Source organism: Trichosurus vulpecula, chromosome 3 (genome assembly GCF_011100635.1).
Source record: "Trichosurus vulpecula isolate mTriVul1 chromosome 3, mTriVul1.pri, whole genome shotgun sequence".
Lineage (NCBI taxonomy): Eukaryota > Metazoa > Chordata > Mammalia > Diprotodontia > Phalangeridae > Trichosurus > Trichosurus vulpecula.
In genome coordinates, this window is record NC_050575.1 from 33,304,819 (window position 1) to 33,376,907 (window position 72,089).

At 40.0% G+C, this 72,089-nt stretch overlaps 1 protein-coding gene across 20 annotated transcripts; it reads right to left on the minus strand.

The window, feature by feature from the left end:
* Nucleotides 1–22,953: 22,953 nt before the first annotated feature.
* On the minus strand, nt 22,954–37,312 carry CDCA4 (cell division cycle associated 4). Of its 20 annotated transcripts, XR_005009860.1 has the most exons (6): nt 37,074–37,312; nt 36,292–36,575; nt 35,425–35,771; nt 34,878–34,966; nt 26,012–26,171; nt 22,954–25,004 (listed from the first exon to the last, which is right to left on the minus strand). XR_005009860.1 is itself a non-coding variant. In XM_036749007.1 (5 exons), the coding sequence occupies exons 4-5, from the start codon at nt 34,941–34,943 to the stop codon at nt 24,249–24,251; spliced, it is 822 nt and encodes a 273-aa protein (XP_036604902.1). In that variant the 5' UTR covers nt 34,944–34,966; nt 35,621–35,771; nt 36,292–36,575; nt 37,074–37,312; the 3' UTR covers nt 22,954–24,248. The 20 variants fall into 20 exon arrangements, 19 of the variants coding, with proteins under 19 accessions (XP_036604902.1, XP_036604898.1, XP_036604900.1 ...); XM_036749007.1 differs by lacking the exon at nt 26,012–26,171 and having other exon boundaries at nt 35,621–35,771; XM_036749003.1 differs by lacking the exon at nt 26,012–26,171.
* Nucleotides 37,313–72,089: the final 34,777 nt, after the last annotated feature.

Consider the following 72,089-nt stretch of genomic DNA (forward strand, 5'->3'; position numbering starts at 1 on the left):
CGCAGCAACTCTCAGAATGTTTATCAAATTGCAGAGATTTTGAGACCTGTATGTGGGGAGTGAGTATTCTCAGTGACAAAACCATGGTTCCTTGAAGCGTTAGACATTCTATCTGCTATTACACTGCAGGATCCAAGCAGGTATTAGGATGGTGAAATGATAAGAAGAGTTAAATTCCATGTTAATGATAAAATATCAAAAGGGCTGATATGTTAGCAGTCAGCTACTACTAACTACTATATAAAAGTCCAACAATAGACATGGGCCCAATATGGAAAGAAAAATAGAAATGTTTCTGTCATCTATACCCACTCATGTCCAACTCTGCACCAATCACACCATGAGACTCAAAGAAGAGCAAAGATACCGATATCTTGTTGTCATAAATTTAATCTTATCCCTAAGCTTTAAAAAAATCAATATCAAGGCTATATAAGATGACTATGACTACATAGTGGTTTATCTGAAAAAGACCTAGAGGTTTGAACAAATAAAATAAAAGCTCATTATGAGTCAACAGTGTGACTACTGCCAAAAAGCTAATGTAGGTGTGAAAGGACTACAGAAATATATCATCTCTATTACACCGTACTTTGCCTCTGCTCATTCCTGGGGTGTCATGCTAAGTTTTGGAAGCCACACTTTAAGAAGGACATTGACAAACTAGAGACCAGACAGAGAATGGCGATGAGGATGGTAAAGAGCCTCCAGTTCATGCCATAGAAAAGTTGAAGGAACAAGGATATTTAACCTGGAAGAGGTTAAATATCCTTGTTGAGACATGAGAACTATCTCCCAATATCTGAAGGGCTGTCATGAGGAAGGGGCATTAGCCTTATCCTGCTTGACCCCAGAGAACACAAGTAGGACAATTTATGTGAGTTGTAAAGAGGCTATTAAGACTATTCAAAAGTAGGATGGACTGCTTTTAGACGGGCTGCTAACTTACTCGAGGTCTTTAAACAAAGGCCAGATGGCTCTTTGTTGAGTATGGTGTAGAAAGAATTCATTTAGGTGAAAATTTTACTAGACAGCCTCTAGGATTCGCTTCAATTCAGATACCGTGTTCAGGATGTTATAATGCTAAGCATATTATCATCATTATTATATAACAATATGTCTAAATATTAAGGCCAGATTCATATGCTTAAAGTGCAAATTTCAACTTAGCTCTCAGTCTCTATAAAACAGACAATGCAGCAAATAAGAGGAGATCCACAGGAGGGCAGCATAGGCACACTTGGAAAAAACCTTTCATTTCATCTATGATTCTTGTTCTAAGCCCAGAGATTTGTTTGTTAATGGTCAAAGTAAAGTCTTTAAAATTTGCAGAAGCAGCTTGGTGTTACGGGGTGAGTTAGAGTCGACCCCTGCCCTCCTCGGACTTCCACGCCCAGGGCCTGCTGAGGTAAACTCAGGGCTCTGCAATATGGGTGGAGCCAGGAGGAGGGGTCTCGCCTTTGTTGCCTCCCTAGCAATTCCAGGTCTTTACCTGGACCCGCTTGACCACATGGAACTTCCGGTTCGTTGTCTGGACTGCCTGACCGCAGGGAGCTTCAGGTTAGCTCGGGAAGAGAAGGGGAGGAGAGTAGGCGGGACCAGGGCGGCCCTAATGCCTAGGTAACCAAAGATATAAAAGTTTGCTTTTAACCTGAATAAAACTGAGTTACTCACCACCTTCGGCTCCTGCCCCATTCATTGTCCATGAGATCAGGTCCTTTGCTGGATAAAGGCCTGGGTGTTGGGGGATAACAGACCCCAATAAGTTGGGTGTTGGGGCAGAGGACCCCAACAGGTTGGTGATGCACTGCTCCGGCCTGAAGCCAGGAAGACCTGAGGTGAAATTGACTTCTGATATTTACTAGCTGTGTGACTCTGGGCATGTCACTTAACCTCTGTCTTGTCTTAGTTTTTCTCAATGGTAAAATGTGGGTCATCATAGCACCTATTTCACTCAGTTGTTGTGGGGATCAAATGAAATAACGTTTGTAAAGCGCTTAGCACAATGCCTGGCACAGAGCAGGCACTGAAAAAATGCGTATTCTCTGTTTCCCAAAGTGATCAGGGAAAGAAGGAAAAGAACTGAAACTGAGGGGATGTCCGGCAGCTGGGAAATGGCTGAATAAGTTGTGGTATGTGATGGTGATGTAGCATTACTGCGCTGTCAGAAATGAGGAGTAGGCTGAAATAATGAAGAGTGAAATGAGCAGAACCAAGAGAAGGTTGTGTACAGTTGTATACAGCAATGTTGATTGAAGGGTAAATATGAATGACTAAGCTATTCTGAGTCATATGAATATTCAAATCAACTACAAAGGACCTACGAAGGAAGATGCTATCCATCTCCAGAGGAAGAACTGATATATGGAACTATGTATGGTATAATTTCATATATGTATATATATATATATACATATTATACACACACACATATATATATATGTATATATATATGTGCATCAAATGTTGGCCTTCTCTAGAGCAGGGTTGGGAGGGAGGGAAGGAAATAGCTTGGAAGTCAAATGTAACAAAAAAATAAAAAATATTTTAAAAAAAGCTTGTTCCCTTGTCCCTTCCCTTCCCTTCCTCTGAATACTACAGATTCTCATAGGTTCACTTCTTATGGAAAGTGTTTTGTGTCAGCGAATCTGCTGGCATGCACAAGCAAACAAAAACGAACAGACAAATATACATATATTCTGTTCATGAGGCTATCAGAAGTCCAGGGAGGTAAAAGGTCACAGAGTAAGTCGCAGGACAAAAATTCAATTTCAGGTTTTTAGATTGCAAATCCAGTGCTCTTTATGTTCATACTATGTAGGCTGCCTAAGCAATATGTTAAATTAAATTAAACATAGTTGTCAACCACTATATAACACTACAATTCCTAATGCATTAAGTCCACATAGTTGCTTGATTCAGATCAGCTGAATAACAAAAGGTTTCCTTTAGAAAAAATAATCTTCTCATTGCAAGGTATAAAATTTCTGAATACTAAGCAAGACACTTAAAAGTAAAACCTGGGGTGGGGCAGAGCCAAGATAGTGGCTGAAAAACAGGGACTCGCTTAAGCTCTCCCCCAAATCCCTCCAAATACCTGTAAAAAATGGCTCTGAACAAATTCTAGAGCGACAGAACCAACGAAATAACAGAGGGAAACAAGTCTCCAGCCCAAGACAGCCTGGATGGTCACTGGGAAGAGTCTTTTGCACTGTGCTGGGAGCGGAGCGCAGCCCAGAATGGCCCGAGCCAGGACAGACCAGATGGGGAATCAGGTGGAGCAGGCCTTTGGGCGGTGAATCACTGAGCTGTGGCATGAATCAAGCAGCAGACCAAAGCAGGAGTGCAAGGAGTGCTTTGCCCTGCTTGGATCTGGGTCGAAATCCTGTTTGGTGGTTCTTGGGGGAGGAGGAGTGCTGCTGTGGCAGAGCTTGCAGTGACAGTAGAGTAGAAGTAGCTTTGAAAACAGCAGCATAGCCCCTAAAGCTTGGGACAAAGCACTCTCTACTCTACAAGCAGTCATACCCTGACAAAAAGCTCAAAGGTCAAGTAGTTGGCTGGGCACATGACCAGGCAGCGAAAAAGAATGCAGACTCAGACTTCAAGAAATTATCAAGGAAAACTTCCCTGATATTCTAGAGCCAGAGGGTAAAACAGAAATTGAAAGAATTCACCAATTGCCTCTTGAAAAGATCCCAAAAGGAAAACTCCTAGGAATATTGTTGCCAAATTCCAGAGTCCACAGGTGAAGGAGAAAATAATGCAAGCAGCCAGAAAGAAACAATTTGAGTATTGTGGAAACATAATCAGGATAATACAAGATCTAGCGGCTTCTACGTTAAGGGATCCAAGGGCTTGGAATATGATATTCTGGAGGCCAAAGGAGCTAGGATTAAAACCAAGAATCACCTACCCAGCAAAACTGAGTATAATACTCCAAGGCAAAATATGGATTTTCAATAAAATAGAGGACTTTCAAGCTTTCTCGATGAAAAGACCAGAGCTGAATAGAAAATCTGACTTTCAAATATAAGAATCAAGAGAATCATGAAAAGGTAAACAGGAAAAAGAAGTCATAAAGGACTTATTAAAGTTGAACTGTTTACATTCCTATATGGAAAGATGACATTTGTAACTCATGAGACCTTTCTCAGTATTAGGGTAGTTGGAAGGAATACATAAACAGACACACACACACACACACAGACAGACAGAGGGTGCAGGGTGAGTTGAATATGAAGGGATGATATCTAAAAAACAAAATTTAGGGGTGAGAGAGGAATATATTGGAAGAAGGAGAAAGGAGGAGATAGAGTGGAGTAAATTATCTCACATAAAAGAGGCAAGAAAAAGCTTTTACAATGTAGGGGAAGAGGGGGGAGGTGAGAGGGAATGAGTGAACCTTACTCTCATCGGATTTGGCTTAAGGAAGGAATAACATACACACTCAGCTGGGTATCTAACCCTACAGGAGAGTAGGGAGGAAGGGGATGGGGGTGGGGAGATAGAAGGGAGGGCAGACTTGGGGGCGGGGTAGTCAGAAGCAAATACTTTTAAAAAAGGACAAGGTCAAAGGAGAGAATACAAGATGGAAGGAAACAGTTTTTCACAACATGACTATTAGCATAATTACACATGTATAACCTATATTGAATTGCTTGCCTTCCCAATGAGGGTGGGTGGGGAGAGAATTTGGAACTCAAAGTTTTAAAAACAAATGCTAAAACTTGTTTTTACATGCAACTGGGAAATAAGATATACAGTCAATGGGGTACAGAAATCCATCCTGCCCTACAAGAAAGTAAGGGGGGAGGGGGGAGTGGTGATAGAAGGGAGGGCAGACTAAGGGAAGGGGGTAATCAGAATGCATGCCATCTTGGAGTTGGGGGGAGGGGAAAGATGGGGAGAAAATTTGTAACTCAAAAATCTTGTGGAAATGAATTTTGAAAACTAAAAATAAATGAATTATATTTTAAAAAAGAGCAATTACTATGGCAGGGAGGTCTTTAGAGGAATGCTCAAAGGATAAATTCCATGCAAGGTTTTTGGGGGATAGGGGGAGAGTCGTGGGGATTAAGCTCTATCCTGAGGATGATGGTGACACACCCAGCTCCAATATTAAGGCATTAGACTTCCAGTCCCTGGGAAGCAGTCTTAGCCCCAGGCACTGGGAGGGGAGCAGGAATAGGTGGGCAAGATGGGGCCCAGAACACGGCACAGCTGGAGAAAGTAAGATAGAGTGAGGGCAAGCCCAAAAAGCAGGAGGGGCGCAGAGGAGCTGTTCCTGTTCCCCCACTTTCATAAGTTTACATCCTGTGTTGTTTCTTGAAAAAGGAATTTCAGGTCCTCTACTAGCTAGCATGAGTATTTGAGTATTTGGGTTGATGTTCATAAGTACCTGTGGTGGGAGGCAGAACAGGTTTAATTTGAGAAACATGGGTCTAGCTAGAGAGATCTTTGAGCTTAACAGCTGTAGGAGTGGTTAGGATGACCTTATATGGCCCCTTCCACTTCTCCTCCAAGGGGTTGGAGCCTTGTGATCTCCACAACTTAAGACAGATCACGTATCTGTTAGGGATAAGCCAGGCACTAATTTGGAGGTGGGGGGAGGTGTGAATTGGTATAATTGGATAAAGCCAGGGAGTATTTTGTCAAGAGCTGGTACAATGTATCTAGAAGGATATTGGTGGTCAGAAAAGGTCTGCCAAACATTAGTTCAAAGGGGCTGAGTTTAATATTGGCTCCGGGGGCCATCCTGACCCAGAGTAGGGCCATACCCAGTCTTGGTGAACCTCCAGGGTCAATTTAATCAAGGTTCTTTTTAGAGTATGGTTCATCTTTTCAACCTTGAGAAGACTGGGGGTGTCAGGCAGAATGGAGGTTGTAGGTTATACCAAGGGCCTTGGCAACCTTCTGGGTAATTTGGGAAGTAAAAGCCCACCCATTATTGTTCTGCAAGTAGTGCTACAGTCTGAATCTTGGAATAATTTCCTTCATAGGTACTTTAGTCACTTCCACAGCTTTTTCTGAGAACAAGGGAAGGCTTCCACCCAATTAGTGAAAGTGTCAATAAGTACTGAGGAGTTTGAATCCTCTACAAGGTGGCATGTGTGGGTCTATCTGTTAATCTTCCCTAGGAAAAGTGCCCTGGTGCTGGATGGGGTTGAGAAGAGGGGTGGGGGTGGGGGACGGCTGTTAACATCACCCTCAGGAGTGGCTCAAATGTAGATGGGGCAGGCCCTGCAGACTTGCCCTATGGGTCCTGAGAAAAGGGGTTTCACAAGATGGTGGAGGCTGTGTTTTCCCAGATGCGGACCCTGAAGGAGCATCCACATCCCTGCTTCAGGCATAACCAGTTGGCCTGTGGGTGTTTTAAACCATCCTGTAGGCAAGAGTTCCTATCCTCTACAAAAGTATCGTAGTTGTTTCTCAGGGGTATGTTGAGGGTCAAAGGAGGGTGAGACCTGGGGGATTAGGGGTGTAGATAAAAACAGGGCTTGTGCTGTGGCTTTATCAGTAATATCTGCTGGCTGGTTTCTTGTAGCCTGATCCGAGTCCCTCTTTTGATGTTCCCTACAGTGTATGACTGGTACTTCTTTGGGGGGTGTGTACATTCTGGAGGAGGGGTAAGATTTTAGGACCATATCTTATGGGGGAATTTTTGATGGTCAAGAGCCCTCTTTCCTTTCATATCCCTCCATCCACGTAGATGTTGATTCTCTTATTTTCCCCCAGTTCTAATGCTCTAGTGAGTGCTACTAATTCTGCCTTTTGTGCCGAAGTCCCTGCCGGCAAGGAGCATGATTCAGTGGTACTGTGGAGGCTGACTACTGAATACCCTGCTCTTCTAATCCCCTGTTCCATAAAGCTAGAGCCATTGGTGTACCAATTGTTATCAGGGTTTCCCAAGGGAATGTCTGTGAGGTCAGGAGGATGGTGTGCACCACCTCAAGTGCCTTCTCACAGTCATGCAAGGGATTCTTGGGGTCCCCAGCGGAAGACAGCAGGGTAGCAGGGTTCAGGGTGGAGCACATGCATAAAGTTAAATCAGAGGTATCTAGAAGGAGAACCCGATACTTGGTCAGGGGGCCACTAGCCAGCCTTTGGTGCCCTCTTATTTCCAAAATGCTCTGGACATGGTGGGGGGTCAGGACAGTCAGGGGCTGCCCTAGGGTGATCTCAGCAGCCTCCCCAACTAAGAGGGCAGTGGCTGCCAGTGCTTGGAGACAAGCAGCCAGCTAGGGGCTGCTGTATCTAGCTGTTTAGAGAAGGATGCTATGGGATGTGGATTGGGTCTCAGGGTCTGACCACATTTCTCATCTACATACAAGGTGAAGGTTTTCCCTAAGTCTGGTAAGGCTAGTGCTGGAGCAGAGGTCAATTTGGTTTTTAAAGTGTTAAATGCCTTATCTCATTTTTCAAGTCCCTATTTGAAGGGTGTCAGGGCCCTGTGTGGCATCATAAGAGAGTTTGGTGATGAGGCCAAAGTTAGGAATCCAAATCCTATAAATCTCTGCCAAACCCAGAAAAGTACAGAGCTGTCATTTAGAGGCAGGAGTAGGATAGGCCAAAATTGCTTGTTTTCTTTCTGTCATCAGGGAACAGGAGGTGGGGGTTAGGAGGTGACCCAGGTACTTTACAGACTGGGCTTTTGGTAGGGAGACCTTGTATCTTCTGTCACCTAGAAAGTTCAGGGTGGAGATAGTAGCCTCAATGGCCGTTTCAAGGGAGGGACTACAAATAAGGATATCACCAACATATTGGATGATTGTGCTAAAATGGAGCTATAGAGATCCTGAGGTGAGGGCAACCTGGAAACCATGTGAGAAGACTATCCAAGCTGCAGGGGATTTTGCTTCCTAGGCTCTGCCCACTCAAAAGAAAGCAAAGATATATTGGGAGTCTTTGTGAAGTGGCATACAAAAGAAGGCATCTTTAAGATCCAAAGTAGTAAACTAGTGGGTGTCTCCTGGGACCTGAGCTAAAATAGTGTAAGGGTTCAGGACAATAGAAAGAATGGGGATAATAGCTTCACTTACAGCCTGCAGGTCCTGAACCATGCAAAACTCCCCATTTGGCTTAAGAACGAGGAGTATTGAGGTGTGACAAGGTGACTAACTGGGATCCAATAAGCCATATTATAAAAACTTATCGATGAGAGGCTGTAATCCCAAGCAGACTTCATGTCTAATAGGGTATTGTTGCCAGTGCGGGTATGAGTTTGGATCCCTCAGATGGATCTGAACAGTGGGTAGCCTCCCAGGGATTCAATTGTCCCAGGCTGCCTGGGCAACCCTGGTCCAGACCTAGTGAGGGATGTGGGGGGCGGGGACGGGCAGTGTCTGCCTTTTGTAACTAATAGGTTTAGGGGGTTTTGGATCAAGGAAAAGTGGGATCCTAGTTTTAACATGATATCCCGGTCCAGTAGGGGAGAATAAGGAAAGTATGCATAAAAGCCTGGCCCTCATAGAGACAAAAAAGGGGTCTTATTTCCCTACCTCTCCTGGGTTTGCTGCCAATCCCCATTAAGGTTAAAGTGGAGGGATAAGTGGGGTCAGAATAATGCATGAGGAGAGAATAAGTGGTGCCAATATTGATGAGAAAATTAATTGACTTACCCTTCACGTCAATTTTTACCCTGGGCTAAATCATAGTGACGTCAAAGGAAGGAGCCAGACTAACCCGAGGGACCTGTTATTCCTAACTCAAAGGGGCTTCGAATGCTGAGAGTTGAGGGACCGCAGCTTGACTTCCTTATGGACAATCATGCTTCCAATGGCCTTCCTGGCAGCAGAGAGGGCACAGCCCAGGAGGTAGATGATTGTCTGACCCCTTCTGGGGACAGTCTCTGTATCAGTGACTAGGCTTTTTACACCAAAAGCAGCTGCCACTACTCCATCTCCTAGTACCTGGGAGGTAGCAGCAGCCAAGAGATTCACCTTGTTTTGGGCCCACGGTTCTTCTCCTCAGCCTCTGCCTTATCCCTATTATTAAAGACCTTAAAGGCAGTTTGCATTATTTTCTTAAGTGGGGTTTGAGGGCCCTGTTCTAATTTTTGCAGTCTGAGGCTTATGTCTGGGGTCGACTAGGAAATAAAATGCATGCTCAGGACAGTTGTTCCTGCAGGCGAGTCAGGGTTGAGGTCAGTGTATTTCCTCAGAGTTTCACCTAGTCTGTTCCTAAAAAAGGAGTTTTCATTCGTTCCTGGGTGATGTCTCTCAATCATACAAGACCTGCTTTTTCAATCCTGCTTTCATCCCTTCTAATAGACAATTAATCATATGATTCCTGCTATCCAACCATTCTCATAGTCCCATGAAGGATCAGAGTTTGGGACCAGGGTGGCCCCTGGAGGATAGTGAGGTTCATTGGAATTTGGGGGCATATTATCCCCATACTTCTGGGCATAATCCCAAATCATTCTTTTTTCCTCCACCATGAGAGGATTAGATTGATGTCTCCTCATGTGAGGTTAAATTGGAGAGATACCAGTTGGAAGCCATCTGATAATTTAGTAGGGTCTTCCAAATAGCACCCCAGCTTCTCTTTGATTTGGGCCAGGTCTAACATAGAAAGGGGACATGGACTCTAGTGTTCCCACCTTGGGCATCAGGAACTTCCCGTAGCGGGAGAATGGGGGCTGGGTTTGTAAGGCTAGGACAGTCAGAAGGTAAGGAGGGCTTTGATGGAGAAGAGGGAGCAAGGAAGTTCCCTGACAGGTATTAGGACTAAGGAGTAGAGGTTCAGGCAGGGGAGGGACTGAGTAAGGGGCTGGGAGTTGAGGATAAAGATCCATGTAGGAGGGGAAACAGGGGAAGAGGGGGAGGGAGAAGAAGGGGAGTTTGGAGGAGAAGGGGAGGGTGGTGAAGCCACCAGTCAAGTAGTCACAGCAGGGTCATCAAGCATGTCTGGGGAATCAGGAGATTTAGGAGTTTTGAGAGATTTAGGAGTTTTCTCCCGAGTCTTGGGGCTGAGTCCAAAGGATGGTTTGGCCAAGAGCATTTTACATTTTTCCCTAAGATCAGGGTCCTGGAAAAAGACCCATAAAACTTTGGACATAGGGCACTTCTGTCCACTTCCCTTCCCTCCTACAAAATATATCCAATTGGAGAATAGTGTTATAATTAAGGGACCTGTTCAAGGGTCCCTTAATCTTCCAGGCTATGTTACAATGAAACACTAGATGCTTTTCCTTAAGATCTACTCCCCTGAATTTCTTCCAATGCCGTAACAGGGAATCATGGAGTAGTGACCGGTTCTGTCCCATACTAGCAGCCTCGTAGCAGCCTCTTGTCATTTGTCTTAGAGTCCTGAGACAGAGGGGAGAAAGAAAAAAAATGTGACCAAGCCAGCACAAGGGCGTCCCCTTATACAAGGGTCAACAGTCTGACTGACCGCCCAGAAGTCAGGGGAGCTTCAGACATCGCCAGGAGTGTCTAGGCAGTCTGGAGATTTCACAGCTAGAGAGACAGTAGGAGCAGAAAAGTCTGGGGAAGAGGACAAAGAAAAGGGTGCTTACCTCTTATCCCAGTGGCTAGGAGATCAGTGGGATCCAACTGTTACCTGGATCCCTGATTTCAACACCATTTGTGTTGAGGTCAGATTTGAGAGAGCAGGGTTCAAGTGTGAAAGAATTCACTCAGATGTTCTCTTTAGTCAAGAGGAGCTTTATTAACGTGAAAAGCACATGGATCTTTAGCAAAAAACTAATTGAGGCCTTGATATTTGGGGGAACTAGGCTTATTTAGTAAAATTCTGACAGGGAGCTATACAGCCTATAGATGTTCAAGTTTTATGGTGGTTATAGATAAGGACAGGATAAGAAAGAATTTCACGACACAGGATGAGGGAGACAAAAGGAATTCTTTATGGTCCAGGATAAGGTTTTTAGGGTTTTATGGTGGTTAAAGATTAAGGACAGGATAAGGAGGATGGGGGCAGGGCACAAGAGAAGGGGGGACAAAAGCAATTCTTTTGATACAAGTTAAGGTTTATGGTATTTCAAGATAAGGAGAAAAGGACTTTAGGATGATCTCAAGTTACAGGATGAGCAACAGAATGAGCCCCCACCCCCCAGAAGCCTCACAAAGTAGTGGAAAAGCAACCCTTAATATTCTTTTTAACCCTTAAGATCCTGTTTGCTGTATCCACATCATTTGTGTACACACACACACACACACACATATGTGTATATATATATATCTCAGTATAATTGTGGCCTTCTTGGGGCAGGGGGGAGCGGGTAGAGGGGAGGGAAAAAATAAAGTAAAAAGTGCCCAGCAGAGAACAAAAGAAAACCTACAAGGAAGCAAAGAAAAGCTGTGTAGCTTTGAAAACAATGCATAGTATTTATTATACAGGTTTTCTTGAAATGGAAACTTAATGTTTTATATTGAATCCTCTCATGTTCTGCTGTGTACATGGAAATGTTCTTTTTTTCTCTTCTCATTTTATATTTAAGTTTAAAATGAATAAAAAATTTAGAAAATAAAAAGAACTAGAACTCTTTTGCTTAAGTTTCCATTAGTTTTTGGAGCTGCCATATTTTGGCTCTTGAGTCATATTCAACTTGTAGTTCCTGGAAATTCTTTGATCTTTTTCATATTAGCTGCTTTCTAGGCTTGACTCAATTTCAGAAGGAGAAAGGATCAGGGACTAGATCCATGGGCAGGAAGCAGGGCCTCACAACAATCCTGATCTCCAAGAGGAAGAGACTGGTATTCAACCCCGAGGCAAGGAGCAAGGGCCTCAGTGTGATCACTCTGATTCCCCCCAAGAATGAGCAAATAAAGAAAAAGAACCATTATTATGCTAGAGATACCCCAAATATAAACCCAGAAGAGAATAACTCTAAAACACCTACAAGCAAAGCCTTAAAGAAAAACCCAGCTTGTCTACAAGATCAATTAGAATTCCAGAGGAAACAATGCACAAGTTTTAAAAGACATTTAGAATTTTATCATAAATGAAAGGAGAGCTTGTATTAACAACCACACTAGCGCACAGGTTCTTAATCTGCTTTTATAAAGGAAAGACAGCTTCAAAGGCGTAAATAATCTTACTTTAATTCAACAATGCTGAAAGATAAAAAAGTGAGGACCCAAGAAAGACTAATATCATCCTCTAGTTCAGGGGAAAAGGTCAGCACCCTGAAAGCGGAGAAAACGGATCATCAACAAGTAGATCGATCCAACTGTCTAGTGATCATAGTACACACTTTACCATTGCCCAACAAAGTTGCCATATAGCTCAAGAAAATAACAGAAGTCAGACTACCTGATAATTATCATTAAAAAAAAAAGAATCTTTAAAATTTCCCTGAAGTTCTAGAACAAGAAGGCAAAGCAAAAGTAGAAAAAATCCACTGATCGCCACCTGAACGAGATCTCAGGAGGAAAACTTACAGTAATATCATAACCAAGTTTCAAAGCTCCAAGGTTGAGGAGAAAATATTGGAAGCAACAAGAAAAAAAAAACAATTTAAATATCACGAGGCTACAATAAGAATTACACAAGGCCTAGCAGCTATTATGTTGAAGGACCACAGGTCTTGGAATACTATATTCTGTAGAGCAAAAAAGCTAGGGTTATGAACAAGGGTAACTAACCCAGCAAAGTTAAATATAATCCTGAATGAAAAAAAATGGACATTTAATGAACAGAAAGACTTTCAGATTTTTGTGACAAAGACCCCAAAACTTACGGGAAAATTCAACACTTAACATCCAGGAGAAATATAAGGTCCAATTATAAGGGACTCAATACGGTCAAATTGTTTACTTTGTACATGTGAAAATATTAGCAGTACTCTAATGATTGTCACCATTATTTGGGTAGTTTGAAAGAAAGGCTTAGGCTGAACTGAATACGATGCGGTGATTCTAAAAGTATAAAACTATGTAGGGAGAGATAAAAAAGAGTGATTATCTCATACTAATGAGGCATAAAAGGAGAAATTGATACAGAAGAAGCTGGTAGGGGGGAAGGTGGGTAGTGCTAGAATCTTATTCTCATCAGGAATGGCTTAAAGAGGGCAGTGTGTGTGTGTGTGTGTGTGTGTGTGTGTGTGTGTGTGTGTGATCTATAAGGGTGTAAAAATCATCTAAATTCAGAAAGACATAAGAGGGCAAGGTGATAGGGTTGGGAGAGAGAAGGGAGGGACTTTTTAGAGGGATGGGTAGGTTAAGGAATAGGAGGCCAAGATAGCAGGTAAAGCAGAGGAGTGAGGAGAGATAGAAAGATAGGGAGAAAAAACAGGAAGGAAGAAAATACACAGATAACTGTAGCTTAGAATTTGAATGGGCTGAATTTACCCATAAAAAAGAAGTGAATAGGAGATTAAAAACTCGAATTCCAGCAATATGTTGCTTTTAGTTAAAAAAAATGAGAGAGACACACAAAGATAAAATAAAGGGCAGTAGTAGAAACTATTATGTAAAAAAAAAAGCAAGGACAGTAATCATGATCTCAGACAAAGTTAAAGTTAAAATAGATTTAATCAAAGGTGAAAAACAGAGAAACCACACAATATGTCAGCAATATTATTCAATCTTGTTTCAGACCATTTAAAATACCTAGACCATATAAAATACCTGAGCATATACCTGCCAAAACAGATGCAGGAATTATATGAATAAAAACATAAAACACTTTTTATACAAATAAACTCAGATCTAAATAATTGAAGTAATACTTATTATTCATGGGTAAAGCCAATATAATTTTTAAAATGATAACTTTACCTAACTAATCTATTTATTCTATGTCATCCCCACTAAATTACTAAAAATTTATTTTACTAAGTTAGGAAAAATAATAACAAAGTTCATTCGGAAGAGCAAAGAGTCAGGAACTTCAAAGAAATCAGAAAAAAGGTGCAAAGGAAGTAGATTCAGCAGTATCAGACCTTAAACTATATCATAAGGGAGAACATTGTTGAAATGTAAAAAGGATAATTTTGATTATTTTAAATTAAAAATTTCTTGTATAAATAAAACTTATGTAGACAAGAACAAAAGGACTGCAGAAAATTGGGGAAAAAAAACTTTCTCTCAGATAGGATGTGACTGAGTTGGAATATTGCTGTGGCGTAGGAAACGATGAGGGAGTTGATTTAGAAAAACATAAAAAGACTTGGACCTATGAAGGAAGATGCCAACCACCTTCAGAGAAATGGATGACAGGTGGAAATAAGCATAGTACAGTCTTCTATATATGTGTATGAGTGTCTATGTGTATGCTTATAGATAGCTATGTATATTTAATTTAGTTTAACTGTAGCCTTCATTAGGGTTGGGGAGGATGGAAGGGAAAAAAACAAAGTAAAAAGTGCACGGCAGAGAACAAAAGAAAACCAACAAGGAAGCAAAGCTGAGTAACTTTGAAAATAATGTGTAGTATTTATTATACAAGTCTTCTTGAAATGGAAATTTATTGTTTTATATTGACACTCTCATGTTCTGCTGTGTGCATGGCATTTTTAAACTTTTCTCATTCATATTTAAATTTAAAATTTAAAAATTTCCAAAAAATGTATCCATGAATAAGGTACTCATCATTTTAAATTTCTGTAGTTTATATCATGGAGGGATCCTAGGAACATACATTTATCCACAAAGAAGGTAAACAATTTCCCTAAAAAGCCTAACTCAGCAATAAAGTTTAGTCAACTTACTTTACGTGTAATGCACATCTCTCAGCATATCCTTATTATCAGATTTACTCTATGATACAAAGAAGCAACATTTTTACGAAAGGGTTTTTAGCTTCCAAAAATTCTTGTGAAAAAACACTATTATATTTACAGAGTTGGATATGTTTCCTGTAGGCAACACACTGTTGGGCCTTATCTTCTTATCCACTCTGTAACTCATTTCCTCTTCATAGGGGAAGTCAGTTCACTAATGTTCAAGATTATAAATTGGTAAATATTTTTTCCTCTATCATATTCAGCTATTACCTCACATATACTGATATTCCTATCCCACATCTCTCCATATGCAGTTACAAAATTCTACAAACTATTGTAGGAGGCATAAGAACAACAGCAAAAGAATCAAAACCAAGATCTTAGTAGTTTTACAGTCATTTTCAGGTCTCTGAACTAGGATGGCAAGTGTTGCATTACCTTCCCACAAAAAGCATGATTTATCCTTTTAGCCACACTCTTATCAAGACAGGATTCTGAAGAATGCTTAATTACAAAGAAATTATCCTTTCCTTTGCCCTGGTTAACTGCAAAACAGATTTTCTTTACACTCTTTCTCTTTTGGGGACTGGAAACAGAACTGGAAAAAATCTTTGCAACAAATTTCTGTGATAAAATTCCGATATCCAAGATTTATCGAGAACCGAGACAAATATGCCATTCCCTGATAAATGGTCAAAGGATAAAAACTGGCAGCTTTTGAAAGAAATGAAAACTATTAATAGTCATACTAAAAAAAAGTTTCATATCACTAATGCAAAAAGAAATGAAAATTAAAATAACAGAGGTCATTCCCATCAGATTATCAAAGATGATTTTAAAAAAAGGAAAATGACAATTGTTGAAGGGGTTTGAGGAAGAGGAGGGGCAGGGTCTTGAATACACTAGAAGCTAGGTGGTCCTAGTGGGCACTACTGGACTTGGAGTTAGGAAGACCAGACTTGGAATCCAGCTTAAGACACTAATTACCTGTGTGAGCCTTAAGCAAGTCACTTAACCTCTTTCAGTCTTAGTTTCTTTATCTGTAAAATGGGGATCATAATAGCACCTACTTCATTCACAAGGTTGTTCTGAAGGTTAAATGAGATAACATATGTAAAGCACTTGTAAACCTTAAAAACCATATAAATGCTATTATTGCTCTGTTCTGCAAAGCAATTAAGGAACCATATCCCAAAAGTCACTTAACTGTGCATACCTTTTGAGACTAATAGGAGACATATACCCTACAAGTATTCATATATCCAAATATATCTATAGTAGAACTTTGTGTTACAGCAAAGGACTGGAAACTTGGCAAATTAGAGGTGTATAACTAAGACATACATTTTCAACTAATGCGTGGATTTATTTTGCTTAACTATACTTATTTGGGCTTTTAGACAGGTGGGGTAAGGTAGTAATAGTGATTTTTAAAAAAAGAAACAAGAAAGCACAAATAAAACATTAATACATAGAAGAATAAAAGGAAATGTGGTTGGGGACAGACAAGCAGGGCAGTGTTGGTATCATCATGTTAAATTTAATATTTCTTTCAAAACAAGCTGTACGTAATGAGATTCACGGTTTTTCAAAGAATCTTTTTTTTGTTCTTTGAATATAGATATATTCAAATTTGTTGATGCTAAGTTCATAATAAAAAAATTTAATAGAAGTGAAGCAACGTGGTATGGCATAGAGAATATAGATTGGTTTATAATCAGAATTAAGTGGATTCAAGTCTGTTCTATACATGTACTCACTTAACCTTTTAATGTACAATACTGTAAATTGCAGAAATTGCTAATCTTTATTAGTGGAAGAAGTTACTTTACCAGGAACTTCCTTGTACCTATGCAATCACAGATTGGGATCTTTAATGTACTTGTCATGTTGTTGATGGGGTGCTTGGATGCCTGTGCTTGGACCCCAGTTCCAAAATCACATTTCTCTCTAGCCTCAAAACGCTAAGGAAGTTTCTCTCCAGCCCAAGGACAGCATGCCCTAGCAAAACATTTATCTCTCTTTCTGATACAGTAGCCAGCTGCACCTATAGAATTTATTAGTTTGAACTGGCTGTGTACTGGATCATAAAGATATTTACTACTCATTGACCTATCATACATATCTTAGACTTAGATAGATGTATACTTCCTTATATTTATCTTGTCTAACAAGACATTGATGGAGGGCAGTCTGGGTACTTCTCAGTCAGCCCTGACCATTAGTTGACTTAGTAACATTTCAGGCTTAAGACCACACCTCCCCGTAGTCCCTCCTTGGGCTATTTCCCAGTGGACTCTGGCTAAAATACCTGCCCAGTAGATACAAAAAGTGCATGTTCCTTTAAGAACTAACCACTCCTTAACCACTCCCTAATCCTGCCCTGAATCACCTAGTTAGCATATTTGGCATGTTTTACTATAGTTTATCCCACATAAACATTAACTGTACCCCTCTAAGGTTACAGTTCTCTAAGAACTCTTGCCCACTGAAAAGTGTAACAATAAATCTTTGCCACCTTGACTTAAAAGAATGCTTGAGTCCATAAATTCATTCTAGATGGCCCTACCCTGTCTGGGACCTTCAGTCTTGGGGTTCCTGGACTTCGTCAGCCCCCACCATTGTCATTAAGCTCTAAATAATTTAAAATTTTAATTATATCACTATTTTTCAGCTTACCACTCAAGATGCTACCAGTTACACCAAAGAGGTTAGTTTTTTTAATGTATATTAACAATCCAGAGATCGATGCAAACAAGCTTTCTTTTGATTCTATTCAATATTAAGGTCACTATTTGAAATACTTCCAATAGCAAAAGGAAGTCAGTTTATGTATCTGAATTTTGAAAATTAGTATTAGTGGTAATAGTAAACAAATCAATTTGTTATTTTCTACTTTAAAATGGAAGCTTCTAGAATAGGACTTCATGCTGTGTGTCAGTGTGTGGGGGTATCTATCTATCTATCTACACACCCTCACACAATATGGATCCTCAGCACCTAGCATGGTGCCTGTCTGGCACACAGTAATATTGGCCCAGAATAAATGCTAGTTGATTAAGACAGAAAAGGAGACTTTTTTTTTTTTTAAATCACCATCTGGATAAAACAATAGACTTCAGCAAGTTAGATGCACAGAAGGAAGAATTTCATAATACTCAGGACTACCTGCTTTGGAAGGTTAAAAACAAGACAACGTTTTAGTCCTAATAGTTGCACGAAGCCCTATTAACAGTTGAGGGATTTGTTGTTTCAGTCAATCAAAAAGCTTTTATTAAGCACCCGCTACGTGATAGGCGCTGAGCTGAAAGCTGGCTTTGTGAGTTTCACGCGGGATAACAACAGACCATAATCCCAAGCAGATGTAGGTGCAAAGTGTATGTACACTTAGGGAATCAAAAAAATATATATCCTTAATGTGAACATTTACTCATCAAACTAAGGACAATAATGAACTAAATTCGTGTAACGACTTTACATTACACTACGTTCGCAGACCGCATTGGGACGTACAGCCCGAGGCACCTAGAGGACGAAGGGGGGGGGGGGGCGCCCCGCGGGGATTCCCCTGGAGGCGGAGTCTTCTCGGCATCGGCTCCTCCCAAAAAGAGGGGGGAGGGGGCGGAGGTAAGTGGAGGCAACGGCCCCGCCCCCAGGCACAGACCTGGGACCCCAAGAGCATTTCCTCCCCTAACACCCTGCTCCCCTCCCTCTCCTGACCGAGGTCACCGCGGCCTGCCTCGCTCTCCGTCTCCCCCCTCCCCTCAGACTCCTTACAATTTCCCTCACCTCCGGCGCAAGGTAGTTTCACCCAGGAGAGGGCAGGGCAGGGGCAGGTAGATGCCACCCCCGCCCCCTTCGGGGGCCGCTGCGTCCCCGTCGCGGGTAGGCTTGTGGCCTTAGTTATGTCGCCCCCGCCCCCGCAATTTTGCGCACCACCGCAGCCCAGGGGAAGCCCGGACACACATACCCAAGGCCTACCCAAACACCTGGGTGCAGCTCTCGAAACTTAAAAGACTCCGCGCGCACACCCTTCTCTGAGAGGCCCCCGCCCCCTCCCGCTTTCCTGGCCCCGCCCCCCGGCTTCCTTAGCCCAGAAAAACCGCGCCTCTGGTCAGGTGCGCCACTTCCGATTGCTGGGACAGTCCCAGGGCCTGTCCAGCAACCATTTTCCGATTGGCTGGAAGATTAAAAACTCCCGCGCGGGATTTTCGCCACGCCCATCAAGCTAAGCGTGCGAGGCTCCCCAAGGACTCCCGGGAAGAGTTCGCTAGCTGCAATAACTAGGTTTTTTTTGTAGGTGGACTGCAGCCCGGGAGCCTACGTCTGGTTAGCTGGCGCTTGAGGAACCAGGAAATGGCATTCAAGGGGGTCAGTTGCAGAAAGTTGGCGTGGGGGAAGTGATGGCTGTCAAAGGATTTGAAGAGGTATTAGACCCGTCCCAGGAGACAGAACTAGCAGCAGTGCGGTGGGAACACAAATTTGGGGCAGCTAGGTGGTGCAGTGGATAGAGCACTGGGCTTGGAATCAGGAAAACCTCATCTTTGAGGAGTCCAAATTAGGCTTCAGAGCCTAGCTGTGTGACCCTGGGTAAGTCACTTAACTGCCCCAGTTCGGAAATGGCAACCCACTCTAGTATCTTCGCTAAGAAAACCCCAAATGGGATCACGAAGAGCAGAGCACGACAAACGATTGAACAGAGACAAACTTAGAGTAGATGAATTGGGGGAAATTTCCTGACTAGCTTCCCAAACTGCTAACTCAAGGCGGCTTCTCAGCTCCTGGGGAGGTAAAGATTTTTGTCTAAGAAACCAGAGGAAAAAAGTTCAGTACGCTTTACTTGAGGCTGGAAAGCGGTGCAAATTAAGACAGGTCCTAAACGGGTCATTTCCCCAACCTTATGCATGTGAGTACTGGTACAGGTAACTCGTACAAGTACCTAAGTTCTTGCTGAAAAAACGGGGCTGATCTGGAACCTATTCTTTTGCGCCTTCTAGCTGATAAACCCGCTAGTTAGCCTAACACTTTTGGGTACACTTCGGTTTCTACCATGAATTTAAAACCGTTTTAACAAATGGGATATTAACCCACATGAAATAACTACTGTAATCGTCTTCAAGACCAAACTTCACGGTACCATATTCAACCTCCAAAGGCTATACATTTTTTTCTGCATAATTCACATATATTACAATAATCTCCCCAGTATTTTTCCACTATTGAACTACGAATCAAAATGCCAGTCTAGGGTGGGGCTCGAAGGGGAAAAGCGCCACACGTTTCAAAGTTAGAACTTTAGTCCCAAAACTGTTCTAATTCTCCCAAACCCCTTGAATTGCTGATGACTTCAAGAAATCCGTTAAGGGGTACGTGCCCTCACAAATCTCTCGATGTGGACTGCATTGAGTAAGTTGGTTGCCTTAGAGTTGGCAAAGTAAGCTGATACAACCCCTCATTTTATGGATAAACTGAGGCCAAGGGAGATTGGCCCGAGGTCAATTGGCAGAACCAGGGTCCTAACTCCCAAGGGCACCATCCTTGGGGAACATGGCCTTCAGAGTATAATTATAAGTACGAACTATAATTCAGAGTATAATGTACCTATATATAGATGTGTGTGTACTTTTTGCAGAAATGTAACCTTGCCCAAGGAAAGGGAATCTGTTGTGTTTTACGAAGTGACAATTAAACTGACCCAAAGATAAAACTGCCAACTTTTATGCTAGACAAAGGAATATACATGTTTGCAATGGAAAGGATATGATATATACAGTATACATCTGTTTCTCAAATATTTTACCTTTGGTATCTTTCTCTTGACTAGTCATTACTTTCTCAGTGGTTATGATGTTCTGGTTCATTTTCCCAATAAAAATATGCCAACTTTAAAACAGAACATTAAAGCATGGGTCCACATCCCCCTCAAGTTATATATTAAGGATTCTGAGAAGAGGCCTTTAGAAGACAATGCATTTTTGGAAGGCACATAAAAGTGTTTTTTGTTTTTTTTTTTACTTAAAGGCTTTCCTAGGCCTCATCTACAGAATTTCAAAAGCAAAGAAAAATAGGATAGTTTCACTGTAAATAACCCAAATAACCTAAATAAGCATAAACTATCATAGTTCATATTTATGTAGAGAATCTAAATTGTGGTTATATAAAGCCTAAATGCAGCATTTGCAACCACATTTGTGCAAACAAGTTTCAGAATAACCAGCTAATTAGCAGCTGCTTAGCTAGAAAACTGTTAAATCACTAGATCTGGTAGTGATCTTGGCACACTCTGTAACATCTTGAACTAGAGTACTTAAACAGTAGTAGTATTTGGTCCTTCCACATATAACCGTGAATTTATATTGAAGTTCAAGAGCATCTCTAGGGCTATCCCCACCCTTTCCCCTTAAACCAGAACTTTTATATAAGTAAAATCAGGTTAAGAGGACTGAAAACAAGTTTAATTCACTTGGCCTAGGTAAAAGTCCTATTTCCCCAGTGAATGGATGAAAAACAGATCAACTCTCACTTTATGCAGTTTATGTACTACTTCTAAGTCCAAAAATTAGCCACCTTTGTGAATGGGGACTAATAGGGCAACTGGATATTTTTTTTTGTAAAATGTTAGGGGCCCAGAATTTAAAACATGCTAGTAGAATGTTCTGATAAAACGAAATGCTGGAAAAAGTGCAAAAAAAAAAACCACCTTTAAATTAAAAAATGGGTCCAGCTTGATCCAATGTGAAGATTCCTATCCTCTAGAGCTAAACCTACATTTTTAAATTGAAAAACAAATTTACCACAATCTATTATAGTGTCTTAAATTTGGATCTGAAAATGTTCAGCAAGAAAGAAGAGTTAAGAGCAATATAAAGCACTGGTTAAATTTTAACAAACTATGTCCACATCTAAGTCAGCTTCACAAAGAAGATTGACTGAAGCAATCCATCTTGGTTCTTATCTTTAAAGATAATCAGTGGACAATAACTTGTGTTGAATGCTGCTAAGAATAACAGATATGATATTCCAAGTAACTTAGATAATTTTGCTTAAAACGTACACATGAACTTCTACCAATAAGAGTGGAATGAAATCTTTAAGTTTCAAAAGTTTGTTACATAAATGGCTTTATTTTCTGAAAAGCCAAATTTCTTACATTGGAAATCAGAAAATTATTTGTAAATGCAGACGTTACCCCTTTTCCCTAGAGAGATGTAGCAAGTGCCTTTCCCCTTAAGTATAGGAATGCCAGTCTCAAATATGGCATTTTAAAAAAGACCTGGATGGCCCAGTGGAGAATTCATTTAACCCATCTGCCTCAGTTTCCTTAACTATAAAATGAGAATCATAGTAGCACCTACCTCATAGGGTTGTTGTAAAAATCTAAAGAAATAATATATGTAAAGCACTTATTAGCACAGTATCAGACACATAGTAATCCTTTAACAAATGCTTCTCCCTACCCTTATGTGTATGCTGAGGGGTAGAGGACTGGGGATGGGGGTAGGAGGTGGGTTTTAGACTGTCATTTCCTTGTATAGGGAATTTCGTGGAAGAAAACTCAGATCCATCTGCAATTACGAGAATTAGAAAACTGCCTAGGAGCTCTGAGAGGTTTAAGCGATTTGCAGAGGGTCACAAACAACTTAATATGTGTCAAGAGGCAGAGCTTGAATTTCAGGTCTTCTGGACATGCCTCTTAATTCACTTATACTGGGGGTGCTTCTACTATATAGCCCCAGGAAATGGAACTAGGATTTTCAGTTCAATCATCCTGAATTTTCAGTCAAACATTTTATTTTTTTAAAAAATCATTATTTAGAGATCATGAAGACTCCAACGCACACAATTATACTAATTTATGGTGTAAAATCTTAATCAACATTTTAGAATTTTGCTAATTATGTTTTATTATTACATTTTTCTTTTAAAAACCCCCACAAATGTTTACAATTTTTTGAATATTCATATTAAAATACTTATTAGTCAAATGCACAAGAAATCTGAGAAAGTATTAGAAGTGACATTTATACCAACCTATATGGGAATAGAAAAAGTCTAAGACAAGAAATATGGAAGAAAAGTTTTTTTTTCCTTGAAGAGGAAAATGTCTTTAAAAGAAAAGTTCTTCCCTAATTCTCCCAACCTTTTTGTTCCTCCTTGCACTGATCAGTCTAGATTCCATTTCCCAAATTTTTCCATTTTTTCTTCTGCTATTCCACCCTCCATACTGACTTTTATCTTCTTCCAAATCTGATGAGTGCCATAGCCAAATGTACACAAATTACTTTATTTCAAGTAGACTACAGTCTGATAAAAAAAAAATTCCAGGCACAGCTTAATACAGTAAAATTGGACTTTTCTCATTCTAACAATAATATTTAAGCTACTCTTTCCTAAATGGATCTGTTGATGTATTTATTAAATACACTCTACAACGAATGTATTTCTTATTTAAAGTAGATAAAAGACCTAAAGCAACATCTTTCAGAGGAACAGCCATACAGAAAACTTACACTGGAGTAAAACATACTAACTTAGATAAACAAAAGAACACAATGATAGATTCAAAGGCCCCAATAACACTTTACTTAATAATTAGTGCAAGAGTTTTCCCACATAAACAAATTTGACCCTAGACTTCAATGATAAACAATTCACTGTGATGACATTTACATATAAATACACATAAATAAAACCCTACATAATTTATATTCAGAATTAACATGAAACATGGCTTTAATAGAACTGTATCTATGATCAGCATTTTTTCCCTTCTAGCAATGCTCAAGTATAAAAAGCAATACAAGTTTCTCAACTACATGATTATGAAAACAGCTCTTACATTTTAAAGCATGTTGTATATTTACAGTTTACTGAACTATATAATTCATTCTATATAGTTCATTCTGAAAAATGAAAATCCTTTTAAAATTTTAACAGAAAAACACCAATTCCAAGTATTTACGCTAAGAAAGTTACTGAAGTAGCAGCAGAAAGGACATTTATAGTAAAAATATACTTTTAGGAAAATAGCTGGAAAATCTAAACACTGATAAAAGTATAAAAAATTTCAAAAATATATTTTTAAGAGCAAAACATTGCCCAAAACATACAAAACTGATAAAAAAAATCTATCTAGACTAATAAAGTTGAAGGCTGGTGACTGTAGCTGAAAAAGAAAGAGGGAAGGTAAAGAATCGGTCAGGGCAATTGGGAGTTTAAGTATCGGCCCTGAAAAAAAGGTTAAATGAAGAATCAAGAACCCATTGTACCAGTCTTCCCCTCTGCCTTGAGGAAGAAAAAGTAAGTACTCTAAGCCTAACCTTGGAAGCTTCATACCCTGCAACTATTTGTTAGAGTATCTATTCAAATTTCAGTGGACAAACCAAAACTGTCAAAGGCAAGTAGCTTGTTAGCTTTAAAGATAACACTATTTCACAAAATGAAGTGCTTTTTAGCTTTTATGTAGATTACGTATACATTTGATAGTAAACTATTTGAAGGCTTGTTTTTTCAAATGTTCTCAACTTCTTCAAAGAATCATGCTTTGTATTTAACCATTTCAAGATTCAACAAGGATTTCCACAATATGGTCAAGCTCATTTATATCAGATTTACAATTTGAGTTAGAATTTGTGGTTGTTTGAGATGAAAAGCTCTCAAGCACATCACAATGTCCCATTTTTGTGTTGCTCATCATTCCTGTTAATACTGTATCAAGATCATAGTAAGAATTGTCAACATCTGAAAATAAGTCTTCTACAGAATTAGGATTTTTGTTCTCCAGCGTTTCAAATATTTGATCTAGTGACTTCTGAAAGTTTCCCCTATTTTCTTGAGGATTCTCCATTTCCCAAACATTACTTTGAGGGTTTCTTGGAGCTTGTACTGATGTAACCGTGGACAGATCAGAAATAATATCTTGGGACTGGATATCTTCAAAGTCTTTTGAGAAACTACTGTAACCAGGAACAAGTTTCCCTTCACCCTGTTCTTTTGTTGAACGACAAAGGATATCTGATGATACTAGGCGATCAAGAGAAGCCTGTCCTGTATTCTGAGCATTTATCACTTGCCAAGTTCCATCCTGGGTCATTTCTTCTTGAATTTGCCTTACAGTATTTGCTATAAGAACCGATCGACACAGATTAGGTTCAACAAGCATGTGGCACAACTGAAGCTTTACCAGAGACATGTCTAAAAGTGACTGCCGCTGAAGATTATATGAGGGAACAGACTTAAAACCAGCCAAGGTTCCTTCAATATCTTCTTCACCATCAAAGCATTTTCTCTTTATTCCTCTTGCAAACATTGTGTCCTGTTGAAACCAAATAAATTATTTTAGCATAACTTAAAATGTCCAGGTTTCAGAAAAACAAAATAAAACCCCAAACCAAACCTATCAGAAAACATATAGCATTTAGCCAAAGCTAAAATCTCTACAATAACAGGTTAATCACAACTAAACTACTACTCTTAGACACAGCTAAGTAGTTTAACTTCAGCTAATTTAACAACTATAGAGGGTTATTAAACAGTGGGACCAATATTCAAATCAAAGATCGATACTGTTCATTTTTAAACAGGCAAACTAGGCATGTCTCTTACACATTACACAGAATGAGAAAACTAAGTCAAAAAAGGTGTTTATGCCTATAAGAGACGATAAATTTGAAGACTAGGTATAGGTGAACAGGGATTTAACGGTTTGGACTAAAATGCAGATAACCAAATTAAGGATCTACCTAAGTGTTTTCGAAATTATTCTTGAAACTTCCATTTTCTCCTTAATGCCTACATTTGTACAATGGGGCAAATAAATCACAGTTTATTTTTTAAATAGTGCTTATTAATCATGGCTGTACAATGTTTTAGATTTGCTCGAGAGCTATGTATTTTGGAATTATTGCTGGAATAAAACTCACTTTTGGACAGCCTGTTATAGTTGCATCATTAGTTAACATTATAGAATTGTTGCTTAGAAATGAGCACTAAATCTAACTAAAAACAAATAAATATAAAGAAACTTATGATGTAAAAGACGTTTATACAACAAAAAACTGATTTTAACCTACATACCCAACTCTAACAAAAGGAGTATCGTGAAAAGTATTTAATTAAGTGGCAACAGGCCTCTGCCTTCCCAGTTCTAACATCATCATCCTCATTATGTCAATTTATCCAATTATCTAACAAGGAAATTAAAAAAAAAAAGTTACCCATGCCTATTTGTAAACAAGCCTAAACCATTTAAAAATGATTTAAAAAAACTAGTTTAAATACATTAATGCCTTATAACTTCTTCCGCCGTCGATCACAACCCACCTATATCTAAATCTTACAGAGTTGCTCAAGGCTCAAGTTATGAGACTTTCTCATGGTCACAGAGGTGACTGTCAGAGGCAGAATTTGAACCCAGGTCTTCCTGACACCGACTCCAACTCCAACAATATTCACTTACACCAAGCTGCCACTCTCATTCATACTATAAGATTAAGGAAATACCATTTTATTTTCACATAGTGCTACTAGAATAACTACACAGTGTTGAATTTTAAAACATGAAAATTGCATTACAAATACTTATTATGAAAACACTAAGCGTGTCATAATATTCTTTAACAAACCAGTGTTTTTAAAAAAGAGGCCAAGTAAGGGCTTAATTAAAGACCAAAACTTATACTATAGTGAATCAAAAAACAGGAACTACCTGTAATGAGAATTCTGACAATTGACTTCATGTTTGTGCTCCTAGAGATAAACTTCTAGACACCCACAGATATTCGAGTTCTGAGGCAACATCTTTTAGTTAATTTACCACACACTGCTAGGAAGTTATAACATTCAATTTACAAACCACGAGAGACTGCAAGTTTCTTACTAAAAGATGAGCATATTGTGATTCATCATTAATTCTCAAACTCTACTCTCTTTTATCCTTGCAAATTAAACTCCAAACTATTAAGAATTTAGATTCCTGATCATCTTCCAAATAAACTTTGATATCAACTCTTGAAATTTGAGTTACCTTTATTCTTCCTTCTTCACACATTCTGATCCTAACCATTAAGTTAAAATCATCTCTCACATAAATTATAGCAAATTCTAGGCTTCCCAATAAAACTAACCTCCCCCATTCTTGTCATCATCCTCTTTCCCTTTCCAATCAAAATACTACTTCAAAGATAAGAGAATAGGATTTAGATAGAAAAAGCCTCAGAGATTATTTCACCCAAACCCTTCATTTTAAAAAGACACAGAAACATTAAGTGTCTTCCCTGAGGTCACAGGGAGGTTGCAACAGACCAGATCTTGAACCCAAGTCCTCAGACTTAAATCCCAATACTTTTTTCACTATGCCATTTTCCTCTGTAAAATGCTATTTCTTCAAATTTGAAAAGTTAATTTAAAGGCTCTCATTCTTAAGGATCCTTACCCATTTCACTACTATCAACTCTACCTAGAAACACCATTACAATATGCCCAATTGGAATACTACCTGCTTAACAGGAGTACAAGATGCTTAAATTGAAGTTATGTCTGATTCTTGCTATTAAAAGCCCCTTTCTTTTCTCTATGGCTACTATAATTAAACAAACATTCTTTAAGGGGCAATGCAACACCTACCTTAGTAGGAAGAGAACAAAATTAACTAGGCATTTAAAAACGTGTCTGTCATTTGCATTTTGAAAAAGTTATGGCCAGTTCTTCATGTGAGGTTCAGAAATTTGCCTGATTCATCTATGTATTCTCCACAGCACTTTGCACATAGTAAGCATTCAATAAATGTTTGAAGGAATAAGAATAAGTACTACAGGAAGGACAGAAAAACAGATGAGACATTAAAACTAAGCTCCAGAAAAAATTTCACAAGTGCTTTCACAGCTCTTCTACCTACTCTAAAAAGTAATACAAATATGCCCTCCAAACTGTTTGATCTCCTCTCCTTACCTGATTAGTTTTGCTTTCTACTGTGCAATCAATCCATGAAGAAACATCCTATATAAACAAGTTAACAGTGTATATATACCAAACTTAAGATATTAGGCATGTTATACAAATATACTCAAGTTTTTTCTTTAGAATTAAAGTATGTTAAAATCATACTAAAAAAAATATTTCCTTCAAAGCTCCATCTCTACAGGTACAATCTCAATTCACATATTTGACATTTGAAACCAGGTCATCAAACAACAAAATAAAGGCCACTGACATGACCTTTAAAAGTCAGTATTCTCCAAACCAGTGTTCACTAACACAATGGCATCTCATGAAATAAAACCTCAATAATCTCAGAGATGCCATAAAACTCACGAAAATATGTTAGCAACAACATGAATTATTATACATGCAAATATAGCTAATCAAGTATTTATTTTCTATATAAACACTTTTCAGAGAAAGAATATCAGAATGGATTATAATGATTAAAAATACCTTAAAACCATTTTAATTTATATTAAAACTCAAAAATTATGGAACTGGGAATATAAAAGATGATATATTTGTAAATAAACTTTAAGAATACATTTTTAATCATCCCCCTCTTTTGTACTGATTACAATTTTTTTTCACAAAACCAATCACATTACTCAAGAATTACCTCATTCAAGAAAAAAATGTGCAATGAAATTTTTAATAAAGTTGGTGGATGTTGCTTTAAGAACTCAGACTTACCCATCCAGCTATGAAGAACAACTTTTCCCCTGCATGAATAGAAAAATATATTTTCTCTCACTGAAATCTAAATTGAGGAATCATTTTAGGAATTTAAAAATAAAAGTACTATGCTAATTGTTCCTAGTCTATGAATAAAAAAAAACTACCTGTATACTTCTTTAAGTCATATGCTGAATTTTTTTGGAGGGAGGGAAGGCAGGGTCATTGGAGTTAAGTGAGTTGCTCAAGGTCACACAAGTAGCTGAGGTCAGATTTCAACTCAGGTCCTCCTGATTCCAGGGCTGGCGCTGTATTCACTGCACTACTTAGATGCCCCCCATATGATGAATTTAAAAATACTTGAAAATTTTTTTTAATTAAAGTCATTCATACATGCTTGTAACATAGGAAAGCTTATCTATTTTTCTTTTGAACAGAATGTTTCTTGGCATTCTTGTATTCTTTTATCTACCTAATATATGGTGGCAAAAATATGTACAATTTCCCATTTCAAATTACTTTCATTTATCTGAGAACATGATATATATCCCATGCTCATTGTCTTTACATCCCCAGAGAATTTACGCTAAGCAATTTAAAAATATTTATGAATTGAAATCAAATTATTAAGCTGGAGAGGCTTCACCCTCTTTCTCTCCCCCAATTACTTCAAAATAATTTCATTGAGCATTGGCAAATTAATCGGTTTTTTAATATAGTTTAAATTTTTTTAAAAAGAAAAATAATTCAATGTGTTAAGCTATTTTTTATCTAGGAACTACTATGATCAAAAAAAGGCGAATGGTTAATCACATAGTGAGAATGAAGGATAAAAGATAGGACACTATACCAACCAACAGCAAACACTTTGTAGGATTTATGGGAGATAGATGGATTAGAATTATGAATTACAAGACATGGTAGGGTTGCCAGCTGTCCCAATGGAGTAACCAAAATAGTATCATAGATCCACTGATATATTTTAATTGTACAATAGCTAAATTCTATAAAAGAGATTTACAGATTCAGTTACCAAAGCTTCAATCACAATTTATCAAAGGCACTTTTTGTTGATAAAATGAGTGATTTAAATTGTGACAAATAAATTTTTATTTAAATCAAATTCTTCCCCCAAGCCATACTGAAATCAAACAAATAAAACTCTAACAAGGTTATGAATTACTAGAATAACAAGCCCTGAATCATGATTTAGCAGATATTTCTTGCTGCCTTCTCCACTTGAGCATCTACCCACTTTGCATTATTTTGGTTGCAAATCAGGTAAGAAATGATTATGAAATGACAAACCTCATGAGCAATCATAAAATTTTAACTAGAAAAATGTTTAGATATGCTAAATATGTATAGCTACATAAAAATTGCTTACCACACTCAAGTCCTACTGTATAGCATGTTTTTAGATAGATTATCAACCTATATAAATTCGTTACCATAAAACCTAAGTACACAGGGCAATTTCTAATTTTAAAAAGTGAAATCTAGTAGAAGAGCATTACTTATTTCCTTTTATGTAAAAATTATCTTATTTTAAAAAGTGAGTTGGTCAACAAAAAGCATTTTTTGGCTCTACAAGGACAATTACCTTTACCTTACTACCTTACTTACCTTATTACTGGGTATACTAAGTTAAGTTTTCAATAATTAAAAAAAGCACAGATAGCCAGTGTCAATTCTGGGAAAAACGAGCTGGTCTGTCTCACAAAGTGTATGGGGCAGCTAGGCACAGTGGATAGAGCACTGGCCCTGGTGTCAGGAGGACCTGAGTTTGAATTTGACCTCAGACACGTACTACCCGTATGACTTTGGGCAAGTCACTTTACCCCAATTGCCTCAAAAAACTCAAACCAAAACCAAAACCAACCCCAAAGTATATTAGATTTTAAGCTCCTATAAGACAGGAATTGTCTTATCTCAACTTTTAAACTCTTTCAGTACCTAATCCAACACTTAGCAAACCATAATGTTGGTTCCCCGCCACCCTTTATAAGAGAATACTTCCTTTAACTTAACTGAGGCCACATACAGGAGACAGTGGACTTCAGTCAGGAAGAACCAAATTCAAATCTCGATTGTGACACTGTGTGTGATCAAGTCACAACCCATCCAAAAACTTTGACTTTCTCCCTAAAAATGTGTAAAGAATCTTGAAAATCTTAAACCATTACATGCCAGCTATTAGGTAGGTGAAGCTCATTGAGTTGAAATATCAAATTGTCTTTTGCAATTACTAGTGGAGCCAGTTTAAAAAGCCACATAAGAAAATTCAGTCTTTACTTTTATAATAAGGAGTAGCAACCAAGTAGATAGAACACACACAGCTTGGAGTCAGGAAGACCTGTGTTCAAATCCAGCCTCAACATACTCAAGATGACCCTGGGAAAATCACTTAACCTGTCTTTGCCTACGTTTCCTCATCTGTAAAATAAGAACAGCACCCACTTCCTAGGGTTGTTGAGGATCAACTGAACTCATAATTGTAAAGCACTTGGCACAGTACCTGGTACACAGTAAATGTTATATAAATATTAGCTATTGTTACTATTATTTATAGACAATTCATTTTATATAGTGCTTTAGATTTCATAAAGTGCTTTTTACACACAACCTGTAACTAGGGTGTACAAGTGTTATCATTTTACAAATAAGGAAACAGAAGCTCAGAGATTCCCATGGTCACATTGCTAGTGAGAATCAAAATCTGAACTTAAATCTCCTTACTTACTCCAGCACTTTGCAGTATACTATGGATGTTGCTGACCAAAAATAAAAACAAGCAGTCTTACTTACTCACTCATCTTATTCCCTAGTACTAGCCAATTTGGTTAGTCCCAAAAATTAAACCCACCTTCAAAGAATAAGGATTTGCCACCTGCGAGAAATGCAATGTGCTACAGGCACTTAAGCCAATTCCAAAATATTTTAAGCAAAAGACAACCTTCTAGAAGTATTCAGGTACATAGCCTCAAAATGATTTTTGAAAAGGATAAAACTATTTTTTGTGTGTATGTGCATGCGTCTGTGTGATGGACATTCATAAATACTGTTATGCCTGGTTTTTTTCTCTTGTTATAATACCTAGCACATGAATAAATAGGCTTCTTCTTACTGCTGATGAGTTCTAAATTTTCTGGCTAATTGCTTTTACCATTTTTCCTTTTTTGACCAGACCTGTAATTTTATCAGTGCCAGGAGGGAGCTCCCTGTTAAGTACTACCCATGCAGACTGAAGATCAATACCTATTCTGCCTGTGTCCTAGACAGTTGGTAGGGCTCTGAAATGTTAAGTGACTTGCCCAGGGTTACATGGTCTACATATTGTTAGAGACAGGACTAGACTCCAAGGCCAGAGCAAACTGTCTAAGTCACAAAGCCTCTCTTAAACTTTTAGAATCACCACATTTAAAATAGGGAAAAAAAACCATTATGCAGCAATCGTTGTTTTCTAAACAAAGGTTTTACTTTACAGGATCATAGTAAAGATCTGACATGGATATTAGAGATCATCTAGTCCAACTCCCTCATTTTTAGAAGAAACTAGGGCAGACTAGGATTAAATAACTTGCTAACCTAGGGGGTCAAACATTACATAGTAATAGTAACAGAGACTATCTGTCAAATCCAGATCCTCAGGCTCCAAATCCAAAATTTCCCTACTGATTTAGAAATAAGCATTTTCCCTTTTCCTCCAGATTGCTAGGCATACTTATGTGAATGAATCCTCCATTTACTTAAATAAAAATATAAAAATTTGAATGAAATAAAAATGTCACCATTTTAAAATGCTTTAAAATAACAGTTGGCAGAAACATTTTGCAACACTAAACCAATTTAAAAACTAACAGTTGACTAGTGAATACTTCAGAAACATTGGTGTCAAACTCAAATACTAACAATCCTTGCAGGGGGCATATTGACTTAAGAAAACCAGAAGTTAACATAAATCCATGTTGAACTGCATTTCTATTTTGTTAAAACATTTCTCAATTACATTTTAATCTGGTTCAGGCCTCACTTGGACTATAGAGTTTTGAAGGCACTAAGTTTGTCACCTCTGCTTTAGAATAAGCAAAAGTCCATTGGTATTTCTTTTTATTACCCCTAAGCACACTAGGGGTTTGTGAATTTCTGAAATCCAAACTTAAAAATTTCAGATCGGAAGGAAGTATATATATTCTATAGTAAGCAGTAAGCTGATTACCTATACTCATTGCTGCTACTCAGATAATCCAAAGAAGACAAAAGGAATTTATAGCTAATAGCGTTCAGATGATAGCAGCTAAATCCCAGAGCTGAAAGGGAGCCTTCCTAGAAACTCAAATCTAGCTTTGTCTTGGTTTTATTTGTACAAATGTGATCTTCCACACATCAAATTCTTTTAAATATTAATCAAGAAAAGGCAGTAACTGCTTTAATTTAAAATGTGAGAACAATAAATTGATGTTTGCTTCTATGTACTCTAAATCCTGCTTCATTGAAAAAATATGTTGTAACAGTATTTGTGCACTGAAAATGAAATAATGGAACTATATTTTTAAAAAGTCCTAAAAACTTAAAAAAAAAAGACTATCAGATGGTTCCACATACCTATATATTATTATGAACCCAAAATAGCATATGTACTACACAACATACACTTAATATCTATGTATCCATCCAAAGGTTACATAAAAATGTAGGTACATCCTAGGGAAATTGAAGCACAAGAGCAGATTGTCTGCACTGTCTGGAACGCTGATCCAATGTATATATCCTTTACAAAGTCTGGTAATTAATTCCTCATATACTCCTTGAATTTTTTCTTTTTTACCTTGTCATTGTCTGAAATTCTATCAGTTGGAGCAGTCTTTTTAATAAATGAAAATCTAGTATTGATGGAGTGGTTAAGGAGTTTTCATTCACACTTTAGTATGAATCAGTTCAGACTTCTTTTTTCCTAACACTTACCTGAGGTAACTGGCAACTAAGAAAAATAAGAATTGTGTTGGGGGTTGAAGATTGTATCTTTGGAGCAAGAATTACTTGGGGAAGTTAGGGCAGTGATGGGCAGGGTGCTAAATCAGGGGAGGAGAGAGGGGAAAGCAGCACGAGGACTAGGCACTGATCAGAGTATTAAAAAGGGATGTACACAGAGAGGTAAAGTGAAAAAGTCTCACATTACTTGCTCTGAATCTATAGTACTCTATATCATATTCTACCTAAAATCCACAAAGGGGCTATGTCTTATTTGTTTATAGTAACAGCAAATGCTTATATAGCATTTACTGTGTGCCAGACACTATGCCGAGCACTTTACAATGACTATCTCATATTACTACTATTTATTAAGTAGCATTTTATTCTCAAAAATCTACTGCAGAGGGAGAATCCAAGCAACAATAACCAGCCATCAGAAAGGTGAGTTAGCCACTTGTGGGATGCTGACCATATAGTTGTCTTATCAATTGATCTTAGGAATTATGGCTTTCATCTAAATAAAACCTGACTTAAAATACTCCCAAATCAAAAGCTACTAGCTTTTGGATTATCTGTACTAATGACGGTTGACTGCTAAAACACCAGTATCTGACTTTGGAGCTTGAATGTACAGGTACATCATAATGGAGTCTTAAAAGAGCCAATTGCTTTGGTTACTTACCACGGAAGAAAATGAAAATCCTTTTACCCATTTAAAAGGGTAAGGACTGAGATAGAACCCACTTAATCAGCACATTTTAATGAAAGTTGAGGCAAATGCATTATTATCTGGAAGAGAACAAAACTTACCACTCTTCCATCAAAATAAGAAAAATCAAAGCAGCTGAATTAACCACCCCCCCCCCCATGTGAGACAAGAAGCTTCTAGGTTTCCCTGAAAGATAGGATCATATAAATAAATGTTTTGATTTCAGTGCTAAATCGTAAAAGTAAAATTGATAGTAACTGTCAGCAAAACAAATGATAAAACATAAAAAATACAGCTAATATTAAAAAAAAAAAATTTAACCTCTGAGAGGCAATGTGGCACAACAGATAGAGGAACTACTGGCTTTAAAGTTAGAAGATGCTGGGTCCCACCTCTGTTTGACACATATTGGCTGTATAATTCCAAGGAAATCACTTAACATCTCAGTGACCTACAGAACTTTCTGAGACTTTAAAATTGCAAAGAAGCTACTGACTATATTGGTGTTGGAAGTTTCCTCATCTTGGAGTGTCCTTTATCCTATTTTTTAAAACTTGTTTTTAAAGTATAGTAATTTATTCTCACTACTCTTTAACTTTCCCATTAGAAAAAATAGCTATCATCTACTGGTTGTGACACTCAGAAAACTATTTGGTCTAATACTTCTCTGGGACACACTACAATAGGTTGATTTCTCCTTTAAGTCTTTCATTTTAGTCACAAAGCATTGGGAAAATTGACCTTTCTACTATTTTCTGGAAAATTCCCTACTCTCACCAATTACTATTTCTACATGCTACTACAGTATGACAAGGCAAGTGGATACCAATAAAGATAAAGATTACTTACCAGTAAATGTTTGTGAGAACTGTCCTCTTCCCACATCCTATTTCCCTCCCTGTCGTCAGTCTCCATTTGACTGGTCAGCTTAAACAAGACTGAAAGGGAAGTAGTAGGTACAAGCACCAGATTTTTCAACCACTCATCGTGGAATTTTTGTGTTTCCAGATATATACTAACACAATACTAACAGTGCAATTGCTTCCTACTGTAGGATGGGGAAGGAGAACTGTTCCATAAAATTTCAAGTAATTAATTCTTTTTTCAAAAGCAAAATTTTAAAACACTCTAACTGAACACTCACCATGTCTGCATCTGAAAGCAAGCCACAAAGCAGCATGCCTTTTACTAAAATGTTTCATGGTTGATCACCATTCTCCATAAATTAAGATGTATCACTTGTTATACTTTTTAAAAAGTGGCTAAATTAAAGAGGCAACAGTCCACAGCACTTGAGGTTTTGCTAAGTGCTGCTAAGATGAAATTCAAGTTTCCCTCTGCAAACATCTAACTACCCACTTCTCCCTGTGCAAGGAATTCAACAAAGAAAACTTACATAATGGCAATTTTTGACGAATAGAAGTATTGGTAGGATGACATATACAAGCCACAATGTTTAAAATCCAAGTCAGTTGTATGATATGGTCCATATAAGTCCCCAATTTCACATCAAATAAACTTTTTTTAGGTTTGGTGGGTCTTATTGCCAATTTCAGCAGGGTCTGAGTATTCGAGAGTTTTGAATAAACTACCATCTTATCCTAGAAGCAGCCTTCCCATTCCTGGTCCCGCTTTGATATGAAGAACCATACTGGGATAATTTCTCTTTCCCCAAGCCCATCTGAGTCAATGGGCCAAGTGCTTCAGCTTCACAGTGGTAGCACCTCCTTTACTCACAGAAAGCTGCTGTGAGGAACAAAAAGGTTTTTTTTTAAAGTATTATCTTGACTTCCCAAGAAATGATACAATACCTTTCATTGACCAAATATAGGTAAAAACGCCAATAAATAAAATTCATTGAAGGACTGACAGACTGATGAAATATACCAGGATTTTGCCTGTGGCACCTAGAACATGAGATTAGCAACAACCAATATAACTTTTTTTTTTAATACTTTAAAAACCTTTCCTTCTTTGCAAAGTTTAAGGCCTCATGTAAATGTCAGCTGTCATGATTATTGCTGAGAAGTCTGAAAGGGGTTGGGGGAACATGGAAAGGGTCCACAAATGAAAGAAAACCAACCACCTTAGGCACCCACCCCCTCTCCACCCCCCACCACCATCACCAACACACCACCACCACCACCACCTCCACCACCACTCCCATCACAAACTAGAACGCCCTCCCCTCCATCATGTATTTTCACAAATAATTCATTGCATTTTGGGAAGAAACCTGGCAACGCTAACCAGCCGACTCGACCTTTGCACTAGAGCTCTAAGATGTCACCAGCAGCTCTGGATGGAGTTACAATGGTCGGTAGAAGTGACTTTCCATTACTCAAAGTGCGTTTCCTCCTCCACAGCGGGAAGTGTGTTCTGCGGCGGAGGCGGCCCCGGGGATCCATTGGGAACTGGCGCTGCCGGGAGCCTCTGCTACGAGGAGGGGCCTTCGCGGCTGGGCTAGGCGGGCTACACGCACATACGTATATATATGGGAGGGGGGCGATAAAGAGGAATGGCAAAGGGTGACGAGATGAGAGAAATCTACGAGCAAGTAGGAAAAGAAAAGAGAAAAAGAAACAGGGGGATTAGCCAGGAAAGAGCTGGTCCGCGGCAGTCGCCTCAGCCCCCGGGCCCCGGAGGGGCGAGGACCGCGAGGGAGCGGGCGGGAAAGGCGCGGGCCGAGCGCGGGCCGCGGGGCCCAGGCCCGGGCCGGGGCGGGCGTCTTTGTGCCGGCGGCTCGGGGTCCGGCCGGCCACACAAAGGCCGGGCCGGGCGAGGCGCCGGGCTTCCCGCCCCGGGTTTGGGGCCTAAGAGGCCCAGGAAGGGAAAGGGCAGAAGAGAGAGGGGGGAGGGGAAGGGCAGGAGGAGGCCGCGGGGGGAGGGGGAGCCGAGCCGCGGGAGCCATTTTGATTTCTCGGACCGGCCTCCGCCCCCTCCAGTAGCGGCAGCCCCCATCTCCGGGGTGCCCCATAACCCCCGACCCCGTACACACACCCAACCCGGGGCGGAGCGTCCTGCCCCCTCAGAGGCCGAGCTCACCTGAAGCCGCCGCGGCCACCGTTCTGGCTCCGGGCTCCGACTCGGGGGCCCCAGTTTACTCACAGCTTGAGCTCCGAAAACCGCTCCAGCTCCGACTCCTCACGGCGCCCAGGGAAGGATAGCAAGGCGGGGCCCTCGAGGAAGGAAAGGGGAGGAGCGACCGGGGAGGGAGGATCTCAGGGGCGGAGCCGGCCGCTGAGTGACGGTCTCCGCCACGGCCTCCACCATTCACCTCCCACAAAGGGTAACCATGGTGACCACTGCGCCGTTGCGGCCTCTGACTGGCTGAGTACCTGGAGTTGGGAGGCGGGGCAAGTCTCCCGACTTCAAATCCCGAGGGCGTGGGGGAGGGTGTGGAGGTAGTTGTAGTTCCCGCTCTCCACACTCGTAGGCGGTTGTGGGCGCGTGTACAGCTGCTATGGGGCTCGGGCTGGGGCTGCCTCGCGCGGACGCGCTCTCCAGGCCCGCGTCTGGCGTGCTCCGAGGACTTGTCCAAGAAAAGCTCATGGCTGCCTTGGACCGGAGGGCTGTGGCGGGTGCATGGATGCCAGTGGCCACGTTCCCCGGGGTCGGGAGGCAGCCATGATGCATAGAATCCTGGACGTGGAAATGGGACGAGTCGAGTTGATGTGTTGTCTCTGAAGCTGTGTAACCGCGGACAAGTCACTCAACTTTTCTGAGCTTCAGTTGCCCCATCTGTAAAATGGGGATAATGCCAGCCTCACAGATTTGTTGGTAATGCCCAGAAGAAGTGCATGCATATGCATATATATATGTGTATATATATATATATATACACACACACACACACATATATATATGTATGTATATGTTATAGTTATCATTTCATGGATTTCTATAAAAAATTTTAAATTAAAGGTTTTCTGTGAACTTCCCTGTACCCCCTTCTTCACCCGAGATCAAACACCTCGCCTTTGCCCTTGGCTTCTCTTTAATCTAACATGCTGCGTGCATTGTTGGAGCCTGCAGATCTATCCTGTCTTTTCATATGTTCTATATACAGTCATTCCATCACTCACCAGTCTACTGCCTTTGAGGTAAGGTGAGAAAATGCCATAATCTCCTAATCTGGTCTCCCTGGGAAGAGAAACATTACTCCGTTGAACACTAGTCTCCTGTCTTGGAAAGGATGCCATTCTATCTGACCAGGTCTCCTGCCTCCCTCGGGAAGAGGAAAAACACCCATCAAGCACCAGACTCCTTCCTTCCAGGAAAGAAGAGAAACACCATTCCACTATATTTCCAGATCGGATGCCTTATGGGAAGGGGAATATGATTTATATAGCTCCTAGCGTTTATACCCTCACCTGAACTGCTTAAATTCTTGAGGGGATGCCACACTGTCAAGGTCAAATCCTTAGGAAAATCTAAACAAATTCAATGATTAACAAACTCCCCTCCTCCCCCCAATATCTCCTCTCTGGTTCTCAGACTCCTTTCTCCTTCACCCATTGCCTGATCCCTGATTTCTCATTCCCTTCAACCCATCCTCTCCCACCTCAATGTCCCACTCTAAAGCTAGCCCACCACTTCACTGTGCTATCTGGAATGCCTGCTCCACAGGCAACAAACTTGCTTCCATCTTCAATTTTTTCCTTTCCTGCTAATCAGGTTTCTGACTGTCACTGATAACTGGCCACCTCCTGATGACACACAGCCTTCCTGGCCTTCCTCTTCAGCTAGGGTTGGACTTTCCACTCATTCCTCCTGATTCATCAGTCAAGGTGATGGGAGGTTGGAGTACTCATTGTCACTTTCAGGCTCTCCCTCTACCATCATCACAGTAAGTAAGCTCTCTTCTCCTTCGAGGTTCCCTTTTTCGTTGTTCCTCAAAACTTCTATGGCTCCCCCTCCCCCACCACACACTCAATGCGTATCCACTACCAGATTAAAATCCTAGTAGCTGTTTGCCAGACTCCTGGAAGGTATACTCCCCTGGTTTCTTCAGTGAGCTCAATGCCTGACTCACAGTCTTTCTTGCTTCCCAAACCCCTGCATTCATACTAGGAGACTTTAAAATACATATTTGATGCTCCCTCAAACATCCTAATATTATAGTCCCTCAACTTATTTCACATGGTGTACTCCTCCACCCCACCTCAGCCACACACAAGATGGTCATACCCTTCCTTGGTCTGCACTACTTCCTTGTTCATGAACTCTGACATTCCCTTGTCTGATCACAGTCTGTGGTCATTTCACCTCTGCTTTTGAACCCCACACCATGCCCTCCAATCTCTCAATTCCTCAGTTCTTCAGTCCCCTCCCAGACCATTGCCCCTGTACTGGCTGCATTCTCCTCCTTTCATCGTTCTATTCCTCAGTCTCCATGGCTGGATCTTCCTCCAGGACTGCACTTCTTAAACTGTGGGTCCAGACCCCATATGGGGTCGAGTAACTGAATGCTGAGAGTTCCAAAAAAATTTGGCAACAGTAAAAGTTTTCTGAATGCATAATGACCAAAAATTAATTCAAAATCAAACTCATCATGAATCTGAGGTGTTTCTGGCAGCATTTACCGCTGTCGCATCTGTCAACTCCACTGCAGCCTTGGTTCTGAACATACAACGTATACACTTAGCACTGCAATTTTGAAATATACTACAAAATCACCAGCCTGTGACTTTTGATTCAGCTATGTCACTATTTAGTCTATACTGTAGTATAGGATATAGATCAAAGACAAAGTAAATATATATATGTGTATATATATATATAGTTAAAAAATATTTATAACAACTTTTTTTGTTGAAACTGAAAACTGGAAACTGGGTGGGGGGAGGTACCCTCCTTTTTGGGATGGCTAGACAAATTATGCTCTAGGTTGTGTCTTAATAATGAGAAAATGGACATCTTCAGAAGACACTGGGATGACCTCTGATTGATGAAGGGTAAAGTGATCAAAAACTAGGAACAATTTATACAATGGCAACAATGCGATAGAGAAAAACAACTCTGAAGGCCTTAGAACTGTGATCATCGCAATCATAAACCATAAGTCCAAAGGACTGAAGATGAAACATTCCACTTACCTCCTACCAGAAAGGTATAACATGCATTTTGGAGGTAGTCAAGGTGAGAATTTGTTTTGCTGGACCACGTATGTTTAGGATAAAGGTTTTTTTTTCCTTTTTTATATGTTTAGTTTGGAGGGTGGGGAGGCAGATTATAAATGCATGTAAAAAGCAGCATAGCAGTTCCTTTGGGAAGAATAAATGTGTGATCTCAGCCATTAGATATGATGAGAGAGAGAGAAATTAAGTTTTTTATTAAGTATGTTATATGTCAAGTATATTTTATATTAAGCATTATATAGTAAGTATATACCAAGTGCTTTCTATGTATCTGTTGCTTTCTATATATCTATTGCTAAGAACTAGTTACAAATGCCAACAATGAAGATAGTGCCAGACCTCAAGATGCTTATGATGAGGGAAAGATAACACTTAAGTGGGAGATGGAAAGGGAATAGGGGAGGTTATGAAACTGGTATCATGTTGTGAGGTAGAGGCTTGGACCTGGAGGCAAGACAGGGTAGAAGCTTGCTTATCCAAGCCCTGGTAGATTTAGAGGTAGAGATCCTGGTGGAGAGGAGATGGACAGAGAGGAGAAAGCTTAGTGTACAGATTGCAGGGAAATGACAGTGACAGATGGATAATCTTTTTTTTTACTCAGGTGGTGTTGGGTTCTATATGTCAATTTTTTAGTGTAAACATCTTAATTACAAAGTGAATCTGTTTTCCTTTTGGGTCTTGTAACAACAATGTGGCTTGCTGCTACCGTGGCTGTGTAAGGCCAATAACACCAGCACACAGGAGGGCTACTAGCACAGATTCTTTGATCTGCTTTTCTAAGGAAAGCAACTTTAAGGGGTTAACAATCTTATTTTAATTAAGCACACATATATCATTCACTTAGTTCAGGGGAAAAAGTCAGCACCCTGAACTTCAGAGAAAACACAAACAGAAATTACAAGCAGAAATTATATAAACAGAGCAAAATAAGACAAATCAACAGACAGGCTTCTAGCCATCTGACCAAGACATAATAGTTATCAGAGAGAGAAGCACCAACATCTGGGTTTTTCAAAGTGGGGTTGGAGGGGATGGGGGGCTTCATAACGGCTACCCAGGGTCTCATCTGGTCAAATCACATGACACTCTTCCAATGAGTGAGCCCCCAAAACAAAACATCTCTTCCCACAGTTCTGAGAGTTCTCTGCTACCCTTCAGATATACCCCTTTCAGGGCCTGAGAGCTTCACACCTCTCATGATCTAATTAGCAAAAGGGTGTGCGGCTTCCTACAAACAAAGTCAAGACTCAAAGGCACTTGACTGCCTTAGTGCTGAGAAGCACTCCAAAAGAAAAAACAGTAAAAAGCCCCACTTTGCTTGCCCTTACAATCTTGGGAAGCTCTAATAGAGATAAAATTTTAATGGGAAAATGAGACAGCTATATTTAGGGGTTTTCCTGTAAGGTAGGGGACATCATTTGTACAGTATGCAAATTATTCTTTTACATTTTAAAACTGTAAGACCAAACCTGGTATTTACTGCAGTTGGGATGAGTTACTGATAATTCTATTTGAAAGGGGAGCTGCAAATTCTCTGCTTCTTAAACCTACCTTTAGTGATAGGATTCCCTCATATCATGATTGTGTAGAACGTTATCCATTATCTTTACATTTCAATCTATGATTTGTAGCCATGTTGCATAATCCAGAAACTAATAAGATCTAAAGATAGTCTCTTGGGCCTTGGAGAAGTTTGGGATCATTGAAAGTATGTCAGTTTCCCAAATACAATCCAGTTTGATTTCCTGTTCAATTCTGAATGTAACTAACTGCCAATCTTTAGCACCTGTTTCTCTAAGATCTAGGTATTTTTGGACCAATTATTCCAAATATTTTGTCTAAATGATCAAAATTTGGTCTAAATGTTAACTTGCCAACCATATTTGGCCCAAGTAAAAGCAGAGTTTTTGAATTCTATGCATACACATTCAAATTTCACATATGTGAAACCTCTAGCCTGAGCTCTAGGTTTCTGTAACTAAGACCCAATCTGAGGGGCTTATTGAAAAAATTAACAAAAACATGTCTTTGGCTCATTTGCCACCTCCCAGAATTTCCCCTGGAAATCTCAGAATTTGTAGTTCCTGTCTAGTCTAGCACCATGGCTTGGCAGGTACAGCTTGGCTAAGGCCATAGAATCTAGCATCTTGAGCCAGTCCCTTGAAGTCTGCCCAGGATTTTTGTTCCAGGGTTGCTGGTTTTCTCAGTAATTAGGCTCTTCAATGCTTCTTTTCAACCTCACCTCAGATTCCTGGCTGTAATCTATGATCTCATCCCAAAAAAGGGAGAAGTAAAGGAAGTACCCAATATTCAAAATAAATCAGATATGGAACTGATGGGGTGCTTGTGCTTGGACCCTAATTCTAACAGCTTCTGCTTGGGTGCCTGTGCCTGAACCCCAATTCCAAAATGACATCCAGTTCTAAAAACATGTTCTATCCCAGGCAGTTTCTCTCTAGCTAAAGGACAGCATGCCCCGGCTTATCTCTGCTCCTTTCTCAGTAAGCAGCTGTGCCTATCTATAGATTGATTCCTGGATGCTGATAATTGACTGTACACCGAGTCATGACCATATTTGCTACTTACTTACCTTTCTAATATGTATCCCAGACATAGTATTTTGTCTAACAAGACATTAGATGAGAAGCTACATAGAGCCCAGACCGATAGTTAACTTAGTCACCTTTCACAGTAAAAACCACACACCCTAGTAAGCCCTACCACCCCCTGGGGCTATTTCGCAGTGAACTCTGGGTAATACGCCTGCACAGTAGATACTAAATGTGCATGTTCCTTTAAGAACTAACCACTCAACTATGCCTTGACCACTTCCTAATCCCACCCCAAAACACCTAACTGACATTTCCCCCCTAAAACCTTTTATAACCTGAAAGGTTGCAGGTTCCCTAAGAACTTTTGCCCACTGTAAAGCATGAAATAAACTTTTGCCAACTTGAGTTAAAGATTTCTTGGGTCCATAAATTCATTCCAGGCAACCTTGCCCTGGGAACTTTGACTTAGGATCCCTGGGTCCCTGGGTTTTCCCCCTTAACAGAACAGATAGTTTTATTCTCACACAGGAAAAGGAATGCTAAGCAATAAGGAATGAAAGAATGTTTAGAACAGAATCTAGTAACTTATCCCTACTAGTACAGTCATTTGACAGGCTAATGTTTAAGCCTTGTTGGGAAATGTTCAGTTTCTTTGTGAAATCTAGAACTGGAAGCAACCTAAGAGCCCATCTAATTCAAATGAGGAACTAAGGCCCAAAGATGTTGTGTCTTACCCAAAGTCACACAGGCAATAAGTACCAATAAGCTGCTGCCAGTGGTCTTGGAGCCAGGCCGCCAGAGGGAAAAAGGATGCTGCAGAGAGTGAAAAGAAGACACAGGCCAGGCGGGAGAGTATAGCACAGCTCCGTTTATTAAACTGAGGGAAGGGGCTTATATACATTTTAGGCAAGCAGATCAACAAATTCTCCTGTGAAACATTTTTTACATTGCCTGACTTCCTCATGCTTTGTTCCCTTTTTGCCAAACAATATCATGTTAACAGCCCACAGATGGTGTTTAGCATATGTGCGCCCAGGGGGTTTGGAGAGCCCACATCCTGAGTTATCAGCCCAAGGGCAAGAACAGGCTTCAGTGAAAACCTGGCCTGTATCTTATCCCAGAATGGACTTTCTCAGAGCTGGCCCTCTACAATGAGTAGTACCTACCAAGCAGGTAGGATTTCAACCCAGGCCCTCTTTCTTCAGTGCCAGTGCTTTCTACTGTAAATGGTGTAGTGGATAGACAACTAGCCTCCAAGCTAGAAAGACCAGTTTAAGTCTCACCCCTGGCGCATACTGGCTCTATGTCCCTAAGTTGCAGAGAAGGAGCCCGATTTTCCATTGGAATGGCAGAAGAAAGTTTCCTCATCTGAGAGTTCCCTGTACCATTGTAGTCACAGGTCCAATTCTTATTCCTGTTCTTTGTGAGGGCTACTAATTATTCACTGTCTTCCTCGTTAGAATGTAAGCTCCCGGCAAGTAGGATTGGTTTTATTCCTTGTGCTTGCACCCCAGTACCTAGCCTATGCCTGACACCTAGTAATATTTAACAAATACTTGTTAATTGATTGACTCATTACATTTTACTTCAATAGAGCATATACTATTCACTAAGTGTAATGTTTCCTCCTAGTGGTCCCTCTCCCTGCAAAATGGCTCTCTTTTTTGGCCTATCTCCTTTGGCCACTCATTGCTATGGTAGTGCCCACTGTTGCTCAGGTGCATGGGTAGGGGAAGATTCCAGCTGCCTTTTGAGATCTCACAAGGCAGTGTGTCAAAGAAATTTAGAAACAAGGGGAGACAGCCCCATCCTAGGCACAGGCTTACCAGGAAGCCATGAGCTCATAACTTGTAGCCAGTTGAGAGGAAGCATACCCCACCTCCCTCCAACCCTCTTGACAGCTCAGAGATTCTTTCTTGCTCTTTGATGCCAGAAGTTAAGAGGAAACCTGAAAAGCAGGAATCACCCCTTTGGTATATTCATGGAATTCTGGCTTTTCTCTCCTCATAGCACAAAACCTCAAGTCATCATGACATAGAAGCAGTCAGAGGATATCTATGCATACTCTGAACTCTGTGTGCGAGAGAGAGAGCGAGAGAGAGAGAGAGAGAGAGAGAGAGAGAGAGAGAGAGAGAGCGAGAGAGAGAGAGAGTGTGTGTGTGTGTGTGTGTGTGTGTGTGTGTGTATGTGTTTTGGAAGGGTCCCTCTGTAACCAGAATGGCCTTTGTTTTCTTTGAGTGACTCAATTTATCTCAGTGAGCTTTACTAGGTGCTAAGCCCCAGGCCCAAACCCCATTAGGTATTGACCTAATCCATGTGGATGTGAACCTCCCAGGGTCCTAAAGCCTGAGCTCTGGTGATTCAGATGATGTTTGATGATGTCTGAAGCCCTATAAGAAGGGAGGACAGAGCCATTTGTGTGGGGCTCTGGAGATGGTGTTGATGAGGAGACTCTGGGCAGCTGTAGCTAAGGAGCCCTCCAGCTTGTAAACCCGGATTGTTGAAACTTTGTTGAACTCTGGTAACTGTGTGTTGGGATTTGAATCAGACAAAGTCTGTTGATGTTTGTAATTTGTTTGCATTTTGTTTTGAAGATCAGGGTGCTGGCTTTTTCCCCTGAACTAACTGGATGATATTTGAATGCTAAATTGAAAGTAAGCTTGTCAACCCCTTCACCTTGCTTTCCTTAATTAAGCAGATCAGAAGAACCTGTGCTGTTGGCAGCTTTCTGGGTGCTGGCTGTGGGTGAATCTTATACCCCCACAGAAGCTGCTAGCCAGATTGTTGAAACACCCTCCAACACTAATTCCCAGAAGTGGGCCCACCCCAAGCTTCCAAGTGCTTGACTGAATTTCTGACTGATGATGCCTCAGGGAGCATTAGGTTTCTATAGCTGAAGGTGTGAGCCTCTAAATAACAACAAATTTTTGGATACAGGGCAGTCTTTATCTGTATCCCAAGGAAAATGCGAAAAAGCACAGAGGATTCATTCACCTATATGGACTCAGTACTATTCTGTTTCCTTCTCTGGTGTGAGGTTTAAAAGGTTCAAAACACATAATTTCTGGGTAATTTATCATTTTATTAATAAAAAAGGGCAGTGGCACTCTTGAATGCCAAAGGTGTTCATGCCTTATATGCCCCTGGAAAAGGGAGTGTTCCAGAGGGTAGCAATCCACTCTGATTGGTTAACAATTAATGAGAATGAATATTATAATAATAAGTGGGCTCACTCCAATGAGGGGCTGAGAGAATGACATCATGTCACTCTTGGACAAAGAGACTCTACATCCAGACCATCCCTAGCTTTGAGCAATCTAATCAAAGACTTTATCTCCACCTAAACCTGAGTAGAACACAATGGGCTTCCCCACCTTAGATTAAATTCCTTGTAAGATTGGGTGGGGTCTGACTCAGATTGAGGAGAGTTAATTCAGTCTCATCAGTAATGTGCTTCAAGAAACTGAACTTTGAAATCAGGACTATAGAAAAAGAGGGAACTCTGGATTTCCTCAAATGGCTGGTTATTAATAATCATTTATATCACTGGTGAGCTCTACCTTCCCCTCCACAACCTATAAAAAACTTGGATTTGTTAGAGAATCAACTCTTTACTTTCTGGTGAGCCTCTAATCCCCACCCTACCCAGGGACTAATATAGTCTCTTAGGTTTGTGGTACCACTCTAGGCATTTGTGACTCCTCAGAAAAGAATTTGGCACTTGAGGTTACCGAAGAGGTATTTTTTTTTCCACTGGACTAGTACAGTCTGAAAAATTCACAATAGTTGAAGGCGAACCCAATTGGCTCCTCAATATCATGATTTATTCTCTTTCTGCTCCTCTATTCTGCGTCTATGTGCTATCTCACCATGATTTTTGTTTAAGGCAGGAGTGGAGAACCTGTGGCCACATGTGGCCCTCTAGGGGCCTTAATAAAGGGGTTTGTTCTGTGAAGTTTGGATTCAGTAAAGCACTGCACTTGAGGACCTAGGCTGCAGGTTCCCCACCCCTGGTCTAAGGAATCCCAATTCACTCTAAGAGGTGCTATATTTGTGGAAGTCTTCATACCAAAACTCTTAAATTCCACTGAAAGGGTAGAATTCAGGAACCCTAACCATTTTATCGTTGTCCCAACTTCTGCTCTCAAGCATGTGGCTTCCTTCTCTCTTGGAGTCATATGGCCATAGCTGTCATACCTTTGGCCAAGAGATTTTATAACTGTCTCTCTAAAGATATTCTGTAAATCCAGAATGTAGTTTATATCTACAATTGCCTGACCCAATCAAATCAATCACAGTACTCAATCAATCAATTAGGATATCCTACCTATCAAGGAGATATAATCTTATGTTAAGAGAAGTCTTCAGAAAGATTGATGAATTGCAAATCAATTTATGAAAATATGAAATGGTGGCCGGCACACCCAATTCTTTGGGTGCTTGCTGAGAAAGATCATATTGGCAGTGAAAAATGAGGTTGCAATCACACTTTAATAAGGAACAGAGGGCAAACAGCCCACAAAATATAGAGGAAAGTATTGAAAGCAGTACAGAAGTACATGTGGGAATGGGTTGGTGGAGGAAAGCAGGTGGTGGGGGAAGGGATGGGGAGGAGGAAAGGCATAATTTATATAACCATTTACTAAAGTTCTCGGCATCATGGACCCAGTGGAGATGACAGAGTGCCGGGGGTTGGGAGGGAGCAGGAGTCTGAGGTCTCATTTTATAGGATTTTTGGAAGGGACAGACTAACTCTTATCTGTACCACCATGGGATCAGTTCATGAACATAACTAAATTATCTCCAAGTTGTCAGTAGAACTTTTAAGTTAATGTATATACTGCATTTCAAAATTATTGGTGACATTTGGTGTTTTGGGGTCTTACTGTGGATGTCTAGAAATTTATCTGAGGTTTTCATATCATAGGTTGGGCCCTGATAGCAAGTTCTAGATGGCTATCCCTGATTCCCTTAGACATAGTCTAAGAATATGAATTTTGGTTAATGTAAGATACAGTTTGCAAATTATGCTCTTTTGCTTTTTGGGATGGTCTGTATGTGACTTCTGGGTTCCCCTTTGCAATATGACCTCCTGCTATTTTATACTTTATACTGGCTACTTATGAACTTATTTTACTGACTAGAAGGGAGGTGGATGGTTAAGCAACAAGAACACGATATAATTTTAACACGAGGCCATAATGAAAACAAACCTGGCATTAGGAAGCCAGAGTGTATGTCTGACTAGGGAGTCAGTTGTATCTAGTACATGTATCTCATGCTGGAGACCTAGGGAGGCCCTGAAGGGAGACAAGACCAAGGCAGTATGCACTCTATGAGAAGCCAGCATAGAACTGTATTGCCAACACAACAGTTTGGACTTTTGAGATGGGAACTGGTTCCCCGTTTCCCTTCTCCACTTTCCTCCATGTCTCCTGAGTGGGAGTATGTCCATTTTCCTCAAACCTATCTCTTTCTCTTAAGAGTTTGTGTACTCTTCCCTCTTACCCATCTTTAAAGTGAGCTTTATGCTCAACAACCTATTAGGGTCATTGTTGAATACAAGAGAAAGAGAAATAGCATACACGTGGGAGGGGAGAGAGATTTAAAATTGCTGTATTCTGCCAGATCTAAGGAGCAAACACAAGAGAATGGTGGATTCATATTACAGCTTCTTAGAGAAGGAAGAGAAAAGCCTGTACTGGGGCTTCTTTCTCCAAAGGGCTCTTAACCATTTTTGCATGGACCTGTTAACCTGGAAAAAAAAACTCAGAACAACTGAATGATCAGTAAATAAAATGAGGCGTTTATTCAGGGTGGAGGAATTGCAATTCAGGACAACACACTGCTTTATTCAGACAGGGATGTCCAGGGAAGAAGAGGAAAAAGGGATTCTTATGAGGCATGGGTGTGGCAAACAGCAGGAGGGTTTATAGTCTGGATACACAGAATAGCAGAACTGCAGGAAGGGAGTGTGGAAGGTGTTGAGGAATTACAAGAACAAGGTCACAGAAATGTCCTTGGAACTATCTTTCCCTGTTAACAAGGGTGGTTAGAAACTGCTGGGGTATGCGGGAGTCTTCTTGGGAGCAGTTAGAAACTGCTGGTTAAAGTAGTATAGGGGGTCAGATTTTCTCTGGGTTGATAGTCCCTACTTTTCATCAGAGTGGACCAGGAGTCCATCCTAGACCAGAAGGGCTTTGGATCAGTTTCAGGCTGTGCTGAACCAGGACAATGTTAGAAAGACAGACCCTAATATGAGAAGCCAAGTGACATGTAGACATTTGATTCCCAAAAAGAGGAGCAAGACACATGCAAGGAGAGTAAGGAGTCCTTGAAAAGAGGGTGGATAACATCTCCAAGGCCAAAAGCAAGCCAACTAAGAAGGTCATTGATCCACCAAGGATGGGAGGGATCAGACTCAACCTTGTCACAAAAAGAATTCGCCAAAAACTAGATCTTTGGTTGTAGGTTGTGAGAAAAATGATTATTTTCTATTATATTAATAGCCCATCATAAATTAGGATCCAGGCTTTTTATTTCCTCATTCAGGGACCAGTCCCCGTAGGTCAGTCAGTCAGTCTCTGAAAGGCATGGGTGATAGAGGAGATTGCCCTAATCCTCACAGTACATGCTCCTCAATCTTGGGCAGGATGCCACCCAACTAGGAGACCTTACTTCTGTTTGAAATATAAACAGAATCTAATGTAGGCAAATTTTTGCCCTGAGGGAATAAGCCCATGTCCTTGCACCCTTCATTGGAGTTTAGGGTGACCCAGCTCATGCAGGAGAAAGCTAACTAGAGTGGTCTGGGTAGCGATGGATTCCTTTTGTCCAGATTGCTGGAGGCAGCTGAGTCTCATGATCCAGCCACTTTCTCAGTAGGAGGACCTGAAAATTTGTAGCCCACCTCCTCATTAATTGTTCACTAGTACCTTTCAGGGGCACCCCCTTTTCCAAAAGTATATTAAGGTTTCCAATCTCTTCATGTCTTTGTCTTTGGTTATTGAGAGAAATCAGTGACCATCAACTATTGATTATTAGCTAGTCTAATCAATAAATTGATTATTAATTACCCAGAAACACTTTCTCTCAGGCTTTTCATTTGTCACAGTTGGGAGTGACCAGTCCTCAATGACCACTTAATCCGCACATTTCACCTTGAATCTCAGATGTCCTTTGTAGCTGTCTGGTCTTCTGGAAGTATCTTCCCTTGGACATTCTAGAATAGGTGGTCTTGTTCTCAGGGCTGCTCTGAAGGGGCATCTCTTCAGTAGATTTGTTTTCTGGTTCTGTATCACTTGTAGAAATACTTAGATAGTCCTGTTAAAATCTTTTACAAAACAGATCTCAATACATTTTAGTACAATGTCTTACATTTTACTTCTCCAATAACCAATTCACATGGCAAAAACCAGCTCAAACCCTGTGGTTCTGATCTTATTAACAACAGAGCTATAAGAAGAATATTAAATTAGGAACCCATAGTTCACTTAAACTTCAGAGAATTTAAGTTCCCAAATACCCCTTGCTGTCTCTATCTTTTTCTAAATCCTGTACCTGACATAAACATTGCCAGCAACAGGCTAAAGAATCTTTAAAAAGGATCTATGAGAATCTGACTTGGAAATGAGACCTTCTGGTTAAAGATTTAATATTTATACTTGAGTATACATATAAGCTAGGGCTAAGAGCGCTTGTTTAAATTAGCATCGACTCCATTGTTATTAAATTTTTGCAATGTAAGTTTGCAAATTGCTACATTGATATGTTTAAGAAATTCAAACTGAAAAATCTGAAGCTAAATATTTTTAAATGCCACACAAAGGGGATCTATGTGGTGCAGTGGATAGAGCACCAGCCCTGGAGTTGGAAGGACCTGAGTTGAAATCCTTCCTCAGACACTTAACTAGCTGTGTGACCCTGGGCAAGTCACTTAACTCCAATTGCCTCTCCATAATATCACAGAAGGTAGAATTCTTGAAACCATTTGAGTTATATACATTCATCTGATATTGTTGCTTTCTCAAAATTTTTACTCAAATTTTAAACTCAATTTTTCAGTTATTTAGAAATTTAAATTTAAAACTGCTTAATTTCAACTATTTACAATTCAGTTCCCATTCCAATCCCTCCTTGGGAGGAGTAGAGACTGAGAAGGATCTGATCTTCATATAAAAACATAGGTAACAACACTTTTTATAGGAAGATGACCTCTAATACACAAATGAATTACTCCAATTGTAGCCAAAAAGGTCATGGGATAGGTTGACTAAACAAACTAATTAATTCTGAATTCGAAAGAATATTGCATATTAAATGAGTTGTCTAATAGTAAAACTTGTTTGTACCACAGGACGTTTCCCACAAACAGTAATTAAGTAAAATTGACTCTTCTCTGAGGTAACACAAGATATTCCGTAAGATACTATCCTCTAGGAAAAGTGTTTTTCTTTAAAACAAAACAGAAGATGTTTCTGATTAATATCTTGGTAAAACTCAGTCCCACAAATTTCAACATCATTGTCCAATTGTTCCAATAACGTTTTGAGATATTTCAAGGACCTTACTAAAAATGAATATAGCTACATATAAGCTGATAACAAGCTCAAATACACATCTCCTCAGTTTCTTAGGGTATGGAAACAAGTACAATCTCAGACCGAAAATGGAGAGATCATATATGGCTGCATCTTCAAGCCATGCGGAAGTTCTAAAACATTGTAGCAACAAGACAACTTAACTTGCCCTGGTAAGAGAGATTTGCTATGAAAGGAAGAAGCAGGGACATGATTATAACAATGTCAATACTAGTCCTCCAGGCCCAAGACCAAGGACACAGAATGACTTAGCACATATATAACATGACAAAGCATCCTCAGATCCATTTGATTTCAGGTAAGAATGGTACAAGCAGCTAAGTGCATGACAAGATACCATAGCCAGGCTCAGAATTAACTAGATGGGAAGATTTCTTGTATGGGAAACTAAGTTAAGAGGGTCCTACCTTAGTCTTCCCACTGTCCCCCCCTCAGCCTTTTCCCCAGGGACAGGTACCCACTTGCCACAGACCACAGACCTCACTCCCTTTGAGCAAAGGGTATTTTTCTTGAAGAGGTGGAACATTGTCTCAAGGATGACAACAAATCTGAAATCAAAACTCAGAAAAATATCAGGTTGCAGTCTTAGGAGATTTTACCTCACATGGTTTCACTAATCATGCTTAGGCTGGATGTAGTTATTAACAAATTACTCTCACGTTGTTGCAGTCAATGAGCTTAGCAATAAGAAGTTATCAGGCCTTCTAAAAAATCACACAAAAGATTTTATGTAACATTCTTTTCTTCTAATATTTCTCTTTTGCAAAGCTTAAAATACTAACTGATGCAAAAGGCAGTCACCAGAATTTAATAATGTAATCACATTCTATAAGTTCACATAGATAGAGAATATATGATAGTTTACTTCAAATATTGTCAGTAATGTCCAGACTAACAGATATCCTTTTTTTTCAGAGTTCTGTATATTAACACTTTTAAAGCAAAACTAAATCATCAAGACTGGAGTCTGTTAAGACCAAGTTGGTTAAAGGTGTAACTTTAGTACAGGCTATTCTATGTGTAACTTCATAACTACAATAACCACAAATCATCACACAAAGCATTTCTATAAAACACACAGTCAAAAATTTTTTCTTTCCTAAATTTTCTTTTCTTTATTCAAGCGGTGTTTGTAATGGGAGAAGGGGATCTTGTTTCCAAAATAAACCAACGCAAATTCTTTCACAAGGTTGGCAATGATTCATGTTCTTGCTGAAGCTGGCAGATTTACAAATAAGCAGATTTAAAAATTATTATTACAAAGTTTTTCTCCCACTCTCCTTGTCTTTACCAAAAAGTAAGCAATTCTTATTTTCCCCTTTTAAAATATACCTATTTAAATACTCGACAGATTGGTTTCAAATCATGACGATAGTCTCTACTTACTTAATTGATTATTTCATAGTATCCAAATAAAAAGGAATTAAAGTCTCCAAAGACACAAGATGACCATTTCCCTAACAGAATTTCTCATACAATGGTTTCCCAGAATTTACAATACAAGAAAATCTAGAAACATGATAATATATTAGAATATCTTGAACTTAAAACTTTTAACACTAATCAGATGATATTAATTTGGTTAAATGCATTTCCAAATTATTTTATATAGAAAATCATCCATCCTATCACAAATGGCTTTTAAAATCACAACCTTCATGGTTTGGAAAGGCATTAGTATAATAAAACATATTTCATATATCATTAAAGATCAGAATAGCAAAAAAGTAATATACATAGGCCAAATGAGATCACATAAGACAAATAAGCCTTTACTGATTTAAATTTAGTGTTAGGTTAACTCAGAATATGCTGGGCCAAAGATGACAAGCCATTGTTGTTAAAATACTTCATTATGCTTGTAGGGTTTGTAAGATCTTAGAACTCTGCATTATAGAGATGAAGACATCTTTTTTTTTTTTTTGGCAGGGCAATTGGGGTTGAGTGACTCACCCAAGGTCACACAGCTAGTACATGTGTCAAGTGTCCGAGGCCGGATTTGAACTCCGGTCCTCTTGACTTCAGGGCTGGTGCTCTACTCACTGCGCCTCCTAGCTGCCCTGAGATGAAGACATCTTAAAGAGACTTCTGCTATATCAAATTCAGAGTAAAAAAAAAACATATTATTATTGTTATTATGTATTGCATTTATAAATGAACAGTTTCAAATATTTAACAATCCACAAACACCAAAGACCATGGAGCAGGTCAGTTGGGAAAACTTCTGGATCTGGGTGAGAGAAGTGTGTGGTCCGACCCCAGCCCTGGGGGCAGCAGAGGTGGCCCTGTGGCAGCATCAGGAAGCTCCAGCAGCTGCTTCCAGAGCTGCAGCAGTGGCTTCCGGCCCCAGGTCCACCCAGCGGGAGAAATCAAGTAGCTGATCAGAGCGAGAGTGCAGAGAACACTTTGCTCATGCAGAGGCAGGGTTTTCTTGCTTTGCCCTGCTTGGATCTGGGTCACGGTTCTTGGAGGAGGAGGAGGGCTGGTGTGGCAGAGCTTGCAGTGACTGTGGAGAGGGAGTCCTCCTGGTAGCTACATGGCAGAAAGGAGTGCCTGCACTCACAGACCACAGCACAGGCCAGAAGAGGAGCATCATACCACCTCAGAATAGAAGTAGTTCTGAAAACAACATTGCAAGGCCTCTGAAGCTTGGGACAGAACGCTCTCCACTCTGAAGGCCATCATACCCTGACAAAAAGCTCAAGTCAAGTAGTTGGCTGGGAACATGAGCATCAAAATGTTTTAAAATCCTGTAACAGCAAGCACCCTGGCACATCCAGGATGGCTGGCTAGCACAGGTTCTTTGATCTGCTTTTCTAAAGGAAAGCCAACTTAAAAGGGTCAACAATCTTACTTTAGTTACTGATAAGAAGAAAATAGAAACAGAGAAATTAGCACAGAGATCAACAGACAGGGCTCAAACTATCTGAACAAAGTAATAAAACCACCTACATACACCACCAGATTGGGGGAGCATCAAGATCTGAGTGGTTGGGGCTCTTAACAAATGGTTACTCACAGTCCTATCCAGGGAATCAAAAAGTCCTTGTCATGAACAAGCCTCTAAAGCAAAATCTCATATATACACTTTTGGCTCAGAACCAGAAGGCAACTCAACCCTCATGACTCAGTGCCTAATTAACTTAGTACTAAAAGGTATAAAAGCCTTCCTACAAGCAAGCCTCCCCTAAGCAATCTTTTCCTTAGCAAGTTCCTCCCCCAATGGGCTCTATGTGACTGAGAATGTTGTATCACCAAGGCAATATTCACAGTGGTTGTTATTGTTATGAGTATGCTGGCGTGGTTCTGAATGGCAAAATAGAACAGACTCTCCACACAGAACACAGAAGCAAAACATTTCTTCAGACACCAGATCCTAACACCAGTAAACCAAATCCATCATAGCAACAAAGAAGTTAAAAACACATTATCACTACAGAGAGCAGCTCCATTCCATAGCTTTCCTCTCCTTGCACCACCACCTTCCTGCGAACAAACACTTACAGCAAGCCACCTGCCTCCTCCCTCTCCTTCAGCTCTAACTGCTCTGACTGCCCCCACCAACTTCCTTCCTGCTCCACATTTTCCTGTTCCACTTGTTCAGAAAACTCCTCCCACCACATGTGACTTAGGTGTCCTGTCATGTAAGCAGGTCATATGGGCCTATTAATGGATGGGGAGATCTTCAGATTAAGCAAAAAATACAATATCAATACAGATGTATCACAGTCACAGCTGTAAGCTGGGCCAGAGCTCAAAGCAGCAAGACATCCGTGTTTGAAATACCTGTGTACCTTTAGAGCTGGGAACACGGCCCCTGTTTCGGGAAAAAAGGGGATACATGTGATTGCATGGGCCTCTTAATGGACAGGGAAGATCTTCATATTCCATTAACATTACAGATACCTTTAGCAATTGTAAAAATCTTTAACAGCTTACAAAAACTTGGTAATTTCAAATAACAAATAAGGTCTGGTATATTATTCATAGAAGTGCAACAAAAAGCATTTGTCCAGATAAATTACACTTCCATTTTAAGTTGCTTTCTTAAATAGACTTCTCTTTTTCACAGGCAAGAAACCAAACAGTTCTTAAAAATTCAAATACATAATTTATCATAAAAATGGTCAGTAGTATTGTATAATTTGCAGCAAAACTTCTAATTTCAACACATACACCAATTTAAAAGTTATTTCTAAATTGATTTATGTTTCACTATCACTCCGTAGAAGTTTCTTTCTAATCAGAAAAATGACCTTCCGTTCTCGGCTGTAAAACAATAAATCAGTTATTCTGGGGAGTGGGAAGTGGTCTTAATACTCTTAAAACAAATTCTAAAGAATGTTAACCCAAACTTGCTAGAGTATTTCAGCATTTATTAAAAAAAAGTTTGAACCACAATTTAGGGACTCACAATAGAGAATTTAGATTTCAGTTATAAATTTAGTCTCAAATTAATTTACAATGTCATAAATTTCTGTAAATTGGGGGAAAGATTCCACCCCCCCATCTGTGTTCCCTTCCAACTTGTCCATAGTTAAACAGAGAGACCCTTTTTCCCTCAAAAGTTTTCTCTGAACTTTTGCTCTTCAGAAAAAAAAGGTACTTTGCCTTTTAAACATAGATAATATGACAAAAGAGAGAAGCACTTACTGGCAAAGTCTTTCTCCTTATCCCTCAGTAAAGATTTATGAGAGTTAAATCCCTGCTAGCCAGTCCTGTTGTTTTACAACTCCATTCTTCCAGGCTCTCTGCCAAAACACATAATTAAAGTCACACAGAAGCACATAGCAACAAATATAGGACTGATAACAAACAAGATTGTATTCTTGGTTTGATTTCTGACTTAGACTGTTTAAGATCAGTTCTACTCTGATTAACATTTTCCTGCAGGGAGGCTGATTTATATTTAGATCCTCATTCACAGTTTCCTAGGTACCATGAAGAAGAACCCATTGAAGATTTTGATGGAGGAACTTGCCTTGTCTAGACATGATCTCAAATGCAAGATTTTGTTATCTCCTGCCATTCTTGTAGGTATCTACAGCTGCAGCCATATAACCAGCAGTGGTCCCAGAGAGGGGCTGCCCATCTCTGCACCTAAAAACCAAATTACCCATGGGTAAACCTTAATGAAACCCTTGAACAAACTCAACCCTTGAACTCAGTCAAGGTGGGAGTTCAGAGATCTGAGATGGGACTTACTGAAGGACGGTCCGGGTCCTGGCCCATGGATGGACACAAGGGCTCTGTGTTGATATCAAACTCTCAGGGCTGAGCCTGGGGGCTATTCACAGATGTCATCCTTCAAATCCCACTTCTGACATCAAAATGTCAACTTGGAAAAACTCAGACCAACTAAGTGATCAGTAAACAAAAAGAGGCATTTATTCAGGGTTGAGGAGTTATAATTCAGGACAACACACTGACTAATTCAGACAGGAATGCCCAGGGAAGAAGGGGAAAAGGGGATTCTTATAAGGCATAGGTGTGGCAAATAGCAGGAGGGTTTATAGTCTGGATACACAGAATAGCAGAACTGCGGAAAGGGAGTATGGAAGGTGTTGAGGGATTACAAGATCACAGAAATGTCCTTGGAACTATGTCTGGGAATAGGAGTGGTGAGAAACTGCTGGTCAGAGCAGGGTAGGGATCCAGATTTTCTCTGGGGTTGATAACCCCTTTGGCAGCCTGGTGAAGCCTATGGACCCCCTATAAGAAAAATGATTTTAAATGCATAAAATTAAATGCACAGGATTAGAAAGGAAGTCAATTATATGGAAATATAGTTACCAAAATATATTTTGAAAAATTTTGCAGATTCTAGGTTAAGAACCCCTGATAGACTAGGCAAAGGTGTATAAGAGCATGTTGTTCTAGCTAGATTTAAGAGGTGGGTCTATCTTTTCTCCTGCCTGGGTTCAAAAGGCAAGTTTCTCTTATAAAGTTCAAAAGGAAAGAATAGTTCATTGACCCTTCCCTTACTAGTTCAGCCTAGATCCTTATCACTACCACTTCACAGATATAATCCTCTCCTCCGAGATTCCGTGCAATAAAATGCCTTACCCCTAGTTATATGATTAAAAAGAATCAGAGATCCAAATCCACCTCTTCTGACCACAAGTTCACTAGTGGTCTTTGCATTACTCCAAATTGCCTCTTATTACATGAGAATTGCTTTCGTGAGGTACAAAACGAATTGCCACATGAGGTCCAGCAGCATACAAGATAACTCCAGTGAGGGTGCTCTTTCCATCAAGTGAAGATAATGACATCATATTCTCGTATTCTGCCATTTTTGTCCATGTGCATTCATAAATCATAAATCAAGATCTTGCTCTTTTCTAGATCCCTTTGGAACTCCGCTGCCACAGAATGAGTTCAAGAGCTCTCTCAACTTATCCTAAGCAACTGCAGAAAAAAAAAAAAAAACGACAACCCAGTAATTCAAACCAGGAAATGAACAGGATCTAGCTTTAGGACTTCATGTTCATACACATATAGATATGCTGCTGGATTCGAGTAAAAGACAGAACAAGAAATTATCTTTCTATTTAGATTGGATAAAAGATCCACCCAACATCCTCCTTCTAGGGCTTCTCTTTTAACATCCTAGGGCTCTCAGCACAGTGCTTGGGCTGTCCATGTGTTATTCTTTGTTCTCACTAACAGACTATCTTTTTTAATCATAAATTTCCTAGACAATATTTTCAAGTGTACAAATCATTGTTGGTAATATGATCTAGCTTATTTATGACTTCCACAGGTTTCTTCATTGCTTTTTGGATCACCTATAAGTTTGAGTTTTCATGTAGCATCTCTAAAAGAATATTGATATGAAAAAGATGAATTTTTGTTTTAAGGAACTGCTTGATATCACTGAAAGCATGGTATAATTTCCCAAATTTTTAATCAAGCTGGTTTTTCTCTTACTATTCAATACTGAGCCCAGCTTGATTTAGGATATATGAAATGCTAGTAAGGTATCTGGGAAATTATATCCTATAGGCAGTTAGAAATATGAGTCAGGAGCTTCAGAAAGTTCAAGCTGGAGCTGCAGTTAGTTGGTCAGGCCTTCCTTTCTCTAAGAGGACCATGACATCAAGATGGTGATGCTGTGACTTGCAAGTGAATTGGATTTGAGTGAGGGAGGTTCTGTGCAAAGTCACCAGCCTCACTCTCTCCTCCAGAGCCATCTGGGTCCATTGGCAAGATATAGACCAAGATGACTGGAGATGCCCCCCAACCCTCAAGAAACTCAGTGATTTTACTAGTGCCCAAGTATAAGAGGGTGGGTGTGGGGTAGGTTGAGTAAATCAATTATATTGCCCCCTTTCTTCTAAAGTAATTGTAAGATGATAAGCCTGGAATACTTTAACTTGGTTAGAATACTTCTTTAATGAATCAATCTATCATAGGAGCAACTAAGCATACTTGGTCACACCCTCATGTTGTTATAAAATAATAAAGTTGTTTTGGCTAAGAGATTTTAGTGTTTCACAGAGGAGAGGAGAAAGTACTTCAACTAAATCCCTGAGAAGTCATCCTTGGGGGTAGTTGGAGGAATAGAGCCTTGAAATGGTTTCAGTCTCCTTTTCACCTCCCACCCCTAGCAACTGATGTCAGTGTCTAAATTTGGAGTTGAGAACAGACTGGGTACAGTAAGGAAAGTAAGTTCAAAAGGGGAACCAAGGTGGCAGAGTAGTAGGAAGCAGTGTGGCAAGCTCCTATCCATAAACTCCAAACATCTAGAAAATATGCTGGACTGACTCTTGTTGAAGAAATCCAGAAAAAGTCATAGTAAGTCACTTGTCTAGCTCAGTTTGGCATAGGGAGACAGGTCTGTGGATGAGGATAGAGTCAGACCAGGAACATTTCCATACCCAGGAAAAAGGCTTTGTATCAGGTCAAGAAGAGGTCCCAGACCTATCCCAGGCCACCCTAGCCTCAGACAGGTATGAACTAGCAGCTTTGTCACTCACTAACCTATCCTGAGTCACAGATTCAGGGCAGAGTAAGGGGGAACCTGTGTAAGCAGGAAAGCTCTGAGAAGTGTCCCCAGAGAGAAGAAAGTCCAAAAGCAAGCAGCAGTGGTTTGGCTCAGACTTGACTCAGAGCAGGATCTCACTTCTAGTATCTAGCTCAGCCTGCAGAGAAAATAACCAAGGCAGGAACCTCAGATCAAAAAGGAAACTACAATTCTGCCATTCTGAAGCAACAGACCTTTCTAGCTAACTTGTAATGGCAGAGTCCACAGTCTTCTCTTCTACAGACCCAAACCCAGATCAGGAATTTCCAGAGCTCAAACTACAAGGCAACAAACTGACTTTGCTCTGGATCAGACCACTTTGGAAGCACAAGAGGCATAAAGCTTTGCCCAACCAACAAACTCCCTGAAAATTAGATTGAAGTAAACAGAAAGCAATAACTGATGCAACAAGAAATATTAAAGCAAAGTCAAAAGATCAAAAAAGAAGGAGGAGGAGGAGGAGGAGAAGATGATGAAGAAGAAAGGTATCTAATAGCAAAAACAACTAACCTGGAAAACAGATTGAAGAGAAAAAAAATGTAAGAATCATTTATTTTGTTTTGTTCTATTTTTTTAAACCGGGCAATATTGTGTTCAATTCAAGCTGTGAAGAAAAATATAGATCAATGTTTTCCAATAAAATACAGTGACTACCTGGAAAAGAAATAGAAAAAAAAGAAACCCCCAGATGAAAACTACATCATAGCCAAATTCCAGAGCTTCTGGGTCAAAGAAAAAATGCTGCAAGCAGCTAGCTGTTTTAAGTACTGAGGAGCCATAGTTAGGATCACATATGATTTAGCAGCTATGACTATTAAGAGTGGAGAACTTGGATATGATATTCCAGAAGACAAAGAACATGAGCTTATAGCCAAAAAATAACTTAACCAGCAAAATTGTATAATGCTATAGGGGGAAAATGGATCTTTAATGAAATAAAGGACTTCCAAACTTTGAAATTCAAACAAAGGGCTAAAGAGGAACATAAAAAGATAAACATGAATAAGTAATGATAAAAGATTAAGCAAAGACAAACTGCTTACATTCAAATATGGGGAGAGGATACATAATAATCTTTATCATTATCAGGGTCCATAGAAGGAGTCCAATTAGATAAGACCTGGGAGTGGTTCTATTATGTTTTGATGATCTTCAGAAAAGAGTGGAAATAGAAGGGAAGATAAAGAGGAATACATAGTGGGGAGGATAGAATGGGAAGGAAGGTTAAGGGAAATTATGAGGGTGAAGAAATAAACATTTCTACAAAGACATTGAGAGGAATGACTGACACTTGAACCTCAGTCTCCTCTAAACTGGCCAATAGAAAACACATATATAGAACTGAGTACAGAAATACATTTCAGTCAGCAGAGAAATAGGAAGGAAAGAGGAGAAGGGAAGGGATAACTAAGGAGTAGATAAAGGGAGGGATTAGTACTAAACAAAACAAATTCTAAAAAAAATAGGGTTTTTTGTTTCATTAATTATTTTAGTTTTTGTTGATCTGAGAAATTTGGCTAAAGGAGACAACAGGCTAGGTGATAGAAAAATTATATTACTTATTCATTCATTCCCTTAAGTATAGCTGACTGTGCTGATAAGCAAAATAGCCTTTGTTTTCTTTGAGTAATTCAGTGAGCCTTACTAGGTACTAAGCCCCAGGCCCAAACCCCATTAGGTATTAACCTAATCCATGTGGATGTGAATCTCCCAGGGTCCTAAGGGGAGGGGCCAACTCAAGAACCAATCACCAGAGCCTGAGCTCTGGTGATTCAGATGATGTTTGATGATGTCTGAAGCCGTATAAGAAGGGAGGACAGAGCCATTTGTGCAGGGCTCTGGAGATGGTGTTGATGAGCAGACTCCGGGCAGTTGTAGCTAAGGAGCTCTCCAGCTTGTAAACCCGGATGAGGAGACTTTGTTGAACTCTGGTAACTGTGTGTTGGGATTTGATCAGACAACGTCTGTTGATGTTTGTAATTTGTTTGCATTTTGTTTTGAAGTTCAGGGTGGTGGCTTTTTCCCCTGAACTAACTGAATGATATTTGAATGCTGAATTAAAAGTAAGCTTGTCAACCCCTTCACCTTGCTTCTCTTGCTTAAGCAGATCAGAAGAACCTGTGCTGTTGGCAGCCTTCTGGGTGCTGGCTGTGGGTGAATCTTATACCCCCCACAGAACCTGCTAGCCGGATTGTTGAAACACTGACGGATATACATGTATGGGGCCAGACAAAGTCTGACTGCTCAAAAAAAAGAATGGGAAAGCTTATATACATTTTTCTTTAACAAACTCAGCATGTCTGTATTACTTCACTTTTATGATCCCCATATATGTTTAACCATGATACAAGAAAAGGATTTTCCTTAATGGAACTGGTTGTAAATACAATAAGATAAGAGTGTTGACAAGGGTCAGTTGAAACTACAATTTAATTTTACCATTAAGGCAATGGCCCTGGAGTCAGGAGGACCTGAGATCAAATCCAGACTCAGACACTTGACACATGTACTAGCTGTGTGACCTTGGGCAAGTCACTTAACCCCAATTGCCCTACCAAAAAACAAAAACAAAAAAAAAATTACCATTAACATTCCATAACATAGTATATGCCCATAAAATATTAAGCAAGATAGTTTCTTGGGATTAGGATCTCATCCTTTAATGGTTAATAGGGAAAGAATGTTCTTAGGTCAGCCCGATCTAGCCTTGTTGACAGAGGAAAAGATGTTCTCTGAGCAAACTTCAGAGAACAAAGAAACTTAGGTTCAGCTCTTCTTCTTGTTGATCATTAATTCGGCTCTGGCCCTTACTGAAGTTACAAAAATGACATAAAATGGTATTAAATGATCCTCATTTTCAACATTCATTTCTACAAGATTTTGAGTTATAAATTTTCTCTCCATCTCTCCCCTCCTCCCCTACTCAGACTGGGAATCTGAGGGGGTACCGATATATTGGGCAACAGATGAATCAAGTTATAGTTGTATTGTTGTTGTTTGTCCTCATTCTCAAAGAGGACCAGTGACATCAGCAAGGTGATGTCTTGACTTTCAAGCAAATTGGATTTAAGTGAGGGAGAACTTTTCAAAGTCATCAGCCTCATTCTCTCCTCTAGAGTCATTGGAATCCAGTGGCAATACATAGGTCAAGATGACTACAATGGTCCCAGAATGCAGGAGAAGATCATGGCCATTTCAAGCTAAGGTCTTTCCCAAGTCTCAGTTGGTCTGAGGCAATGCCCATTCAGCAATTAAAGGGTAGGTAAGAACTGAGGCAGAAGATGGCTTATTTTGCCTTCACAAAAGAAACAGTCTGAGAGGGAAAGACCCTTAGAGTTTCTGGCCAGAACAGAAAGAATTTCAATTTACACTCTGAACCATCAAAATCCAAACAATGAGCAAATGAGGCTTGGGCTGTCGTTGACCTGTAACTGGCCAATCAGTGAAAGCCAGTGTGATTTGTGTTTGAAGCCATAGCCAAATAGCTCCATTTGAATCATAATGGGCTTTGTCAAAGCCTGGTTTTCCAGAGTAAAATTTCAAGAAATCATAAATGAAAACAACTTGAGACAAAAGAGTTAATTGTCCCAGTTTTGGGGGGGAGACCCCCCCCATGATAAAGTAGAGGAGAAAAAATATCTAGTCCCCAAACCCCAAGATCCCAAGTTATAGTATATAAATGTGATGGAATACTATTATACTAATTTACTTAATCAGCATAATGACCAACCAGGATTCCGAGTACTGAGGAGAAAACATTCTACCCACCCCCTGATAGAGAAGTGAAGGACTCAAAGTGCAGAATGAAACAAATATTTTTTTGGGACATGGCCAATGTGGAAAAAATTTTCATTATCTATATGTATCTGTAATGGGTCTTGCTTTTCTTGTGTTCTCAACTGGTAGGGGGAGGGGTTGGGAGTAGGTGGGTGATGAGAGAAATTATTGATAACTAATGATTTGGGGAGATCCAGAGTTCTCCTTTTTCCAAAGTCTTCATTTCAAAGCTCGATCTCTGAAGCACATTACTGACAGAATTAACTTTCTCCTCAATCTGGTTCAGACTCCACCCAGGTAGGGAAGCCCATTGTGTTCTACTCAGCTTTGGGTGGGGATAAATTCTTTGATTAGATTTCCCAAGGCTGGGTAATTTGGAACCAAATGATGTAATCAAAGTCATATGGGGTGGGGCAGCCCCTCATTAGAATAGGTTGTAATACTCTGTTGTAACATTCATTCTTCTTACTATTAAACAATTAGAGTTGATTGCCACCCTCAAGAACACCCATTCTTCCCAGAGCATATAAACACCACTATGATCGTCTTTGGCATTTGAGAGTTACTGACTATATGGGACAGAATTTTCAAATAATAGGAGAGACTTCTTTAGGAGAAGCAAAGTGAATTTATTTTACAAACCTTGCAAGATTTGGGCACACCTCCATAATGGAGAAGGTGAGGCAAAAGAGAACGCAGCCTTAATTTATACTCTTAATGAAAAGATTCCCCCCCCCCCCACCTCTATCCCTTCTCACCATTGACTGAGAGGCGGGCTTACAATCTAGCCACGAAAAACTAGACAGAGGACTAGGGGACCAAGGTTGATCTGGTCTGTTCAGGTTTTCCCTATCCAGAACTCAACTGCTGGGGATGGCGTCTGAAAGTCTAGGAGAAGAAATGAGGAAGGAAGGGGGAGGCAATTCCTTTGGCCTCATTCAATGCAGGTCACAATGACCCTTTCCTCCTTGTCTTATTTGGTCACAGAGAGAGAGAGAGAGAGAGAGAGACAGAGAGACAGAGATAGAGAGAGAGACAGAGAGAGAGAGAGACAGAGAGTGAGAGAGACAGAGACAGAGAGTGAGAGAGAGAGAGAGAGAGAGAGAGAGAGAGAGAGAGAGACACGTTTCAGGCCCTGATTTTCTGGAAGTTTAACTTAGTTACTACAAGGTTAAATTCTAAGCCCCTCCTACTCCCTCAGACATTCCCTATTTCAGAAATATGAGAAGAGTGTAAGCCCCGTATTTTACCCTGTGAAGTCTGCACAATTATCCATCCCATTCACTGACCCATTTTATTGGTAATGTGCTAACATTATTAATAAAATGATTAATTACCCCAAAATTATTTCTCTTAAACTTTTAAAACTTCACAGTGAGAAGGCAGATCTTGACTGATTAACACAAATAAAATTAAAAAAAAAGTTTTGCAAGCATTATAACACTATAAGAAAAAAATGTTTCAGAATAATCTAGTCTCTAGCGAAGGACTTCCAGGAGATGTGAGTAACCCCTGAATTTGGGCCCACTTTCCCTGGACTTCAGTTACTGTATTTCCCTATGTATAAGATGCACCCTTTTTCGAAAAATTTGGGGTCTGAAAACTGGGCGCCCCTTATACAGTAGTGGTAGATTTTTTTTACTTGCATTTCCTGCTTTTTCGCACTTGTCTTTGCGCTCATTGTTTCACGTTTGTATATTAGGTTACGTTTTGCCACGCTCTGCCCAGAAATGGCTCAGAAAAGATTTTCATACAGCACTGAATTCAAGTTAAAAGTGATCCAATTTGTAAAAGTGAATGGAAATCACGCTGCTGAACCTAAGTTTGGTCCTCCTCCAACTGAGAAAACAATCCAAGACTGGCTACGGGCAGAAGAAACCCTACTGAAGACACCATGGCAGAAGAAGGCCATGAGAGGCAAGAGTGAAGAAACCCAACTATAGGAGAAGTTTGTACCTGGGTAAAAAGATCCTAGGATAATAGCAAGATTGAGATCATTGTCAAGTCATTTAAGAAGTGTGGCATTTCAAATGCCATAGATGGCACTGAGGACGAGGCAATACATGAAGGCAGTGATTCGTCATCAAACACAGACGAGGACAAGCTAATGGATGGGAGTTTAGACAGTGATGAGGAGTTGTATGAATTTTATGATGAATAAAACTTGAGTTCAATAACTTTAGGTAACATATTTTTTTTTCAAATTTCAGGCCCCAAAATTAAGGTGCATCTTATACATGGGAGCATCTTATACATGGGGAAATATGGTACATATACATGTGGGAGAGTATGTCACAGACTTTTGGGGGATTGTTTTGTACTATTTTTACTCTACTACCTTAGTAAATATTTCTTTCTAAAGGCTACTTAAGTCTAGCTGACTAATTGATGAGGCATCTAGGTGGTTCAGTGGTTAGAATGCTGGGCCTGAAGTCAGGAAGGCTTGAGTTCAACTGTGGCTTCAGACCCTAAACAAGTCGTTTAACCTCTGTCTGATCCACTGGAGAAGGAAATGGCAAACTACTCCAGTATCTTTGCCAATAAAAATCCAAAGGAATCACAAAGAGTTGGACGTGACTGAGATGACTGGACAACAACAAGACCAGTACCATTAGTACTATAGTAAGGGGAGAATAGCTCTAGTGAGGGCTTGTGAGATACAGAATTAGAAGAACATCTCTGTGTCTCATGGAATCCTCGGGCTCTCGTGGGACATAATGGCCATACTCTGGGGACCCAACTTGTCAAAGAGAGTGAGAGTACTCTGGACCCAGTTATGCAACCACCAGGCCTGTACCGCAAAGTGATCAAAGAAAGAGAAAAAGAAGCTATATGTGCAAAAATACTTTTTGTATTAGTTCAAAATTGGAAACTAAGAAGGCAAGAGTCCTTTGGGGAATATTGGGGAATAGCTAAACATCCTGTACCATTGGAATGAAATGCAATATTATTGTGCCATAAGAAATTATTAAATGGACACTTTCCGAAGAAAATAGGAAACCTTTATGAATTGATATAGATTAAAGAGAGTAGATCTAGGACAACTTATGTAGCAATAACATTATAGAGAAAAACAACTTTGCAAGGCAGTAGAATTCTGGTTAATGCAATAATAAACCACAAATCCAAAGAACTGAAGCAATCAATACGAATTTATTAAGTGCCTTTTATGTGCTGGGCACTGTGCTAAGCACTGGGGATACAAAAAGAGGCAAAAGATAGTCCCTGCTCTTAAGGTGGTTACAATCTAATGGAGGAGACAATATACAAAGAAATATACGCAAAGCAAGCTATATGCAGGATATATAGGAGATAATTACCGGAGAGAAGGCACTGGAATTCCGAGGGGCTGCAGAAGGCTTCCTAGGTAGGACTTTAGTTGGGACTTAGAGGAGGTCAGTAGTTAAGTGGAGGAGGGGGAGTGTTCCAGGCATGGAAGACAGCCAGGGAAAATGCTTGGAGCCAGAGATGGAATGTCTTACATGTGGAACAGCCAGGAGATCAGTGTCACTGAAATGAAGAGTACTTGTAAGTACATGTAAGAGTGAAAAGACTGGAAAGGTAGGAGGGGGGTAGGTTATAAAATGCTTTGAATGTCAGATAGAACGCTTTGTATTTGAACTGAAGATGGAACGTGCTATCCACCTTCTACCCAAGAGATGGTAGTCTTAAAATGAAGAATGAGATTTTTTTTTGGCATGGCCAATATGGAATTTGTTTTGCTGGACTATGCATATGTTTTGCGGGTTTTGTTTTTCATTAAAAAAAATTATTCAGTGAGGGGGTCAATGGAAGGGAGAGAATTTTGTTCAGTTGGTTTTCAGTAGGGTCTGACTCTCATGACCTCATTTGGAGTTTTCTTGGCAAAGATACTGGAGTGTTTTGCCACTTCCTTCTCCAGCTCTTTTTACAATTGAGAAAACTGAGACATACAGGGTTAAGTGATTTGCCCAGGGTCACACAACTAGTAAGTGTCTCAGCCTAGGTTTGAACTCAGGAAGATGAGTCTTCCTGACTTCAGGCCTGGCACTCTATCCACTGTGCCACCTAGCTGCCCAAGGAAGGGAGATACATACATATACACACATATACATATATTTTCAATATATGTATATATTTTAAAAATTTGTGTTGTTCTTGCTATAACATTTAAGTAAATACCTTTGCTAAAGAACTGAATCTCTTGGTTGATTATTAATTGTATAGGAACACTGGTGGTGGCTTATGAGCTAGCTATCCACAGGATTATGATAGTACCCTGAGATTAGTAACAGCTGCCCCCCTGAGGACCCAATCTGCAGGGATGGTGAAAGTTGGGAGAATGGACCCCTGGGGACATTATATTAGTAATTTTCACAAGGGAATATTATTAAGTGATAATTCTTTGAGACTCCACTGGGAGTTGTTTATTTAAAGTTTGTATTCTTGGTGAGTTCTCTTGGATTTCAATTCTCTATAAAAGTAATTTATGAAGCCCATTTATGGCTTTAACAGTTTGTCTTTAGGATGTAGAAGTCACTTTTGACTTCTGTGGCACCAGATTAAGCCCTTAGTGGTAAGATTAAGATTTTTCTATAGCCTTCTTTCCAGAAATGAATTTTTCCTAGTTGTTAGAAAGCTCCAACTAAGCAACCTCCTTCTCCAGTCGCTGCTTGCACCATCCACAACTGAAAGTGATGTGGATGTATTTAATCTCTGTTGCAGCTGAGTCCAAGGACATTGAAAGTAGGACTTCCCAAGTGTGGAACCTTTGGAATTGGTGGAAGACAGGGTAGGATTTTGTATGTAGGCATGCAACTCAGAGCACTCCCCCGCCTCCCCCCACTTTGCTTTTTATGGTCTTTGTCCTTGAGGAGTATTACGAGTCTGTCTGCTGTTTCACCAATTCATTCCACATGACCAATAGTAAAAGATGAAATAGAAGAGGGTATTGGTTGGACAGACAGCTGTTGCCAGCTGCTTGCTACTCAAAACTGCTTCATGATGAAGTTAGAACTGAGACAGTTTCTGGATTGCTCCAGTGGCCACAGCAGAGACCTCAGGGCTGAGATAGGAACAAGGCGTTAGGGCAGTCAGATCAATGAGCAGAGACAGAAGTCTAATTGGACTAGACTGGACCAGTAGATTTTGTGAAACAGCCACTGGTTGGATCATACCAGGAGACCATTCCCCACATCCCCCACTATTTTCTCTAATTGAGAGCAAATCCTGGCAAATTTTAATTGTATAATTCCCTTAATTTATCTCACAACTATTGGTTGGGAGGAGGTTTGAGGGAGATGACAAAGTTTAAACAGTGGGGGTTAGAGCCGTATCAAGATTTTTCATAATTTTTGATAGTTCAGAATATTACTTTTTTTTTTTCATACCCTGAGATCAATATTGAAACTGTGCCAGCATACCAGGGAAACTATGTGTTGTGCAAGTTCAGGGCACTGGCAGGGGGAGAAGTGTTAAGAGTTTGTGGGCTGAGCAACCAGTAACAACTAGTGGCAATACTTTGTGTGTGGACACCCTAACTTCTTGCTGCCCAAATCACATGGCTGATGGCTTGAGTGTAGCACCACCTGGTGGCCATATTGTATGCTACATGCTCTTGCTGGTTAATCAGCCCGTTAAATGCTGGTCGGCTTCTCTTTAAGCAGGAAACAAGCCATTTGTGGGCTGTTATTGTTGCAGTAGCACCTCAAGTGTCTCTTGGGATATCCACAAAGTGCATGGGCAGTTTACAACACAGTCACATATTTTTTTCTTCAATTTTTTTGTCTGGATAGAGTCCCTTTGCTTCAGTTCTATTCTACCTTGTATTTACTGCTTCACATGCATATCATATCCCACCTGATAGAATATAAGCTCCTTAAGGATAGGGAATATGCCATTTTCCAACTTTCCATCTTTATATTTTTCATTTTTCTAGCTGAAGTATCTAGTACAGTTCTTAATACACACCACACACTTGTCAAATGTTTGTTGAACAAATGAAGAGGCTGAATAGCTACTTATCTGTTAGATATTGGCATAGTGGGGCATCTTTTCTACTGAGGTTCTTACACAACTCTCCAGTTCTGAGATTCCATGGATGAATGAATGACAGGCTCATGAATGTTGCTCAAAACTTACCCTTAGGAGGGATAAATTACTTTTTCTCTGCCTCATAATCAGAAAAAGCCTTCCTGGAAGAAGTTGTTTTGACAATCCGGCTAGCAGCTTCTGTGGGGGTATAAAATTCACCCACAGCCAGCACCCAGAAAGCTGCCAACAGCACAGGTTCTTTTGATCTGCCTCAATAAGGAAAGCAAGGTGAAGGGGTTGACAAGTTTACTTTAATCCAGCATACAGACAGCATTCACTTAGTTCAGGGGAAAAAGCCAGCACCCTCAACTTCAGAACAAAATACAAACAAATTACAAACATTAACAGACAGACCAAATACAGATTCATAGTTACCAACATCTAGGTTCAGCCCGGGAGCTCGGAACAAGGGCTGGCCCAGAGTCACTCGAGCCACCACTGCCGTGAGTAAGAGAGTTCCAAAGAACAGGCACACAACCCCTGGTTTTTATATCTTTTTCAGCGTCAGGGGTGAGTCACACATGCGACTCACCCACATGACCTAGAATCGTCACAGAGAGGCGGACTTAAACCCATGTGGTCGAAAAGCCTCTGCTCTCCCAGACATGTAAACTAGGCCCTCCCTGGAGTTAGCCCCACCTTGGGCCCCACCTTAGTTGCCAATCCACACCCACTAAGGTTTTACACCTAATAGGGGTTTGGACCTGAGGCTTAGCACCTAGTAAGACTCAATCAAAGGCACTGAATTAATCAAAGGAAACAAAGGCCAAACTCTTCAAGGCACTTATTGAACTAAGTGCTAAGGAGCCCATTTTGATTACCAACACAGAAATCAGCTTAAAAAATCATTTTAATGATTAAATGGGTGTAGTACAGTACATAGAAAGTGGAAAATTGTCAGTTACAGGGTTTGTCATGAAGTGAAACCTGGAGTTTCAATTTGATTTAAAAAAATGGAAAAAGGGAAGGTCTCCAAATTATAGACCAATGAGCTTGCCTTTGATTCCTGCCAAAATCTAGAATTTGTTTTTTTATTAATGGGATGGTTTGTTTGCATTTACAAAAGGCCTTACCACTAAGACTTGGCATGTTTGTTTCTTTGTTTTCATCAAGAACAGGTAATGCCTGATTGGCTTAATTTTCTGTTTTGAAAGTATTCCTAAACTGGTCAGGAAGGCCTAGGTTTAGATTCTGCCTCTATTATTTGCTATCTGTGTGATGATGAGTAAGTCTCAAAATGATAGAATAAAGTGCTTTGCAAACTTGAAATAAATATTAATTACCAAGGAAAAGCTTCTTCATCATGTTCCTATTGGGTTAGGTGTGTTGGTAATCAAAATGGGCTCTTAGCACTTGAAGAGTGTGGCGTTTGTTTCCTTGATTAGATTTGGGGGTCCTTGGTGCCTCCTTGCCTCAGGGGAGGGCCTAGTTTACACATGAGTTTGAGTGACGTGTCTGGGAGAGCAGAGGCTTTTAGACCACGTGGGTTTTAAGTCGCCTCTTTATGACGATTCTAGGTCACGTGGGTGAGTCGCACGTGTGACTCACCCCTGACCCTGAAAAAGATATAAAACCAGGGGTTGGCTGTCTCTTCTTTGGAGCTCTTACCCACAGCCATGGTGGCGAGCCTTTGTTCTGAACTCCCAGGCTGAACCTAGATGTTGGTAACTATGAATCTGTATTTGGTCTGTCTGTCGATGTTTGTAATTTGTTTGTATTTTGCTCTGAAGTTCAGGGTGTTGGTCTTTTCCCCTGAACTAAGTGAATGATATTTGTATGCTGAATTAAAGTAAACTTGTCAACCCCTTAACGTAGCTTTCCTTACTAAAGCAGGTCAAAAGAACCTGGCTTTTGCAATGTGTTGGCAGCTTTCTGGGTGCTGGCTGTGGGTGGATCTTACACCCCCACAGAAGCTGCTAGCTGGATTGTTGAAACATTAGGGTGTCCTACTTCCTGGAAGTCATATTCTTGATGAATCCATACCATCCTAGGAATGGGGAGGGCTCTCCTCTTCAGTGGTTTCTCAGATCCAGCTTCCAGGAAGATTTACCTGATAAAGATGGTCTACTCTGCTTGACTCTATTTGGCCTTTCCTTGTTCTGTCCCTAGAAGAGGGTCACTTAGGGCTCTAAATAGCTGTATACATCCTGAGGAAGCAGCTCAGGTCCTCTTTAATCAACAGGTTTCCTTTTTCCTGGGCTGATTCAGACATTTCCATCCCAGAAAGGGCTTGGGGGATCAGGAGATGGCTGGCGTTAGTCAAACTGTCTTTGCATAACTATGGTGAATTTTTATATACCAGGTGGTATATTCATCTGGAAGAAGAAAGGGGATATTTTAGATAACTTAGTGATAATACTGAGTTCTTGGCTAAAGGAAAAAGAGAGAGAAAGAGGGAGAGATAGATAGATAGATAGATAGATAGAGAGAGAGAGAGAGAGAGAGAGAGAGAGAGAGAGAGAGACTTTAGTTGGCTTCCATGAAAGAAGGGATCAACTCTTGATGAGAGATCTCCAAAGGAACAAAGATTTGACATTACTTCTCCCCCACCCAGCCACCACCATAGGTACTCCTAGGGATGGGGATGTCCTGTATTACTTCAGCCACCTTGCCCCCCAACAAAATAAATGTTTCAATATACCAAGAAGAACAAAAAAGAGAGAGAATTGCATATCAAACTTCTATATACAAATTTTAAAAAGAATATATTAAATTTAACACAGCAGTAACAAAATTGCCTTCCTTGTCTATGTTCATTTATGAAATTCTTTTTGTTCTCTTCTATGTACTTTTGTTTATGTTTTGTTGACACTGTTTTCTTTTTTTCATCACTCTCTCTCAGCTTTACATATCTCTCTCTCTCAGTGCTCTCTCTACCAATTCCCCACCTT

Excerpts from the sequence above, each read along its gene's own strand:
- CDCA4 (XM_036749003.1), bottom strand. The coding sequence starts at position 35,623 with ATGGTAGTTTATTCAAAACTCTCGAATACTCAGACCCTGCTGAAATTG. Across the intron at positions 34,967-35,424 it reads TCGTCAAAAATTGCCATTAT|TCTTGTTTAAGCTGACCAGT; the intron begins GTAAGTTTTCTT and ends CTTCCCTTTCAG. Across the intron at positions 25,005-34,877 it reads GTTCTCACAAACATTTACTG|GACACAATGTTTGCAAGAGG; the intron begins GTAAGTAATCTT and ends TGGTTTCAACAG.